Source organism: Heteronotia binoei, chromosome 11 (assembly GCF_032191835.1).
Source record: "Heteronotia binoei isolate CCM8104 ecotype False Entrance Well chromosome 11, APGP_CSIRO_Hbin_v1, whole genome shotgun sequence".
NCBI lineage: Eukaryota > Metazoa > Chordata > Lepidosauria > Squamata > Gekkonidae > Heteronotia > Heteronotia binoei.
This window is the reverse complement of record NC_083233.1, coordinates 39618165-39690253: the sequence shown is the minus strand read 5'-3', so window position 1 is coordinate 39690253 and position 72089 is coordinate 39618165.

The window sequence follows — 72089 nt, the reverse complement described above, 5'->3', positions numbered from 1 at the left end:
GGGTGGGGAGTAAAGCTCAAGCAGTGGGCCATGGGGTGGGAATGCAAAGGATTCCTCTTTTCATCATGAAAAGCTGAAAGACTCCTGTTTCAGCTAGGAATGAGAAATGTACCCCCATTTGATTCCTTTTTACTATCTATATAACATTTTGGTGGAGGTGTATTGTGTGACTGCTTTTTGTTTATAATTTTGTGGATTTGCTTATATTGTATACATATGTTATATGGTCCTTCTGCACAATTTATACCATATTTTTATGCCTAGTGCTGATTTATTAATGTACAAATAACACCAGAAAATGTGCACACTTCATGGCAAAAATTAAGCACAAGGATACAAAAATTAGTGAGAAAAACTAAGAATCAAGACTAGGACTGGGGAAGCACAGGTTCAGATTTCCACTCAGCTATGGAACTCAGTGATCATGGGCCACTCACGCTTTCTGGCTACAACGTTGTAGGATTGTAGCGATGATAAACTGTAGGAAGGGAGAACCATGTTTATCATCCTGAGCTTCCATTACGATCCTCACTGAGCTGTCTCTGAAAATTGACTTGGAAACCTCAGAAAAGGAGACCAGGAAGTCAAAAAACATGGCCTGGTAAAGAACAGGGAGCTTGGAGAGATCCTAGCTAGTAGAAGACTTTGAAACATCTGTTCCAGCTTCCCCCAAGGAGCCTGCAGTTGAGGCTGCATCACTAGAATTCTCATCTCTCCCCCTAGACCCTGGGCCTGCCAAGCACCAATCCAGAGCTCAGTATGGCTGAGACTACTTTTTGTCAATCTATTTAAGCAGACAGCAAGGAAGGGCACTTTGCTGAGTCAGCTGGTTCAGAAGGTTACAACCCTTGTGTGCCAGATCTAGATCCATACTTTTCCAAGTGGTAATCTTCAGGGGGATCCTGACCAGTGGGCAAGGAAACCTGAGGGGCCATGGCTCAGTAACAGAGCACTGGCATATAATGCAGAAGATCCCAGGTTCAGTTTCTGTTATCTCCAGTTAAGAGCCTCTGCCAGTCTGAGTAGACATTACTGAACCTGATAGACCAATGGTCTGATTCAATATAAGGCAGCCTCATGTGTGAGGTTGCCTATCTCCAGGTGGGGCATGGAGATCTAATATTCCAGCTAATCTCCAGACAACAAAGATTAGTTCCCCTGGAGGAAACTTCTGTTTTGGAGTTGCCAGTGACATTATACCCAATTGTGAGGTCCCTCCTCTCCTAAAACCTGGCCCTTTCAAGGCTCCACTCCCTAAATCTCCAGGAATTTCCCAACCGTGAATTGGCAACCCTACTCATATGTTCAACTTCTTGGAGGAAGGGTGAGGTAAAAATGCAATAGATTCACTCAAGGAAGAATTGAAATGAAAACAGCCATTTTTTTGAAAGAAACTTGGAACTACCTCTAGTTTTAGCTCCCTTTCTTATTGCCTCTATGAACAAGCTTCACTCTGCAGACCCATTCATGATTTTATGGGGAAGTTTCCTGGGCTGGAATGCTGGCAATTGAAATCTGTTTCTTTCATTCTCCATCCTTTCAAAAGATGGAATGCAGCAGGGGGAGAAAATGTCCTTTTCCCCCCTTCATTCTGGAATTATGCAAGTGCAAGTCAGGAGTAATTGCAAATAGTTTTGATCATCCTTTGATATCCTAGATTGAGCAGTTTTGCCACAGTCAAAGGCTTCGTTTGGAACCTTTTGATTTAATTTGGCATTTGCTTAGAAAGCTTCTTTTCTTCTTTGCCTTATAGGCTTTTTAACTGTGCCAGTGGATGTTTGTTCTCTGAGATGCATTTCTATGAATGAAAGACTGAAGCCTTCCACATCTCTCTTCCCGTGACCAACATTTACTTAGTAAACACAGCGGATGGGCTGTGACTAGGGGCTGTGATCATTGCAATGAATATATTAATTTAGCATTTGTACAGGATCTCTTCATGCTGTGAAAACTGTTTTTTTTTTTAAGTGTGAAACTTTAAACATTGGGTTGGATCCACAAAGTAGTCTTTCCACTCATAGAAATTATGTTCCCCCAAACAGAAGGGCTACCTTTGAATTCCGTGCCACAGTTTGGACTCAACCTATTGTAAATCAGGTACACAAGATCACTGATAGGGTATGAATATATTTATTATTTGTGGTGAAAAATAATTCAAGTCCTGTGCCAAGGCAATCCAAAATGTGTCTGAATTTGGCAGTGTAATTAAATTAGGAATAAACAGACACATCCCGCCCTTTTAAATATTGAATAATATTGAAGGCAAGAAGATGTGGCAGTGGTGTTACCTGAATTTCAGGATAAAGGCAGTGCCCCACTTGCAAAACAGGGAGTATTTGAATTCTGAGTTACAGATTCAATCAAAAATCAATCAATCAATCAATAAAATTAATTATGATAGTTAAAATCGAATACCAATTCTCATTTAATTGTTTATTGAAATTTTGTGAAAGTAGACATGAAAAAACAGAAATCAACCTACAAGATGCGACAATCAAGGAGATACAAGAAACATAAAGGGTAGAAGTAGTTTATTGTATATCCGTGATTGCTGCATGTTGTAGGTTGATTTCTGTTTTTCATAAACAATTAAATGAGAAAATCCAATACCAATTTACAGCCAATGACTCTACCAGGAGGCAATTATGCTGGGTAACATTTTTTTTCTGGATGTTATTTGCTGAGTCATGAGCTTATGAAGATGGACATAGAACCCACATGCTGTTCTACCATTACAGTCCTTCATGAGAGATTACTACATTGTTCAGTACTTCCTGGCTTTAACCAAATATAATTCAGATGCAATGGTTCAATATATGTTTGGAATGTTATAGTGGGGGTAGTTTGGAGTGAGTTCTTTCTTGTTCATGTATCAACCTCAAGCACATCCCTTGTAAAAAAACAGGCAGGAATTATCTTTCAGTCTTTCAGATTCTAGAACTGGTCACCCTCTTACGGCAGTGGTTTGGTTGGCACATCACTAGTCCAGTTTACAGTGAGTTTGGCTAACAACAGCTATTAAACTGAGATTCCTAAGAAGTATTTCCCCTTTGATAGAAAACCAATGCAAACTATTGCTAGTATTGATTGCTTGGTCCTTCTGTTGGGTTCCACAATGGGAGTTCCACAGTGGGCATTCTTTCTGACCTGGCAGAAGGGCTTTTGGATCTAGTGCTGAAGACACCTAGATTCTGCTCTGGGGGCTTCATTTCCTTGCCAAGGATTTGTTGCTGGACCCAGTCTGGGATTTTGTAGCCTCTTTGTCTTTCATTAATGATCTGAAGTTGGGAGTAAGCAGTGAAGTGGTCAAGTTTGCAGATGACACTAAATTGTTCAGGATGGTGAGAACCAGAGAGGATTATGAGGCACTCCAAAGGGATCTGTTGAGGCTAGATGAGTGGGCATCAATGTGGCAGACGAGGTTCAGTGTGGCCATATGCAAAGTAATGCACATTGGGGCCAAGAATCCCAGCTACAAATACAAGTTAATGGGTTATGAACTGGCAGAGACTGACGAAGAGAGAGATCTTGGGGTCGTGGTAGATAACTCACTGAAAATGTCAAGACAGTGTGCGATTGCAATAAAAAAGGCCAACACCATGCTGGGAATTATTAGGAAGGGGATTGAAAACAAATCAGCCAGTATCATAATAATAATAATAAGTTTTTATTTATATCCCACCCTCCTTGCCGAGGCAGGCTCAGGACGGCTAATGCCCCTGTATAAATCAATGGTGCGGTCTCACTTGGAATATTGGTCACCACACCTCAAAAAGGATATTATAGCATTGGAAAAAGTGCAGAAAAGGGCAACTAGAATGATTAAAGGTTTGGAACACTTTCCCTATGAAAAAAGGTTAAAACGCTTGAGGTTCTTTAGCTTGGAGAAACATCGACTGCGGGGTGACATGATAGAGGTTTATAAGATTATGCATGGGATGGAGAAAATAGAAAAAGAAGTACTCTTCTCCCTTTCTCACAATACAAGAACTCGTGGGCAGTCAACGAAATTGCTGAGCAGTCAGGTTAAAATGGATAAAAGGAAGTACTTCTTCACCCAAAGGGTGATTAATATGTGGAATTCATTGCCACAGAAGGTGGTGGCGGCTACAAGCACAGCCAGATTTAAGAGGGGTTTGGATAAAAATATGGAGCAGAGTTCCATCAGTGGCTATTAGCCACAATATATATATATATATATATATATATGTGTGTGTGTGTGTGTGTGTATATATGTGTGTGTGTGTGAGTGTATGTATATATATACACACACACACACACACACACATATATTGGCCACTGTGTGATACAGAGTGTTGGACTGGATGGGCCGTTGGCCTGATCCAAGATGGCTTCTCTTATGTTCTTATGTTCTCAAGTCATGATGGGCCCAACACATGAAAAAAGTCATATCTCTGACTTTTTCACTGAGTTTTTGAGAGAGGCCTGGTTTCAGAGAACTTTGGGATGTCAACCTCCAGGTGATAACCTGGGGAGCCCCTAGAATTACAGCTTATCTCCAGACTACAGAGATTAGTTTCCCTGGAGCAAATGGATGCTCTGGAAAGTGGACTCTAGGGCATTGTACCCCACTCCCTGTCCTCCCCAGGCTATATCCCCATATCTCCAAAATTTCCCAACCAGGGTTTGGCAAATTTACCCCTCCCCCTCATCCCCCACCAGTGGCCAGGGAGGACCTGGCAACCCGGGAGTCCACCTATTCTCCACCACAACAGCTTTGCTTATCTGAGCAGGCCTTCTGCAGGTACCAATGAGCAAGACTGACAGCTGTTATTAGTACATTTGCACGCTGTTGTAGCCCCTGACTTCCGGAATAGCCTGTCTGAAGTGGTCAAGAAGTCTCCCACCTGTCATTCCATAAACTATGTGAATCAGAATAGTTCATGAGGGCAGTTTTTATTTGATTATTTATTTATTTATTTATTTATTTATTTATTTATTTATTTATTTATTTATTTATTACGTTCGACTTATATCCGGCCTCTCCGCAAGCGGACTCAGGGCGGCTCACAACATCATATCCACACGATTGAACCAATAAAACATATAAAACCATAATTTACATTTTTCAGTTTTTAAAAACATATTACAATTTTTAAAACCATTATATAGTGCTGAATCCATACATTATAGGCGGCATTAAATTTCCAAACAGTGATCACCGGCATTCTGTGTGATGTCCAGTGGCAGCCGTCTTTTCGTCAAGTATCGTGGCCTGCTTGAACAACTTTTAGTCAGCTGTATCTTTTTTGTGTGTGTGGCTTGTTTTACCACTGTATAGGAATACATATGTGCAGGGCTTTTTTTTGTAGAAAAAGCCCAGCAGGAACTCATTTCCATATTAGGCCACACCCCCTGGCACCAAACCAGCTGGAACTGCATACCCCCCCACAAAAAAAGTTCTGCATATGTGTATCAGTAAAGCATCACACAAAATGTTCTTGATCAGGAGCCCTCAATTATGCCACTGGGTCAGCTCACACCTGGCTTGCTGGTGTTGTTCATGAGATCAGAATGTCTGACAGATTGTTTGACTGAATCAAAAGTGTGTCCACCAGGAGGGAAAAGACATCTGTGCATGTTATTGCATGCTCCTTTCTCATGGCTACCATTCCTCCCTCCCCATTTTGTTTGGGGAGCATCACTGCCAGCTCCAGCTTAAATGGCACATGGTTAAAAAAAAGGGGGGAGGGAACATCCTCCTTTGACGACATGGTGTGCCTCATTATAACAGAGTAACTTGCATGTTAATGCCTGCTGATGGACCTCCTTATGGCACTTGTGGGGTTTTTGGCCATTGTGTGACACAGGGTGTTGGACTGGATGGGCCACTGGCCTGATTCAACATGGCTTCTCTTATGTTCTTATCCCAATCAATTTGTAATGTGTATATTCCATCTACACCCTTATGAGAGTTATAATTTATTCCCTCCAAATATCTTTAAAACTACCAAAAGCAATGCATCTTGGAATTTATTGCAATGTAGTGCACCTGGTACCTGGTGTTCACATTGACAACAAAACAAGTGCAAGCTGTGAAACAGACGTAAATGAAACCAGACTAATCTAACAAGGCATGACCAAGCCACAAACCTGTCACAAAAACGCCAACTGTGCTCAGTGTAAAGCTGTTTGGTACAGTGTTTAGATCAGACATCAAATAGAAATATTGAGGTGACCCAGTGAGGGAATTCAGCTCCTATGTAAGTAAGTAATTCACAGTAAGTCTGACTGGTGATCATATTTGCATTAAAGCTCAGAATCCCTGATCTCAATGCAAACATCTATATGACCCCAGGTTGCTTTTTCCCCCATCAGATTCACAGGGTTTATAGACATTATGATGCGTGGGAGAGGATGCTAATGAATGGGAAAGGAAATACTTCAACATGCTCCATATTTGGAATTTCCCTTAGTTGAAATGGATTTCAGGAGGAGTGAGATGTAGAAAGAGATTCTGAAAACAAACCCCCCAAAAAGCAACAGATCTTTTAAAAAGATCTTTTTAAAAACAGGGAAAGCATTTAAATAAATACACAAATACTCATAACTGGACAGGTTTTCAACTTGGTTCCAGCTCTTAGGCTGAATGCCTAAGGTTGTTGGATGAATGGATTGCATTGCCTATGACAATAGTTTAAAAAATCTGCTATTATTTTTTCACTCAATTATTAGCTTTTAGTGTGAATATTTTGCATTTTGGGGGGAAGATCCATTAGCAGTAAGCACAGAAAAGCTTTATTGATACAATAAAGCTGAGTTTCTTTTGAAATAAATGATAAAGAAATTAGCACCAGTATTAGCATACATCTCAATATATGAGATCAGGGATGTTCTATCAAAGAAGGGAGCAATTGGAGAAGGGGAAACTCAGAAAAATTGTTGTGCTAACTTAGAACCCTTCTGGGAAAAGAAGAGAAAACTATATAGCAATCCAAGGTCAGTATTGTCTACTCAGATTGGCAGCACCTCTCCAGGGTCTTTCACATCACATCACATTACCTGGTCTTTTTAACTGGAGATGCTTGGGATTGAACCTGGGATGGAGGATCTTATGAACATATGAAGCTGCCTTATATTGAATTAGACCCTCGGTCCATCAGAGTCAGTATTGTCTACTCAGACTGGCAGCGGCTCTCCAGAGTCTCAAGCTGAGGTTTTTCACGCCTACTTACCTAGATCCTTTTAGTTGGAGATGCCGGGGATTGAACCTGGGACCTTCTGCTTACCAAGCAGATGCTCTACCACTGAGCCACTGTCCCTCCCCCATTCCATTTATGCTCTGGTCACCAGGTACAAGACATGAACCAAAATTTTCACTGGACAGTTCAGTTGCTTGTGACCTGCTCATGCCTGTGCTGTGAGCTACTTTCTGTGTATTCAGACAGTACAATATAAGAAAACTGGCAGCATTTCACAAATACATGTTTTCATACAGTCCAATGGGAGACCCAGTTCCCTCTCTCACAGATCAATTAGTGTCATTTAGCAGCCAACTATTAGAATAAAGCAAGAACAATCAGTCCATCAGCTAGTGATTATAAATAAACACTGTTTTTAAAGTTATCATTTCCTATTTAACTAAAACCATGTAATAGATGTTTTTTCATGCATGTGTGTTTTGAACAGCCTTATGAGAGTCATAGTTCCCTGAATATATTCTGATTCTGTCCAACGTCCATTGTTTGCAAGTGTGGAGCTCCATTTAAAGTTATTCCTGCACATTTTAAAAAAAAAATCCAGCTACAGAATAAATTCCAAGAAAGCACTTTTTTGCTCAAAAAGACTGCAAATATAGCAAGGGGAGAAGTATTTCCTTTTAATCCTGAGTATCCCACTGGTTATGTGTTTAATTTTAAGAGTCTTTCTTTTGCCAGCCAGTCCTCCACCCCACTACACTCCTACAAGGTCAACACATCCTACTTTGTGATGAATAATAGTAGCACCAGGGAGGAATGTTGATTTGCATCCCTTTTGTTTTATCAACCAGCGAATTGTGTTTATGTTGCTTATCTATGGTAAATTATACCAAATCATTGCAAGGGATGGTAGTAATGGAAGCGAGAGATTTGATAGCAAATAAGCCAAAGAAACAAAGGAGTCCATTATGATTCAGTTCTTGCTAATGTTAAAAGAATGAATAGAGATGCCACAAACATCACAGCGAGTATGTTCAATAGGTGAACATAAATGTTCGACAGCCTTAGTCCCTGAGCTGGACTTTCAAGCTATTCGCTTATCCACTGTCTGCCGTGAAAGGATGTCAAACTACTTTGCTACTTTCAATAGCTGTGGTGGTAGAGTTTTGGTCCCTTGTCTTTTGAGGGCTTGTGCATTAGCACAGTAGGTAAGATGATTCTACCCAGTGTCATGGGTGCTCAGATTGGGGAGATAAAGTAAGTGACGGGAAGCTATGTATCCTATAAGGTTATGAAAAAAAAAATGTGTATGCACAAAATAATGTCAACACAACACAGACTTCAACAAATGCTGAACAGTAAGACTTCAAAAACTATGTTTCTTCAGAATTGCTGGCTGATTGATTTGTTCACTGTTCATTTATATGAGTGGCTACCAAGCAGTATACAGTGAAAACAGGTCTGTGAGGGAGAGGAAAAATGGGATTTCTTATTGGGCTGCCTGAGAAGGCATATGTACAAATCACTGTTGATTACTATACTTTGAATACTTTAAAAGTAAACTAACAAAGAGGCTCAAAATGTTTCTGATCAGCTGAGCTGACTGATGAAAAACTGGCTCCCATTTCGCAACTGAAGAACAGACCGAACTGATGGGTGCCAGAGCTTCCCTAAGACCAAAAGCAATTGATGAGATCACATTCTTCTCTAATGGATTCTTTGGACAGAGCAATGAGATTGCCACTGACAAATGGTCATTGAAATCTCTACATATCAACAGTGCCTTGCTCTAAGTCAACTCTTAAAACTTTGCTTTTGGCAAACTATATAGTGAGTTTAAAAATATATATTTTGTTGAAATGTAAATACTTTTTCATCAAGATGCTCCTCTTTTCATCAGGATTTTTAAAAACATTTTTAATCCCCTCACAGCCTCCAAAGCCAGAGTTCCCTTTAAATGGCTTTTATGAAGCCACACAACGCATAAAGGCCGAGTGGTGAGTTCATCACCTGGAAAAGTGAACTGGAAGTGGGTGAAATTGCTGCTCATCCTTCACTCACGCATCATATGGCTTCATGCTCCTTTAAAATTGCTTTTGAAAACCTCACTGACCTTTCAAATCTCCAAGGGGGGGGGAGGTCACAGGAGATCCATGTTGGCAGGATAGCAAGGACCAGGCTGATGGACCACAAACTGGGACACATGGGCCAACAACAGACAGCTGGCTTGGGGCAGCATGAAGCCACCCCAAAGAAGAAGAAAAAGATATTGGATTTATATCCTGCCCTCCACTCCAAATCTCAGAGTGGCTCACAATCTCCTTTATCTTCCCCCCTTCACAACAGACACCCTGTAAGGCGGGTGGGGGTGAGAGGGCTCTTACAGCAGCTGCTCTTTCAAGGATAACTCCTAAGAAAGCTATGGCTGACCCAAAGCCATTCCAGCAGGAGCAAGTGGAGAAGTGGGGAATCAAACCTGGTTCTCCCAGATAAGAGTCTGCACACTTAACCACTACACCAAACTGGCTCAAAGAGAGCCAGACGGAAACAGAGCGGCCAGGAGCCTCCAAATGGCATGCGGCCTGCCCCTGGAAGAGGGACAGGCTGCGTGCACCCTGGGGGAGCTTCTGGAGTACCGGTGTACCTCCTGGCTGCTCCCCAGATGCTTCCTGGCCATCCAGATGGCTGGGGAGCACCTCAAAGCCACCTCAGAATTTAGGCACCACTTTAAGTGGTGCCTTTCTGAGGCAGCTTCGATCTGGCCTCAGGCAGGCTGCAGTCGGGACAGGAGGCAGATGTGCACAGGAGGCAGATGTGGATGCACTTTTTGGTCTGCCTGCCTCCCATCCCGGGGGCAGCTTAAACTATCCGTCTGTTATCACCCAATTTGTGAGACAATTAAGGTCTGTGGTCTGGTCCACACCCATCCCTAGTGAACTGGAAAGAACCACTGATGCTTTCTTTTCTGAATGCCATGGAGGAAGGAAGAGATAAAATATTAATGAAGATACTATGGTATAGGGGTGGGGCTGAGAAACACTGACCTCTGCTTGCTCATGTCAGAAGTGAGGACTAGGAAGCAATACAAATGAAAAAAATACCCATGATATGTCAAACAATGCAGAAAATGGTATTACAGAAGAAAACAATGCAGTTGGAGCACACTAGGGGCAAGGCATTGAAGCTCCATGGTTGGATCTGTAATCTCTTAAAATTTCTGTTAGCTACACAATGGGAGGGTGGCAAAATGAACCCCAACTTTAGTGCGGGGGGGCGGGATTTACTGTCTTTACCCATCCTTGATTTCTGTCATAAACCTTCCCCTCTAAGCTTTTATTTGCTATGGCAGAGGAATAACAGAGGGGGCAATACTCCAAGACAGATGTAGTGAACATGTGCAAGAGAGACTCAGTGCATGCTTTTAATTATAAGAAATAATCCATTCAGGCCTCTCCTGAAGGGTATTAGGAAGAAAGTCATTCCAGAGTGCTGTTAGTTACACTGAAGCTCCCATAAAGTGTTGCTGATTACATCTCTTGTCCAATTTATTGTTTTATGCTAGGCGGATAGTCCCTGTAGTTAGCCATGTGTAAATATATTGCTCCAGGATTGGTATGATGCTGCTTTTAAATGAGTGTTTCTGTTCTTGGAAGAGTCCTTTAAATTGTTTTATCAACTGCAAATTGACCCTATCTAGGACTCAGTCAAAGCCCAGCATCAAAATGCCGCCTTAGGGTTGCCAATATCCAGGGGGAACCTAGAGATCTCCTGTTTTTATAGCTGATCTCCAGACTACAAAGATCAGTTCTGGAGAAAATGACTGCTTTGGAGGGTGGACTCTATGGCATTGTACCCTGTTGAAGTCCTTCCCCTCCCCAAATCCTGCCTTCTCCACGCTCTACCCCACCAAATCTCCAGGTGTTTCCTGACCCAGAGCTGGGAACCCTAATGCTCCTCTTTTAATGGGTGGGGGGGGGCTTGGGGGGAGGAGGTAACTACTTCAAAATGCTTCACCTTCTATACCAATTTTGACTTTAATGAAAGAAGTAGATTGCCAAATCTGATTGGCCACATAGTGTATTAAAAACAAAATATTCACTGTGATCCCTGACTGACTAGGTTCACTCTCAGACTAATTCAGAACTTTGCACAGACATTCTTGTGGTGATGCCAGCACTTGCCTCTCTGATTGGCTATATAACATTATGACATCATTAGATTCACTGGCATCGGTTAAATGTGATTTAGAAAAAAGAACTAAGCCCTAATCTGTGGGGAAGTTATGCTAAAATGCCAGATATAGGAAATAATAATGCTCAGTTCCACAACTGGAATGTCTTTTCCAAACAATTTCTTCTCCTTTCCAATAGTTAATTTCAGGCCAAAAACAAAATAGAAGAATGTTCAGAATGAATTCAGCCACATCCTTGACTAAAGGTACAATTCTGTAAATTACCATGAGCAATTTTTGAATGGAAAGGAGGTATTGAATTGTTTTTAAATATAAAATAAAATATCTTTAACACTCATTGGCTTTATGAATACTGAAGACTTGGCTTCAAAGTAAATAGTGCACTCAAACAAATTGATACGGTTATCTTTTCCAAAAAAAAAATAATTGGGTGAATACAAGCAAAATTTATTTATTAAGTAGTAATTTATCATAGCACACGTAATCCATGAAAGTTGGCCTTTGACCTTATTCTGATGAATGAACAAAAAATTGGCACTTATCTACACCAAGTGAGAAATCCCAGGGTGCATAGGAATACTGACATTTCCCTTAGCACTAAAGCTGTTATATACAATGACTGCAGGCCACCATTTTCAACTTGTAAACAACTTCTTATGGAATGCAAGTGAGGCTTGTTTTGTAGCAGGAACTCCTTTGCAGAGGTGCGGGCCCTGCGGGACCTCAACCAGTTCCGCAGGGCCTGCAAAACTGCCCTCTTCCAAGAAGCCAAGACGTGATCAGACTGAATATTACGCTGCCTGGATAAATAGAGACTGTAGCACCACCGTATTGTTTTAGCTTTTTAACACTAATTTATATTTATATGTGTATTTATACTGTGAATTGATTTTACCTGTATTGTTATATCATGATACCACATCATGTTTCTGTAAGCCACCCTGAGCCTGCCCCGGCGGGGAGAGCGGGATATAAATAAAAACATTATTATTATTATTATTATTATTATTATTATTATTATTATTATTATTATTATTATTATTATTATTATTATTATTATTATGCCACACACTCCTGATGCAGCCAATCCTCCAAGTGCTTACAGTAGACCCTGTAATAAGAGTCATGAAAGCTCTTGGAAGACTGGTTACATCAGGGGTGTGTGGCCTAATATGCAAAGGAGTTCCTGCTACAAAAAAAGCCCTGGATGCATGCAACCACTTCATAAATCTAAAATGGCAGGCCATCCATTCCTGAAATTGAACAGTTATTAAACATCTTAAATATCCTTATCCTAGGAACAACAACCCCCCCTCCCATCCTTGAGAAGAGCTAAACCATCTGCAGCATTTAGGGTTTGCCTGAGATCAGAGAGAGGTAAATTGACTTATGTGGAGAAGGAGATTATTTGAGTTGGCACAGAGGCCAGGATGCAGTCATGTTGTTGGCAGGTAAGAAGCCAGACAGATGGCATGTGCTTCAAAAGACATAACACAAAGATGGGAAAAGAACATTTCTCGGAATGTACAGGGACAACTACAAGGAAATATAAATATAAACTAACCTGTATCCTCTCCTGTGACTTAATAAACCTGTACTGAGTTGGTGATATGAAGTCCTTCATTTTTGTTTGGAAGGCTAGGAAGGCAATCTGGCATCAAGAAAGTTTTACAAGCAAGATTTGTGGCCTCTTTACTAATGGGAGAAAGTACAGAGTAGTCTTGCTAAGTACAGGCTATTTTGGCAATAAGACTTTAGACATTTTCTGATCAGCATTCATGGCATTAACAGGACTTCTCTGAGAGGATGCATGGTACAGAGGAAGTGTTTTTTTAAAAAAGGGAGAGGAAATGAGACTTATTCTCCAGACTGAAAATTGCCCAAAACATTTGCAAAGTGATCCACTTCAAAGGTAAGTTGGAACTAATCAGAAGTAGAACCAACCAGAATTAGAGTGCATACCCATATAACTGTTTTATTCAGTCTGTTGAATCACAGTCCTCATGAATGCCCATGACCTTTTTTTAACCATGGCAAATTGATATCTCTCCAAAAATAATCTCAAATTAAAGCAACCTAAACCTAAAGGAGATTTCAGGAATTGCAGTTTTTCTTTCCCCTGCACAAGAAGCTTTACCTAGAGAAATGTTCTCCTCTTAATCTCTATCCAAATTAAAGGAACTCAGCTTTTCCTGTGCTGCACTGTATTCTCCAGCCAGCATGGTATGGTGGTTATGAGTGGCAGACTCTAATCTGGAAAACCATGTTAGATTCTCCACTCCTCCACATGAAGTCTGCCAGGTGACCTCAGGCCAGTCACACTTCTCTCAGAACTCTCCCAGCTCCACCTACCTCACAAGGTGCCTGATATGGGGAGAAGAAAGAAAGGTGACTGTGAACTGCCCTAAGACTTTAGGGTAGAGAAAAATGGGTTATAAAAACCATCTCTTCTTCCTCCAAATTAGTGCCAATATATGTAGTGTGACATATCTACACTTTACCTATCCCAAGAGATAAGATGGTCTATGTATACAGACAGGACTGGCCCTAGACTATGTGACACCCTAGGCAAGGCTAACTTCTGGCATCCCCCTCTCTGCACTGATAACCAATTTTCAAAGACAGATGAATTGTGGGAAACATGAAAAGCACAAAACTTGAAATTGCTCCCTGTCCTGGGTAGCCCAGGTCACTGAATCACATGGGGGGACACCCACTTTGGTGGCCCCAGAAGGCTGTTACCTAGCCAATTGCCTAGTTTGCCTAGTGGCAGACAGATGCACACATACATCTTGTGAACCTTAATAACTGGGAGAACTGTCAACACATTGTTCACTAGATATGATGTGCACTTCTGAATGTGTTATCTTGTGAATACTGAAGAACAATGAACAAAAATTTAAGCAAATGTCAAAAGAGATGAAATGTTAGCCAAATACTGAAATAAATATCTGAACAGATAAATTCTGACCAAGAAATGCATGAATTGTTATATAGTTTTTATGTTTTTTTGACACAAAAAATAAGTAAATACTTCCAGTAATTAAAGTGCATTGCTTTGAAAGGAAAGAAAGCTATGTTTTCCACATGAGAAGTGTGACTTCTCCATAGGGTGGCAGCCTGAATCAGTCAGTGAGATACCCCCTTTGTTGGCTGGCTAAAGATCCTCAGTTGATGTCCTGACAAAGTGCCAGTTTTGTCACTTTCACTTTACAAAGAAGTTGAAAATATAGTGGGAGGGGAAAATGTTGCTGTAAACATTTCAGATCAAGATTGACTTGCAAGGATATCTTGATGAGTTTTTTTAGTTAGTACCATGCACAGATTGCCTCTGGGTAGAAAGAGACAACAGTGAGGATATGAAAATGTAAAAAAAAATACTGTATGAAAAATATATTCTGGAGAAAGTCAATATTATTATTTGCATTTTATCCCATATTATCTATGGAAAGATGTTTTCAGCTGTCCCTACTTACTAGGAACTGGCCCTTTTTTTTGTTCTTATCACTGTATCTATTTTGTCTCTATTTTTTATTTAAGGGATGTCCTGTTAAAATTATAATAGTGTTGGTTGCTAAAGTCATTCTTCAGGGTTCAGTCCCTTCTTTAGAGTTCTTTGTAACTGAATCTCAAGAGTTGGGAATAGATGCAGATCACCTCTAGTGCACATGTGTGACTATGCCAACACATGAACAGTGAGGTCCAATGCAATGCACCACCTGCCATTTCATAGCAGTTTTTTTAAAAAAAAATAACTGTATAGTGCACAAAAATATTTTAGTGTCTTAAAAATTACAACAATAAATATTTTATGCAAAATTATTTGCAGTTATTTGTAATGTAAATAATCAAATCTGCATCAAAACAACACTTTGAATATAGATAGATAGATAGATAGATAGATAGATAGATAGATAGATAGATAGATAGATAGATAGATAGATAGATAGATAGATAGATAGATAGATAGATAGATAGATAAAGAAGAATAAGTATCAATTTAATCCAATGCCAATTTGTCAATGTCAATTTCATCCAAAAATTATCATCTCAAAAAGACCATTCTAGGAAAAAAATCCAGATATTATTTCCATGGGAGAAGAATCACATTCTGAAAAAGGATTCTCACAAGATTACTGGGTACATACCCTCATTTCTAAAATCTTCCTCAGTGAAATACATACTATGATTAAAACAATGTACATAACTATTATAAATTGCCATATTACATAATGGAGTGTAAATCATACAAAATTTGCTACAATATCTCTTACCATTATTCAGCTGGTGGGGTATGCTAAGATGAGACAACATAACTAGCCCAACCAAATTAGGAATTTGAACTCAGTTCTCTTCATCCAGTATTTTACCTATTATGCCATCCTAGGACCAGGGCTTTTTTTGTAGCAGGAACTCCTTTGCATATTAGGCCACACTCCCCTGATGTAGCCAAGCCTCTAAGAGTTTACAGTGCTCTTAGTACAGGGTCTACTGTAAGCTCTTGGAGGATTGGCTACACCAAGGGGGTGTGGCCTAATATGCAAAGGAGTTCCTGCTACAAAAAAGCCCTGCAGGCTAGGACCCACATATAAATAAGCTGTTTTAGCTGGGAGGTGGCCAGGAAAATAGCCAGGCCTGGACTAGTTCCAGGTTTGGGAAGTGGGCATGGCAAGAAGCTGACCTTCCTGAGTATGGTCATGAGACAGATAAAGAGGGCAGGCAAGCAAGCACAGCTGCTGCTCCTAGTCACCATTTGTTCTTGGTCCTCTTCCTGGTGAAGAAGCAGCAGCCCCCACTACCAGTAGTAACTGCTGCCTACCCTCTGATTATCTGTCAAAGGGGAAGAGGGGAAAGAAGCACTCATTCTGCCTGTGGCGACAGCATGCGTATCAAGGGAGAGAGAAAGAGTGAGAGGGCTTAGTCATTTGTGGTGGGGACAATGACAGCACTACCACTCCTCAGAAACAAAATATATTAGGCTGTGATCACTGCTGCAGAATAATTGTGAGACATCCCATGATACTGTGGCAACTCACCAGAGATGTGTCTTATAAGAAGATGATGATGATATTGGATTTATATCCTGCCCTCCACTCTGAATCTCAGAGCAGCTCACAATTTCCTTTATCTTTCTCCCCCACAACAGACACCCTGTGAGGTGGGTTGGGCTGAGTGGGCTCTCATAGCAGCTGCCCTTTCAAGGACAACCTCTGCCAGAACTATGGCTGACCCAAGGCCATTCTAGCAGGTGCAAGAGGAGGAGTGGGGAATCGAACCCAGTTCTCCCAGATAAAAGTTTGTACACTTGACCACTACACCAAACAGAGATGTCTGAGAAAAAGCAAAGCACCCCAGGTTGAACATGTGGACCCAAACACAGATATCCAATCAGGTATAAAATAATTTAGAGCAGCACCCACAGACTCAAAAGGAGGACAAAATGAAAAGGCTGGTAAATCCATATATAAAAAACAGGCAAGTGGCTAGAAGCATGAGCCAAAGTAGGGATCCTATTTATCTGGGGATGGTGGGCAATCTCCTACCTCTTGGCTCCAAGCCCTGCTGGGGCTCTTCACTCTAGGAAGAGCAAATCTGGAGTGGGTGCGGGTATGTGAGAAGCAACATCACGATGCTTTAAAGATTGGGGAAAGTTTCAGTGGGGAAAGGAGGTTAACTGTTTATCTATGAAATATCACCAACCTTTACCAATTGTTGAATTTCCAGAGAGGATATTTTAGTAGAGAGAAGCAGGGTATGAATTAAAGGAAATAAATACAATTGACAAACAAGAATAGCTGCTACATTGGTCTGATGCATTATATTTAAGAGCCTAGCTATTTGAGACATGTAATGTGACTCACGTAGGGATGGTGGCCTAGGGATCCCCTGGAATTACAGCTCATTTCCAAACTATAGAAATCAGTTCCTCTAGAGAAAATGACTGCTTTTGGAGGATAGACTCTGTGGCATTGTACCCCACCAAAGCTCCTGTCTTCCCCAGACTCTATCTCCAAATCTCCAGGAGTTTTCCAACCTGGCTCTGTCAACCCTACTCCCCATCTCCCACCAGTGGCTGGGGAGGCCCTGACAACCCTAGACCTGCAGGCACCTTAGAAAACACTCCACCACTCAATGTGGCCTGGGAGCACTGGGGGGTGGGTCTCCTTCCTTGCCATTTTCCCTAATGGAAATTGACATTTGCACCTCTCTTGGGCTCCATGTGTCTTGTGCTCATGTGACTAGGACATATGGAACCCAACAGCAGGGCAAATAATGTCCCCTGCAGCCATTTCCACTAGGGAGAATGCCATAAGAGGGAAGCAAAAAGGATAAGACCGCAGATTTATACCCCGTCCTTCTCTCTGAACCAGAGTCTCAGAGTGGCTTACAATCTCCTTTATCTCCTTCCCCCACAACAGACACCCTGTGAGATGGGTGGCGCTGAGAGAGCTCTCACAGCAGCTTCCCTTTCAAGGACAACTCCTACCAGAGCTATGGCTAACCCAAGGCCATTCCAGCAGCTGCAAGTGGAGGAGTGGGGAATCAAACCCGGTTCTCCCAGATAAGAGTCCACACATTTAACCACTACACCAAACTGGCTCTCTTTTGGTGAACACTTCCTCCCCACTTGCAGGACTCCCAAGCAATGTTCCCTCTAACTGCATAGTCTTGTGAGCAAAAATTCTACTTTGTGAACTACTGGCATTACAGTTGTGAGCTACTGCATAAATTAATTCGCTCTGGAGCCATTTTTCCTGAGCTAAGACAAAAATGTGTGAGCTGGAAGCTAAAAATCTGTGAGCTAGCTCACACTAATTCAGCTTAGAGGAGCTACCCCCTCTTCTGGAAGCCAGCTGCTGAGCCTCAGAGGAGGAAGGTACAAGCAGCAGGAGCCTGTTTTTCTTTCTTTCTCCCTTCCAGGGGGTGGGTGGGTGGTACATGGACAAAGGACTCTGGGCATCTGTTTCTCTTACCTTTTGGTTAAGACCACCCCTGGTCTCATGTAGCTTGGTCCTTACACAGTGGTCAACCAGCTGCCCTGGAGGGCCAGCAAACAGGGCACAGAAGCCAAATACTTGCCATGATGTTATCACCTAGCTTTGGGATTCAAAAGTTAACTGCCTCAGATTGTGAGGGATGAGTCCCTTTAATCATCTAGGCTTATCCACTGATCTGTCTAATACATTAAAAAGAACCCTCTGTGCTAGTGGGTTGACCCTCTCCATGTCCACTGGCAGGGAAAACCACAATTTAATCAGCTTCATTAAATGCCATGATTTCTAGTAATGAGAGGGAGAAAAAGTTCTCTCTATGTGCAGTTTCCACCTCATCCATAAGTCTTTAAGCCTGTATTCTGCCCCTTGTTATACAAGTATCAAAAGAATATATCAATTCGAAAGATTATGCAAACCTGGAAAAATTATGTATGTACAGCAAGTTGCATTTTTATCTATATTCAGAATGATAAGAAAACACATATGTATACCAAGAATACCATGCACAAATATGTGGATCCATGTCCACCCCCTTGATCATCAAATGGTACAATGATTTCTTTTAAAGTAAATGTGGATGTTCAGTGCTAGAAGCATCTAGCAACTCTTCCTCTGATACCAGTTTTTTTTAAAAAAGATTTTGCATTGGTTATTTGGAGGCAGAGGAAAAGTACTTTGCACACACTCAGAGCCACTTCTAGTATTCATTCCTGGTTGCTACTGGGAGTATCTCTTCCTCCAATCTGAGGAGTGGTAAGATGAATAAAAGGAGGTCACACTGCCAGAGTTACTTTCCTGACCTTCTTTTCCAATTTCAGTCTGCTTTAAGGGAATGAACAGGCAATTCTGGCTTATATAATAATAATAATAATAATAATAATAATAATAATAATAATAATAATAATAATAATAATAATAATAATAATAACAACAATAACAATAATAACAACAACTTTTTATTTGTATCCCGCCCTCCCCGCAAGCAGGCTCAGGGCGGCTCACAACATGTGAATACAGTATACAATAAAACCATGTGCAATCAATTATAAATTCATATACAATTTCAATATACAATTTCAATATTTTATTGAAATTTTATTGAAATATAAAATTTCAATAAAAAATTTGTGCTGGAGTTGTGGATGAAGTTTTGAAGTATGGTCCATGTCATGGATCTGGAGGCAGAGGATTTGACCAAAATCCTATTTTTCTTATCATCTTGCAACCAGTGTTTCTTCTAAGCTGCAGAGTCTTGTGAGCACAAATTCTACTTTGTGAGTTACTGGTATTAAAGTTGTGATCTTCTGGCATTATAGTTGTGAGCTACTGCATAAATTATTGTGCTCTGGGGTCATCTTTCCTGAGTTAAGACAAAAATGTGTGAGATGGAGACTAAAAATCTGTGAGCTAGCTTGCACAAACTCAGTTTAGAGGGAACACAGCTTGCAAATGAAATATGTCACAGCAAATGTGCACCAAAATAACCTTCTGTGATTGAAGAAATTTATTATCAATTTTGCTATCCTTGACTTGTAATCAGAGTGCATTGGGCCACCCATGCAGAACACTTTAGCTTTTTATGTGTTGTTGAATTATTTATAAAGGGGAAAGGGTCCATTGTATTTTTTTTTTTAAATCAGCAGGTCAGCTTGGGTCATGTTAGCCCAGGTGAGACTAAATGGAAAAAAAGTTCATGGCAAAAGGGAAAGAAAGGAAAGAGGCTGTAATGTCAGCCTTCTACCTGATCCTCTTGAAGAGACAAGTGTTATAAACTGTCAGTGAATGTCCCTGTAGATTGTCACTTATTCTTGGAAACCTTGTAATGAGACTATTCTCCTTTCTGCTGATTCAATTAGATGGAAACAGCAAGAAAGGCAAAGAGAATGGCCCCCTCCCTCCCATGTGTGAGGCTCACGCACTTGAGCCCCCAGACCCCACAAAGCCTGAAGACAGAAATGTGGGTGGATCACGCATTTGGCATATCAGCCTGAGCCACCCACATTGTGTCTGAAAGACTAAAAGGGCGCAGACATTTTACACTCATATTCTTGCTTCCTTTTGCTGACACATGTATTCTTGATAAATTGCTGGCTGTATCGAATCTTGGAGGCTATGAAGACATAACCTCATGCTATTGAACAAAGGCTTCCTGTTTCATTAGAGATGTATAAATAAAATGAGGACTTGCAGAGAGCAAGCAAGCTTTCCTCACTTCCTCAATACACGTGTCGAAAGTCTTCATTCCTACACCCATGCAACTGGCTGTTTCTCCATGGCAAAATATAAAACCTCTTGTAACAGGAGATGAGATCAAAAAGTTGTTTTCAGAGGTCAAGCAAAATTTCTTGGTATTTTAAATATTTTCAAAGTTTGATTTTCACCTTCCCCCATTTCTTGAAATTTTGTTGGTTCAAAAGTTTAAGAATAAATAGGGTTACACATACAGAGGGAAATTGGCCATAAAATGCATAACCCTCAATGGCCTCCATGATAGCTCTATCAAAAGCCAATTAGCAGCTAAGGGGAGCCTGCATATGGCACCCTTAAGAGTAACTTTGAGTTTCTCATAGCTGCTCTTTAGACTCCTAAATCCCTCTTTCAAGTTTGCTGTTTCCTTGAACAAAAAGAAAATCAGGAGTAAGTCAAGCATGTGAAAAAGCCCCTGGTCAAGGCAACTGTCAGGCAGAAATACCTAAATAAACAAGCAAAATGTGAATGTGTAAATACTTTATCAACTACATATACAAATCATATGGCATGTGTATACCACAGATCATATAACATGTGTAGACCACAGAATCTATTTTTTAAAAAAAAACTTGTGAAGAGCAGACAACTGAAATGGTGTCCACTGTAGTCAATCTGCAGTATTCCAGTCAAGAGCTGTAACAAAGAACTTTTAATCAATTGGTTCTCCACAAAAGTCATCTCATCCTTTTTTTTAAAGCCAGCCATCAAAGCAAGTAGCTGCCTTGTGGCAGTAAGTTCCATGAATTAGATGTCGAAGTCCATGCTTGCTGTCTGCCCTGAAATGAATAATGCAGGACTGGTTTATTATCTCAGCCTGAGAACAAGAAACTGTAAACATTTGGAAAAGCTTAGGGTTCAGAACTCAATAGGAATGTTTTCTACTTGGCACTGAGGACAGAAACCCAGAGTGTTGTTTTTTCTTTCCTAAAATGTGAAAGAAGTTTCTCAGTAGTAGGATAAAGTCAATGTCAGGACAAGGATTTGGCTTCAGGTGTTTATTTGCAAACAGACAATCCATCATAGGAGCCAGGAGGGGAATCACTGCTGGTTTGTGTGTCATGTTGCTGAGATGTGAACTGCCACTCTGTAACATGACTTTCCTGTAGATCAGCAAAGCCAAAGGAAGGAAACAGCACAAGCAGGAGATTTGTTTCCAAGTTTTCTTCTGGTGCTTGAGGGGAAAAGAGATTCAAATATTCAAACGGCTGGTGTTTGTTAGAAGAGATCAGAGGCACAGTGTTGCCAGCCAAAGAGAATGAAAAGTTCTTTGCAGTAATTCAAGGAGATTGTTATTTACACTAGAAGGGCTGAAAGGGATGAGAATGGTGGATGATTAGCATGCAATGGAAAACAGAAATGGCTGTTCTGAAAACTGTATAAGAAAATCTTCCATAACGTGAAGCCACAAGTCCCCAAAGCTGTCCATCATGTTTGCAATCAGCAAAAATCTCCAATTCATAATGAAAATATTTATTTGGTTGCATAATTAATGAGTCCTTTACACTTGTTTTTTTCCCCACTACAAGACAGTAAATATAGAGTTTCCAGGGAAGAAGATACTTGTGGGCAAACAAGCTTGGAATGGGGACCGACTATTATGATAGATCTGTTGTCCAGTACAACCCATTCTGTTTACTGTGCCTTACCATTGGTGCTGCCTTCTTTTTTTCAACAGGATGAATAAGAAGAAAATAAGGTTTATTGTTTTACAGCTTTAAAAATATCTCAAGGCTCTTCTGTCCCTAATATCCAACTACCATGAAGCTCTTTGAATGACACAGGGTCAGTTATAGGGTAGTTTTGAAGCTAGAATAGAGGAAGGGAGAACTATGTCCTGAGTGCCTTGGAGGAATGGTTGGACAAAAGTACTCAAGAACACACAAAGCTTTTTTTCAGGGACAAGGAGTTCGTGCTGTCTAACGATCCAGTTAATTTACTGATTCCTAAACATAGGAAAACTTTAGCCTTGGCCTGATTTATGTTCTACCCTCTGCTCCCATTTGGAAAGGGCATATCATTGTGTACTGTACTACGAACACATATACCCTCGTGCAAGTGGGGAAGTCCTTATAACTGTTGGGCATGTTTTACTCCATGTACTTTTTGTGGCACAAGAAATAAGAAAACAACAATAACTGTAGAGCAGAGGAATCATATATTTCCCTTCTTCTCTTGGACTATGAGCCTCAGATTACAGATAGTTCAGGCTAGCCAGGTCTCAGAAGCTCAGTAGGATCTGCCTAGTAAGCATCATTTTGTAGAAAAATAGGTGGTGGAGCTCATCCAGGGATTGTTATGTAGCTGCACCTCCTATTCAATGGACAAGGAGGTGGAACTCTCAGAAGGAGGAGGTGGAACTCTCAGAAAGGTTCAGGAGCTGCGCTGCTGTGAGCTCCCACTGAATCTGAGGCCTGCTGGTAAGTATTTTTATGAAAGACCACTAAGAAAGTCTAGGATCACAATGCAAAGGCAGACAATGGCAAACCACCTCTGAACGTCTCTTGCCATGAAAACTCAAGGAGTTGCCATAAATCAGCTGTGACTGATTTCCACTATCACTAAAAATGTCTTCTCTTTTTGCCTTTGCATTCCAGGGTATCAATGTCATAATTTGAAAGGACTTTCTTGGTCACTCTTAAAGGTCATGATAGATCAAGGGTGGCTTGAGTCTCTTAGAAATGCTGGCTGCAGAACTCCTACACAGATGTTGGATGTGTATCTGGTGCAGGGGATTAAAATTGTGTAAATGTAGTAAAGAAGAACATGCGATTTTACTTTATCCTCTATTAAAACTTTGGTTCACCTAGCTGCCTGCTACTTCTTTAAAAAAGCATATGAAACTTTATTTTAAAAATTCCAAGTTATACAGAACTTTGTTGGGTGAAGTAGAATCAAAGCAAAATTCTACTATGCATAAAATACTATGGTATATACTATATAACATTGTAGAACATCTTATGTAGCATTTAAGATAACATCCAGTTCACCAATCAATCAATCGGTCAATAAATAAATATCTTATTAAGGATAAATTAACTGGTAATTGGGCTAGAATTTTTTACTCTTAAGCTAAGAATAATGCCTTGCTCCATCCCAAGCCAAACAAAAGGGAATATTTAAATAAAAAGAGAAAGTGGGGATTTCATAGGTTAGAAAGAATTACAGTATATTGAGAGACTGAAGGTAAGTTGTGTTAATGGGTAAGATGTTTTTAGATTCAGTATATTCCAGAAACAGAAGCCATTTTTCTTCAAAAGATGTGACCTTGGGGTAAATGTCAGACAAGGAAAGTTGTGCCGTGATTTTCTCCATTATTAAAATGTCCCAAATTTTTGTAAACCAGAGTTCAGATGATGGTAAGGCGTTGGATTTCCATAGAGATGTTATAGCCGTTTTAGCAGCTGGAAGAAGACTTTCAATCAATTCATGAGAAAGCTTTGGAATCTTCAGAGTTTGCCAGTATTGCAAAAAAAAAAAAAAAAAGACTTCAGGAGAGTGTGGGATGTTGTAACTAGTAATGTGCTTAATGTGTTCAGAAATCTGTCTCCAGAAAGCTTCTGTTAGTGGGCATTACCACCAGCAATATGCAAATGTACCGACATTCCCACAGCCTTTCCAACATAAGTTGGAATACAATGAGGAAATTGAAGCAAGTATTTTGGGGCTTAGGTACCCATCGGGTTAACATCTTGAAGTTCTATAGCTTCATACGATGAGATGATGAATTGGCCAAAGCAGATTTCCAAATTTCTGACCAGTGCTCTTCTGTAGGTTCTGTAACACAATCTCTGTTCCAAGAATGCTGATATTGGAGTATCTTTGGTTTGGTATTAGTAAGCAATATTTTGTAGATTTGTGAAGTCAGACCCCAAAAGTCACAATCAGTCACATATAGTAGTTTTTCAAAGGCTGTCTGGGGAGTCTACAATATCGAAGAAAGCTTTATCTGTGAAGCTACATGTCGTAATTGAAAATAAAAAAAACCATGGGATTTTTACCTTTAACTGAAGTTCAAGCATCTGTTTTGGAAGGAGTTCCTGCTTCGATGCCAAGTCTTTTAATCTTGTGATTCTGGCTTTTCTCCACTTTGAGATGAGTATAGGATTTGAAGTTGAAAGAAACCAATTTTGTTGCAGAAATGTAGTATGCCTAGAGATTTTTGGTAAGAGTTTGTGCTTCAATGTGTCCCATGTTTTAAGTAAAATGGAAAACAGTGGATTCTGATGTACTTTTCTAGGTCTCAATGAGGGAGATGACCAAAAGATTTCTGGGACAGACATGGGATAGATCAATGGAAGTAAAGTTAGAGTCCAGTCTGCGTAATCAGCATTTCTAGTAATCTTTACTGCAACTGAAAGTATAGCAGTTCTGTGGTAAAGTATCCCATCTGGAAAATTCAAGCCTCCTTGAGTATAGTGTAATCTTAAGGCTTTAAAGTCAGACTTTGGTTTTTTGTGATGCCATAGAAAGCTACCTGCTACTTGAGGGTCCTTTTAGCTGGAAATGCTGGTGACTAAACAAGCCTGCTGAAAGTCATCTTTTGATTTCCTTTTTTAAAAGTAAATATTAGTCAGTGGATCACATTAATAGTATATGATTAATCAATTGGCTCATAGAGTTGGCATATACAACAACAAAAAAATTCTGAAACAAGTTTTTAGATGATGCACAAATGTTCACTGCAAACAATATTTTAGAAGAACATTGCTGCTTCCCTGAAACACAGGAAGGAATGCTTCCTGATTAATCAGAGGCAATTTAGTCATTCAAAAGATTTTTGCATAATCAAATTGATTAATCAGCTACATAATGTACCTGTTTAAAACCAAAAGAAATGGCTGATTGCTTATTTCTGCTAGCAACAATACAATCTTATGCAAAACTGCACTCTTCCAAATCCACTGAATTCAATGGGCTTAGAAGGGTGTAATTCTGTTTAACGTTGTACTGCAAAAATTTCAGGATCACCTAATAAACGGTATTTATGTAGCTGAACCCAATAGTTTAACTCTGCCAAATTTAACCAAATGGGAAAATCTCGCCTCTGAAATCCTCAGAGGAGAGAGGTATAGACAAAGTCATGTCAAAGGGTCTCAGGTTGCTGTGGAGTAAATGCAGTGACAGAGGCCTGGTGTCGCTAATTTCCCTTTTGGGTCCGATGATGAGTTGTTCATTTGCAGAAAAAGCCCTTGATCCAAAACACCAGCCCTGAGTTTGCTGCAACTTATTGTTTGGAAGAGTAACTGTAAGGGCAACCTCGATGAATGTGGCACGAGAACCTGATGTGATTTGTCATTAAATAATTTAATTTGGGAGTGCTTAATATTCACAGACTAGAGCCCAGCAAATTAAATCACATTTCAAGATGTTCCAATTCTATTAGCCTTTCTCTTTATTAATGGAGGCTGTTATCCAGAATGCCAAGCCGTGTGACATGGCCGTAGAGTCTTCATACCTGATGTGAGATACGGCTGCCCAGATATTAAAGCCATCCTTCTATCTAATAACAAGTCTTCTAATACAAAGATATTTGTTTGAAATATTACATGTGAAAGAGACAGTTTTTATTATATATTTTAAATGCATCATTCTTTCTCAGCTAGCCATTTTCTAAAATACTGAGAAGCCCTATCTCTGATTGTCAGACTTAGTTGTATGCACTTCATGATCTTTAGATGGAGATGTGTCAACTTGCATCAGTGTGAACTCTGTCTTTCTCCTTCTCTCAATCTTTCGTTTGCTCCATATCCCATTTTTTTCCTCTTCCCCCTTCCTTTCTTTTTTCTTCCTGCTTTCTCTCTCACTGAGAAAAATGCAAGACTAGTAATGCCCAGCAATGAGAGGTCCCACATCTGGACATGAGAAGAGGTATGGCCTTGAAAGCTTTTTTTCAGGGAACTGAACCACAAGGAAATAATAGCGGTGCCATTTGTGCTTCCCTATTTTATTGGACTGTGATCCACACCAACTGATATGCAATCCACACTAGAAGAACTACACAGATATCCACGCAGGATTTTAGATTCAGATGGGTTGTCATGTTGGATAAAACTATGCTGGTCTTAAAGGTGCCACTGGACTCAAATTTTGTTCTGCACATGATTTTGCTGCATTTTGTCTCATGTATGTTCAGTGACTTGGTTGTAAATTGCTAGTGCATTATCATTGCACAAATTGGACCTTCCTTAACAAGTATCATAGTATACTATAGGTGGATGTGGATTAAACCACCACCCTCCATAAGTGCTCTCCCAGTCAGTTGTCTCTTTCTCAATAAGGAGCCAGGGTTGGGATCTGCATAGCTAGGTAGGAGGCTGTGATAGCACAGTGGTCAAAGAAACAGTTGGCCAGAATGTATTTTGATTCTTCTGTGCTGCCAGCAAGTGCTATTGGACCAAAAGTGCTGTTTCAACTTATGCTGCCTTATTAATAGGAAGAGGATGCTGGAGTGAGGAAACAGAAGCAAAGTGGAGTGAAGCAACATGGCTATCAGGGCTCACTCAGCTGTGTAAGTGCAAGAAAGGTTGCAAGGAAAGACCTGAAGCTGTAAAGGGGGTATGAGGGATGCTTTCTTGCTCTAGCCAAGAAGGTTTATTCCCCTTATGGCCATACAGCTGGATTGTACTTGCCTTGCAGGGTCATTGTTTGGTTACTAATGTATGTGGGCAGGGCTTTTATGTAGAAAAAGCCCAGCAGGAACTCATTTGCATATTAGGCCACACACCCCTGACACCAAGCCAGCTGGAACTGCGTTCCTGTGCGTTCCTGCTCAGGAAAAGCCCTGTATGTGGGCCTATGGCCCACCATATTGTTACATAAGGGTGTTTTGTTTTTTTGTTTAAGTACTCAGACTTCCTTTGGCAAGGGAGTCTGGCTATATGGCTTACATTTAGTTAATCACACCACTATAATTCTAGCTAGTGAGCAGTGACTCATAAGAGCTGCTTGCCCTTCCACAAATTTTGGTAGTGTTTAAGGTTTCACTTTTCCACTGCTACAGACAAACTAACTTGGATTTCAGTAAAGTTTTTGACAGCATTCCTCATGATGGTAAACTAGAGGACTGTGGACTGGACCCTAGGATAGTTAGGTGGATAGGGAACTGGTTGGAGAACCGCACTCAAAGAGTAGTTATCAATGGCAATTCATCTGAATGGAGGGAGGTGTCCAGTGGGGTGCCACAGGACTTGGTTCTAGCTTTTCAATATTTGTATAAATGATCTGGAGGAGGTGTGGAGGGGCTACTCATTAAATTTGCAGATAGCACCAAATTGGGAGGAGCAGCAAACACCCCAGAAGATATAGAATCTAATGAGATCTGAACATGCTAGAATAGTGGGTGGATGTGAACAAGACACAATTTAACAAGAAAAAAATGCTGAGTTCTACATGTGGGTAATAAAAATGAGCAACACACATACTGAATGGGGTAGCAGTGTATGTAAACAAGATCTTTGGGTATGGGTGGACTGTAAGTTAAATATGAACACCCAGTGTGATGCAGTGATAAAAAAAGGCTAATGTGATCTTGGGGTGGTGTTTCAATAGAGACATAACATTGAAATCACAAGATGTCATAGTCCTGCTGTACACTGCATTGCTCAGGCTGCACCTGGAGTATTGTGTGCAGTTCTGGAGGCCTCACTTCAAAAAAGATGTGGACGGAATGGAGTGGGTACAGAGGAGAGCAATGAAGATGATCAGGGGCATGGAGATCAAACCCTGTGAGGAAAGTCTGAGGCACTTGGCTGCAGAGGAGAGGACTGACAATAATGGGTTTAAATTAAGGATGGGAAAGTACCAGTTGGATATTAGGAAAAACATTTTTACGATAACAGTTGTTCAACAGTGGAATCAGCTACCTAGGAAGGTGGCAAGCTCCCCTCACTGGGAGTCTTTAAGTGGCAGCTGGACAAATACTTGTCAGGGATGCTTAGTCATTGGGTTGGACTAGATAGCCTGTAAGGCCCCTTCCAGCTATATGATTCTATGGCTTCCATCTAGATCTCTCATACCAGTATTTGTCTGAGCTTGGCTATGGTAGTGATATGTATGACCTCCAGGTGGGACTAGTAGCTTCCATAACCTGCATTTGGTACATTAATAGAATGTACATTGGATTGTCGATCTAGCAACAGAGAGGAACAGGAATTGATCATTGGTCTTGGCCAAGGTGTGGCATTGTAGGATGACTGCCAGATAATGAGACCTTTGCCAAACAGCTGCCAGATAGCCTACCATCTCCCCATATGCCCCTTCAAGAGCCTTGTGTTTGGCTGACCAGCATTTCCTGGCTTTCCCCAGCCCAAAGGACATCCACTTAGCCTCAACCAGGGCCAGGGTTTTTTCTGCCCTTGCCCCTGCCTGGTGGAACATGCTCCCATTTGAAATTAGGGCCCTGTGAGACTTATTACCATTTTGTAGGGCCTATGGAATGAAATTGTTCCACCAGGCCTTTGGTTGAGGCAGTAGATGCCCAACCATCTGGCCTCCCTTACTAAAATCTGCCTTACTATTACTTACTTATTTATTTTATTCGATTTTTAACCCACCCTTCCCGTAGGACAGGCTCAGGGTGGGTTACATCATAAAAACAATCAACAGTAAAAACAATAAAAGACCAGTTTAAACTATATAAGATCTAAAACTACAAAGTAACAGTAGAGACTAAAATGGCAGGTTCTGCCTCACAGACATGGCCTGTTGTCCAGGTCCAGCAGATCTTATAGCACTGGGATGGAATGAAGGGGGGAGGCCAGTAACAAGTGATGTCCACTGCCTCAGCTGAAAGCCCATTCCATTTTTGTTCGGTCAACCAGTTAGTATCACTGGAACTGTATGAACAAACATACTGGTCTTGCGCATTTTAATCTTTTAATAATTTATTGTACTGCTAAAATTGTTTTTAATGATTTGTAACTTCTTTGCTATTAGCCACCCTGGTCCTGCTTGCAGAAAGGGTGGGATATAAATTAAATAAATAAATAGTAGCAGTGGCTTTTTTAGGCATTGTATTTGGATTTGGTGCCAGCTATAAGTTTTGCTTGCAGAGGCACTGATTGGCCTTGCCTAGCAGCTACCTTTTAGCTTTTGTTCTCATGAGAGCTATGTATATAGGCCTGACTTCAGATCTCTAAGACGCAAATTGACCATTGATGTCTGCTGTTTAGCCAATAGCAGATGAATTAAGCCTTACTTTAGGCCAGGTTAAACTGGGTTAAATCCTTTTTGTAAAATGAATAGTGCAGGTTACTAGCATATAGGTAGGAATAATTTGAGAGAATCCTTGAGGTGGTAGCCCCCAACCCACATCACCACCCAGTAGTGTGATGGTAAGAAAAATGCAGGTTCCACAAAACTCTATGGTAAAACCAGTGCAACAACATCACTTCTGGAATAGTACCAGAATGGACAACATGCTGTTGGACTATGATGATTTGCAGTTCTCTGCCCACCTGAGCTTCTCTCTAGTTGTCAGTGTTCAGCTGGTCATCCCAGATAACTCTGAGTCAACACATGATGAAGGATGGTTATCCCAGGCCAGACTTTCATGGGTTATACAGTCTGGCTGTAGTTGAGGAGTAGACTTTCTTGGTGCTGAACAGCATCAGCTAATTTGTTAGCTGCTTAAACATCAGGCTGGGAAGAGATGTGGCTTAACACCTATTCACTTAGTTTTATGTGAAGACCAAAATAAGGAAATCTTATAGCAGTGCTGATGAAGTTTGAAGACAGGACAGGAGACAAAGTCATGGTCTGTCATTGAGCAACATAATTTATTATGTTCCTTATTATAGATCTTGGCCTCTATGCCCTGTTGATTAGCCTTCTGAGGCAACTAGTCAGCCACTGTATGAAGCAGAATGCTGGACTAGATGGACCTTTGGTCTGATCCACAAGACCAGTAGCTGGGGTGGAGGGCACTTATTGACTTTATGTTTTAGTGGTAAGTTCCTTTGAAGTATTTAGCTGGTTGCTGTGGGAAACTCAGTGCTAAACTAGATGGCTGATTCAGCAATGCTCAAATTCTTACATTTCTTTCTTGGTATTTTAAAAATATTATATATAATATTTCTTCGATGAAATGACTGTGATTATGAGAGTAGGTTCCCAAAAGCCTTGGAAGATAAAGCAAAAATATTCCAATTAAAGCACTTGTTTATTTTTGGACAGCATAATTCATATTTGCTTCTTTCCCTGTATGGTGCTTATTAGCAGATCACTCTGGCTTGTTCTATTATATGCTACCGAGCTGGCACACAGTTTCCCTTGATTAAAATATATTAAGATCAATTGAAGCACACAGAAGCCAGAAGGAAGACTGAAAAAGTCTCTCTTCTCTTTTCTAATAACCTAATCTACCTTGCAAAGCTTTTAAGGACCAAGAGCACCGTGAAATGTTTTAGTAAATCACCTTTTTGTTCCATTTATTCAAGTCTTTCATGTGTCATTTATTGCCGAGTGTTGAAAGATCATATATGTTTCATTGTCCTTTTGCTTTAATATTTTTCCCCTTTAAATCCATAATGCACTCTTGGGAAATTATTAATGATATACTATATTTTCTTTGCACCAGAAATGCAGGCAGGTTTCTCTTCTCATCCAAGGATAAAAGAAGCTGGCATAAGGCAGATTTTTGCATCCTGATCATGTGAGAAAAATGCGTTGTGAGGCTGTGATCTTGGCAGAAAACTGAAAGTCGCATTTGACATGTTTGCAATGCCATTTCTTTTGATTTGAGAAAGAGATATGCTTACATTGATGATGTTTGCAATTTAAAAGAAGCAGTATTTTAAATGATTTTGCATGTCTGCAACTGGTAGCATTCAGCATGGTGGCTGGCTGGAGAGTTGTTGTTGGCATAAGTGAAAAGGTTTTTGTTTTTTTAAGATACTTTTAAGATTTTTAAGATTCAAAATACTTGATGTTTTGGGAGCAGGGTTGCCAGGCCTTACCTGACAGCCAGCAGAGGACTCTGGTCCTCTTATCTGAAGTCTTCAGTGCATGTGCCTGACATGCCCGTTACAATGATGTCATCCAGAAGTTATGTTATCGGACAAGACATGTCACACAGGGGAACACTCTATCACAGGGGTGTCAAATGACTGACCTGTGGGCCAGAATTGGCCTGCCCAGGGCTTTAATCAGGCTCAAGGGGCTCTTTTCTCCCAACTATTCCCCCTCCTGTTCTCGCTGTTTGAAGCTCTGAAGCTGCTTAAGTTCCCTGCTCTTTCTGCCTTGTCTTTGCTGGCTGCAACAGGAAGCAAAGCTGCAAGGAAAACATGGAATGGATTTTCCTTTAAGTTCTCTGTGCCCAGATAGTTAGGGCCCAGAGTCCTTAATGGAAAATCTACTCCATGTTTTCCTTGCAGCTTTGTCTGTGGACAATGTGTTTCAATAGAGTGGCAATCAGTTTCACTTTCAGCGTTCCTATAGCCAGCTGAAGCTTATGCTCCTTGGAACTGTGTCCTTGTAAATAAAGGGTTGATGCTTTGAGCCAGCTTATGTCTGCTCAATTGACCTGACCTAGTAAATACTCTAACCTGGAAACCCACAGCCAAAGGAGGATATTACACTAGCCATTGTCAATCTGAGTACACCCTGGGGCGGTGGTTTGGGAGAAGCTTGCAGTGACAATTCATTGTTTTCCTAGGCTGAGAGGATTTTATATTTTTAGTTTCTGCTGTGATCCTTGTGCTTTTTTTGATGTTTTATTTAAAAATGTGAATTACCAAATCCCACTATTTCCCCACCTTTCCATTTTAAACAAAATTATTGTAAGAGTTTTAAGCATGTTTGTATTTTAAGTTTAAAAAATAATATCTTTAGTTTTGTTTGCCTGTGTTCTTTATAAAGTTTATATCTCTGCTAATTTTATGACACACATGGCCTAGCCCAACAAAGTTCCATTTGTGTCAGATCTGGCCCTCCTAACAAATGAGTTCAACACCCCTGCTCTATCAAGGGTGGGGAATTCTATGGTCATCAAAAAATATTTTCCCAAATGGTAGAGTGTCCCCCACATGAAATGCCTGGTGCAATGATGTCATCTCCTGGTGATGTCATTGTACCAGGCACTTTGGGCATGCCAGCGCTCTTCAGAGGTGGGGCTCCTCCTACTGGCCAATTCTGTGATGGCACGTTGCTAGCCCCAAAAGCAGGGGAACCCCTGTCCCCAGCTGGAGAATGAGAACCCTGTTTGGGAGTCAGGCATTCATGAGAAAGACATTCATGAGAAAGACATTCATGAGAAAGCACAACAAAGAATCTACATATACAAAACATTTGCAGTACAATTTAGAACAATTCCCAGTATTCAGGAAAAGGCATTTTTAATTGCTCAGCAGTGCAGTCCATAATTAAAATCATGATTCAAGCTGTGCAATCATCAGATATTAGTAGAAATATTCAAGTAGCAACATGCTTCTCCAGAGCAATCTCCTTGCTGACTTGGACTTAATATGTCCAAAAGCAGTAGATTTCAGACCTGCATCCAGCAACTGGGATTGTTCACATGTTCCTAATACTGGATCAGGAACTGGGCTCATGACCTAACAGATTCATTGCAGATCTTAATTCAGCAATGATTAGGGAAGAATGCCCCTCTCAAGATTCGCCTGGTGCCTGCCTTAATGTCTTTTAGGCATAAAGTCAAAGCGTTTATTTTTACCAAGCCTTTTAACAAAGGAGCTTTATCTCTTTTAAGCTATTTTATGGTCTGTTTGTAGCCTGAGGGCTATTTTATAGATAGTTTTTGGCTGCTCAAGATTTGTTTTATGTAGGGTTTTTTGCCCCTGGCTTGGTTTTAATGGTTTGTTTTTAATATTGATAATTTATGTTGTTTTTACGATTTTATGGTATTGATTTTATACATTAGCTGCCTAAAGCATATCTCTGGAAAGGTGGCATATGCATTTCCTAAATAATAAATATGAAAAGCCAGATTTTATAATCCACACATAATCACAGCTACAGACAATTTCAGGTCTCTCTCTTTTATATAAGCTTATTTATCATAATGCTGTTTTGTTTTACTCTCTGGAAAGGAGTACGACAGAGCCTAGTGATTCATCATGTGATTCAGGTGATCAGCTGAGCTACAAGAATGTCACATAAATCAGGCCTATACAGGATTAAGGGGGGAGGTGCTGAGAAAATTTGTATTATAGTTTCAGATCAGGGATTTGGGTGAAACCTTTATCATGATTTGCTGGCTTTTGAGTAGGACATTGCTATCAGGTTGAGCCAGCCATGCTTTATTTCTTCTGAACTATGTTAAGTTTCATTTCTCTAGTACTTGCATGTAACTATACCTTGTCAAGTGGGTGAAGAAGGGGGATGGAGGACAGAGACCTTATTATACGTATATCATTGTTGTAATGAGTTTGCTTATCTAGTTGTTACAGCCACAGGATCGTTCAGCCTGGGAATGCAACTATGACCCTGGAGGTGGAAAACCTCGGAAGATGCCTCGTGCCTTGAAGTACCAACCTCTGTGGGAACCAATGGACCCAGGGGGTGGGGATAATGTTAGTCTGTTCTTTTTGCTATGTATAATTGTAACCCATTTGCCTATCAGGTCATTCCTGGCCATGGCTTTCTTGCAGAAGGTTGACTTTTGTACCTGACTTTAATAAATCCTAACCATATTTACATGAACATGAATTTGTGGAGTTGATAGCTGGCAGAACCTTACAACTACCAATTCAAGTTTTAAATCTGTGTTTAAATCCACGTTTAAATCCAGGTTCTGGATTTTGGGGGACCATTATATTCCATGTTGAACCAATTTGTGAGTCGGGTGGCTGTTTTTAAAGGCAGTGGCACCCAATTTGCACAGGACATAGCCCCCCTTCTTTTTTAAAAAATACTATCAATTCCTCACTAGCCTTTGTCCCAGCCCTGTGCTCCTTTTTCCTGCATCTCTTCCACCCAATTTTGCACATGTTGCCGTGAGGCACAACTTGCCCCACCTCTTTCCCAAGTTCTCTCAGCAGCTTCAGGATTCTCTGAAAACCAGGATCCTGAAGCAGCGGAGAGAACTTGGGAAAGAGGTGGGGCAAGTCACAGCTCTGTGGCAGCATGTGCAAAATCAGGCAAAATCTATATGGCTCTTACATTAAGTATGTTTGGCCACCCCTGGTATATGTGGAGCCCAACATGGCTTATTCCCAGGTTTTACTCTTTCTTCAGAAGAGTTGGCTATCAGAAAAAAAAACCCTCTGATGAGCTCTGAGAAATCTTAAGTATTTTGCTTTCATTAGTCCTTTGCCTCCAAATCTGTTTAGTTTTTAGGAATTTGCTTATTATAGAAGTCTATCAATAAATTTGGTCTTTAAATATTCTTTTACATTGCAAAGCAAATACTACTGAATAAATCATTTTGCTCTCTTGCTCTCTCCTCTAAGCAACCATCTTCAGAAAGGCAACAGAGTTCTCCCTTAAAGTTTAAGAATTATCTGATGTTTTGTGTATTGTGCAGGTCCATGTGGACTGCCTGGTTTTGAAGTTCCTTCACAGTTTCTAAGCCAAGATTGTGTATACTTTAATTGCTCAAAGCTGCTGATATAGTTGTTAATTAGTTTTTTTCCCCCTTCAGGTTATCTTTAGATGATTTTTGTTGCACATTAAGCCTAGAAAAGTGTGTTCAGACTAAAATTAGAGATATTAATTGAAAGTTACTATCTCATTCTAACAGACAACCACAAACTGCCCTAGCATTCAATGCAAAAAAAAAGAAAAGAAAAGATTTCTCCTGGTAATTATTAGTGACATAGTTGGAAGAAGAATTTACTAACTTAAGTTCTATTGTTTGGAGAAAATAATGGGAACTGTAAAACTGATTTTGCTTATGGTATTGTTTGTATTCATAGAATTTTCAAAATGATTATGATGTGGGAAACCAGTTTTTCAGATGACAGACACCTAGCACAAGGCATGTTTCCCAAAGAGATCCAGTATTGGAGAAACATAATTTGCATGCCATTTGCATTAATCATTGACAGGATTGACCCCATGATACAATATTCCAATAGTACATTTTCTATTAAGGAACACTAGAATGGCACAAAATAGATAAGTCAAGGTGGAAGAAAAATATTGAATTATCGGTTCTTAGGTTTCTGCTGTACTAACACACATTCAATCAAAATTAGTTTTCAGTATCCCTGAGGTGTCCCACAACTACTATATATAAAGAATTGTGGGTGCAGAGGATCACACCTAGTTATGTTTCTGAAATTTTCCTCATTCATTTTTTTTTTGAATTCTGGAATTCTGAATGCTCAGTTATTTAGGCTTGGATCCTAAGGCAACTTCTACTACCACAAGGAGTAATTCTTCAATTAAACATCCCTTCCATTTTTAAGATGTTAGCAAGACAGTTCTCAGAGTCCATCACTGAAAGATATAAGACTGGCCTTTTCAGCTTTCTCTCATAATCTTTTCAAGAGCCAGCCTGTCTTGATTCATCCCTGAGTCTGTTCTGTTCCTACCTCCAATACGGTTTCTTGAGAATTATCCACCTCAGTTGCCACTACTTGTTTAAAAGGTACTTTGTCTATTTTACCTCACTTAGAAGGCAATCCTAGTCAGGTCTACTTAGAATCCTACTCAAGTTCATGGAAAAATGTTCTTAGAGTGGCACTCCCCTCATTTTATTTTCTTATAAAAAGCAAAACTTGGCCACAGCAATGCATCTTGCAACTTCACTCTATCAATGAAGCAAAGTTTATCTCAGAAATCCATCAAAAATATTTTCAGAATTCCATCCTATCCATACTGCCACCAGATTGTAACATTTTCTTGTGGCAAGCCTCTTTTAAAAATTTCAACTTACTGGACCCCATTCCAGCTTTTGTCCCTTCTTCTGGTAAGGATCGTTATGGTATGATCCAGGTCCTTCTTTAGTTAGCAAAACAGGGGGCTTTAACACAGAGGTGCCTGTATTGAACAGACCATTTGGTGGCATGTGGTCTCACAGTTACCAAGTTACACAGAGCCACCCTTTCTAGTTGAAACTAAACACTATCTACTATATTGCAGAAATTAGGAGTAAGGCCCATTGTGAAGAAAAATACAATGGGCTCTAGAAGGAGGCTCTGGGCAAGTACCCACCACCCTTGATGTCTTCCCACCCAGCCAGGTGAAGGCATTGACTCCCCCCTATACCTCAAGGGAAGCTGACCTCTGCCATCAAGAGAGTAGTTGTAAATCTGAGTGGTCTCCAGTGATTCCCTAGGAGGAAATGACATTGTACCTGTCTGAGGTCCTATCCCTCCTCAAACCCCACCCTCTCCAGACCCCATCCCTTAAATATCCAGGAATTTCTTAACCTGGAGTAGGCAACCCTATCTTCTTCCCTTTATTTGCCCATCTGACTTCAGGTTTCCATTGCCTTCCCCCTCCCTGCAGCCTCTACAAAGGAAAATGGCAGTCTTTCTTCATGGGGTGGGGGGAAACAAAGCAGTTAACATCATTCTCCTCTCCCCCTGTATGATCTGAAAAACAACCCAGTGAGGCAGGTTAGGCTGGAAGTCTGTGACTGATCCAAAATCACCCATTCAGCTTCCACAGCAAGAACCTGTGTCTGGCACATTCTGCTCTGAAGCCCTAACTCGCATGCCCTCCTCAAACTCCACCACAGAATTTCCAAGAATTTCCCACCAACCTGGAAAGGTGTCACTAAAAGCCTCTGAGTGAGTGCCCCCCAACCTTGCTATCTTCCCACCCACATAAGTGAAGGCATTCATTCCCCCCCCCACCTCAAGGAGAGCTAATCCTGCCATCTGGAGAGCAGTTGTAAATCTGAGTGATCTCCAGGCCCCATCCCTTAAATCTCCAGGAATTTCCTAACCTGGAGTTGGCAACCCTGCAGCTTCTACCTAGGAAAAGGACAGTATTTCTTCACAGTGCAGGGACCAAAGCAGCTTACATCATTCTCCTCATTCCTCTCCCCCCCTTTGATATGAACAACAGCCCTGTGAGGCTTCCCTATGTCCTTCTCAGGCAACCATTCTCGGGCAAGCCTGAGGGGAGGAGGGAGATAGGAAGTGATAGGAAAAAGGCAGGAAAGACAGTAAAGGTTGGACAGCCATGCCCCCTAAGGTGACGCCAGGCTCCCTGGCTATTGCAGTGGCCTTTGGAGACTCCATGTGCTGGGAGGCTGTCTGTGTGGGCCATTGATAGGGCCTTTTGTGAGGCTGCAGTAGCTCTGCAGTCCTTTCTGAGGCTGGTTGACAGAGAAGAGTTGGAGATGTGGCTGTTTCTGAGGTAAGACTGCTTTTGTCAGTTTGTTCAACATTCCTGGGCTAGCTGTAGGCAGGGACAGGGGAGTCAGCCAATGGGAGGCCAGAGATAGTGACCAACATGTGATGGGCCAATAGTGTGTTCCCTCAGTAACTGCCATACCTAAGGTTGGCTGCATTTTACTGACAAAATCAGCTTTGCTGGCTAGCAACAGCCACTCAGGTGGAAGACAGGAGTGGACTCAACCAATGGCATGCAAGTACTCTTGACTGATAGTTTAATAGGCCAAAGACTTGTACCACACAGTCCCACCATGGCCCAATGAATCAAGATGATGATGATGGTGATGGTGATGGTGATGATGATGATGATGATGACGACGACGGCGGCGGCGGCGGTGATGATAATGACGATGTGGTGGTGGTGGTGGTATGATGATAGTATGATATTTGTCTATGATGGTATGATACTGCAGATAACTCTGATAGTGCAGGTTAAAAAATAGGCAGAGATCCTATCTGGCAGATAGGGAAAGAGGCAGAGAGGAACATCCTGCGGCTCCATCATGTGTGCATGGAAGAAGAAAGAGAGAGCAGGAAGAAAGTTGCTTTTCCCTAGGAGCGCTCATCTGCATCTCAATGAAGATTGTGACAATAGAGAGTAAACAGGAAGGAGCTTAGTGTGTGCCTGACTGCCCTGCCTACTCTGTGGCCACTTGCTTCTGGAGGTCTGAGGCACAGGTGCATTGCACCAGGTACTTCCAACATATTCTATGCCTTAACAATGACACCAAGGATTCCAGTGGGAATAAAGTTCTTGAATTGATTTCTGCAGAGAGGATACTAAGCTCACCAGCTTGTGATAACTAAGGGTGAGATAAACTGGCACAGATACCATGTTTTGTTTTGTTTTCTGAAAGAGAGAACAAGAACAAAGTTTATGTAGCACAGCACAAAATGAAGCAAATGTTAACTGTTAACATGGAAGTGGAATGGTATAGCTCAGTCTCATCAGATCTCAGAAGCGGAGCAGGATCAGTATTGGATTGGAGAACACCAAGAAGTTGTAATTTTATCACTGTTGTATGCTGTCCTGGGCCCTGTTTTTTTCAGGGAAGGATGGCCTAAAAGTAAGTAAGTAAGTAAACAAATAAAAATTTTACAGAGGAAGGCAGTGGTAAACTACCACTGCTTCTCACTTACTTTGAAAGACCCTTGCTGGGGTTGCTGTAAATCACATGTGATTTGATGGCACATACTTAAATAATATGGAGATGTGGGATTATAGTTTTTAAACAGTACATGAATGTGTGGAAGAAGGGACCTTTTCCAGGCTGGCTTTCACATTCTGGTGTTGGGAAGTGTCATCAAATAGAATTGACATGCAGCAATCCCTAAGGGTTTTCAAGGCAAAAGAGGTGGTTTGCCGTTGCCTGCTTCTGTGTAACAACCCTGGAGTTCCCTGGTGGTCTCCCATCCAAGTACTAACCAGGACTGACCCTGTTTAGCAGCCAAAATCTGGTTTTGTGCTAGCAAGGGCTATCCAGGTCAGGGTTACACTCCAAATCAAACAATTATGAATGTGCACAGCATCTACTGTAACCCTTTCAGTTCCACCAGGACAGTATAACTAAATGAATGAATAATCCCCACACTGTCCTTAACTGACTCTCCTGCTTTTATGCCAATAAAGGCTGACTTGACTTGACTCTCCTGTTAAGCTGCTAACCCATTCTCCTCTCTACAGCCCAACCTTCAACTTCCAAACCTTCAGCCTAACAGTCAAATCCTAATTGACTCTACTTACTTATCAGACCACAATTGGTTGCTGAAGCTCTACTTTCATTGGCTCCTATGTTGCCGGGCTTCTCCCTCCCCTCTCTGTGACAGGTCTGAATTCTATGGAATTGAAGACGTTGTTATGTTTCAATTATATTCCCTCATATTGGTTTACAAGAGAGGTGCAAAATGGGAATGTTTGCATGTGTGTGTTTTTTTCATTTGAGCTCTTAAAATGAATGCCAGAATTTGTAGGGCCAGCAAAAGACTGTCTGGTTTATAGCACACATACACACATGCTTTTGCCTTGAGAGGAACTGTGGCAAAAGGGCAGTAGATCTGTCAGGAGAGTTTTAAGTGAACAGAGATCTGCAAACATATGCTTCAGCTGAGGAATAGAAGGCAGTTTCCCCAGGAGCCCATGATCTAAAAATGATACAATGCCATTACATTACACTATCACTTTTATACCACTTTTTCTTCAGAAGTCTACATAATAACAAAAACAGTTCTATCACAGTCATATGGGCTAAAGATGTATAAAGATCCCTGAACAGATAAATTAAAATATTGAACCACACTTCCTGGCACATGCCCATATGCCAGCTGTGCTCTTCAGCCAGCCTTTTCCTTCTGCTGCCCTCTCTCAGAGCTTCCCATTTGCCAAGAGCCAGGCGAAGGGCTTTTTATGTGGCAGGACTGGTTTATGAGGATGGATATGGAGCGCACCTTCACTTTCTGCATTCAGCAAGGCTTATTGAACAGCCTTATTTCAAAGAGTTTTGGGTACTGAATAAGATGCTTTATGTTTTCAAGTGATCTGGTTGTGCTGTTTTTATCTGCTTGCTAAGATGTGTGGATTGATGGTTATACTGGATTTTATTTGTTTGTAATGTTCTGCAGCTTTGCTTGTTACCTCAAGGCTAAGGAGAGAAGGTGGGATTTTAAATAATGTACAACACCTAAAAAATATTTTACCATGCTGACAACCCTCACTCTATTAGCCAAAATTTAAAAGGAGGGAGTCTGCCAGATATGAGATCTGTAAGACACAGGCTCACAGTCTTCCTCCTCTTCTTCTCCTTTGTCACTGATGTTCTGAGTTATCTCCATTAGCTTTCCAAATAATAGCTTTTGGTAACTTCAGAGCTGGGAGCAAGATGTCACTCACATGTCAGCATGCAAACAATAGACTGGTTTATTTACCTATGTATATTGGTCTGAATCCAACTGTCTGTGCATTCTGTACAAAGCTTTGTTGTTGTTGTTGTTCCTTTCTGTACCTGCAGTCCCTTCCTTCTGACCCTAGAAAGTACATTTTCCAGGATCATGGGAACCATACAGAAGAATAGCTGTGTGGGTTTCAGTGAGGAACAATGGGGGTGAAATTGCTTCTCCTTCCACTTCTGCAAGCAAAGCAAGTTCATCCCATTTCAGCCTGCATGGCTGTTCTTGCACTCAAGTTCTCTGATTTCTGGACCAATCTTTGAGAAGTGGTCAAAAAGGGTTGGAAGGTTGCTAGCATGGCTCCAAGAAGGGCACAGGCAATGATCCAGAGACCAGGAGTCCTAGCAATTTAAGAATATCTGGAAGGAGAACCATGCTTATTCTTTACTATTGCAGTTCTATGAGGACAAATTCTTGAAGGGTGAAGAAGCGCTTTAGGGCACAGCACATTAAATCACAGTGGCATAAAGAGGAGAGAACAATTATTCGGTTCTGGAAACAATGTTACTGTGAGATATGCAAAGCAGGAAGAAGAGGCAGGTAAACCAAAAGTATTCAAGGTCTTTAAGTTAACCTTCTAATACCAAATGGTAGATCCAGAAAAGTTTTATAGAAACACTTCTATAAAGGTAGAGTTAGGAAGGAATTGGAGAAATCTGCTTTTCAGATTCCATTTCTAAACAGCAAAAAGTAGGGTTGCCACATTTGATACTGTAACTTCTTTGCTTTGAGTAAGACCTCGGCATGTTTCCTTGCATGCTTGGCATGCTTGCAGTCACACCACATTAAAGTGGCTGAAGTTGCAGCATGAGAAGAAAAATGCTTCAGTGCAGAAATAATCAGTATCAAGCTTTCACAAAGATGAAGGAGCAGAGCACTAATCCACTCAGGGGAACTATGCACATGCAACCTGGCTTCTAGATCTCTATTAACACAGTTAAGAGGAATTATTTAATTCCTTTTAACCCAATTTCTCCCTGAAATCCAGCAATCCATTTCCTTTTCTCTTTTGTAGGAATCTGGAGTCACTTTCTCCCTATTGATCAGAGATAAAGTCAAAGATAGAAGGAATAGGAAGGCAGGTTCGGCAGAGTTTCAGACTTCACTCTGTAGATGCTCAGAGACAGGCAGTGTTATCCCAGACCTCCTTTATCTTCCTGCTAGAGTGCCACCCAGTGGTGTGTAACATGAAGCAACTGTAGAGGCTGAAGTTACAAAAGGGTGCACTGATTTCTCTTCAAAGAGAAATCAAAGAAGAAAAAAATATAACTCTTTCTTTTAAAGGAGAAAATGGAGAATACAATGAATCAATGGATCTATCTAAAAAAGGGTATTAGAGCAATATAAATTCCCTTCCCCATAACAATACTACCTGAATGATGAGCCACATGTACAAATGTATTTCCACAAAAACATCCTTTTTTGCACATGGAGCAGCTGTGGCTGTGTGCATGCAGAACTGATTAAGAATCCAAAAAGTGTGCCTATTAATTGTTTAGATGGGGGAGCAGAGGTTGGATTCAATCCCGGCACTTTCCCAGCCCAGCCAAGTAGCTGATAGGTAGGATTTATTTTTGTTTGCCTGCTTATTTCTGGCATTTATAAGCTACCTTTCTTCAAAAATATCCCTCAAGGCAGCTTAAGATCTAAACATTATCACATGTAGTCTCCACACTGTCTCATGGATGTTCTTGCAGATAAGGGCACCTGTTTATGTAAGAGTGTCACATAAGCAACTTTTTTGAAATGGGGCAAGCTTCAGAACAACTGCCAGACTTTTTGGATCAGGGTTCAGGAGTGAATGAAACCCAACAGTCAGTCTCCCGAGGGATGGTTCTGTTAGTCCACTTCAGTAAAAATAACAAAGAATCTGTTGTTACCTTAAAAACCAACACTTTTATTATGGCATAACATTTCAAGAGCAAAAACCCACTTTATCAGATGCATGAATTGTTACATTCAGTTGCAAGACATATGCACAAATGGAAGGTGGGGTTATATCATGACAAATCATAACATTATACTGTTTGGCATAGATGAAAATGAAATCTAGCTAAAAGAGTAAATAGTCTGCTCAGAATGAGTGCAGTATGCTTCTAATTAGGCATGCAGCACACTTCAGTGGGATCACAATTGCCTGTCAAACTTATCTTGCTCAAAATTCCTCAGTTACATGTAAGGTGAGCTCCAGAACAGATCTGCTTATGGTTATTGTCAAAGTACATATCAAGTGTCATGCCTGTGCAGTGGCCTCTTGATCTACAGGACCAGATAATTGCAGCTTGCAGCTACTTTTGCCTAGACTATTACACTAATTTGCCGTTGGATCTTAATTGTGTATCACTTTACGTTCTTATCCACTACCCACCAGCTGTATGTAGTTCTGCTCACTGTACCCCATCCCCTCATCTGAAAAAGTATGCATGATGCATATGAAAGCTTACATTCTGAATAAAACTTTGTCATTCTTAAAGGTGCCACTTGACTCCTACTTTGTTCTACTGCTTCAGACCAACACAGCTGCTCACCTGGATCTATCTACTTTTGCCTAGTTCATGATATTTTTTGATTAATGGAGAAGAGCAGCATATCCCCAGATGGTAGGGTTGCCAACTCCAGGTTGGAAAATACCTGGAGATTTAGGGATGGAGCGTGGGATGGACCTCAGCAGCATAAAAGGCATAGACTCTTTCCTCCAAAGCAGCCATTTTCTTCTGCAGAACGGATCTATGTTGTCTAGTGATCAACTGTAATCCAGGGAGATCACCAGCTGCCACTTGGAGGTGGGCAACTCTAGCTCATGCTATGTCATTAAGAGGTCCAACTTGTGTAAAGAATGGAATTGCTTGTAGTCCATTCCCTTTTAAAATTTTTGTTGGTGCATGCAAAGTCAGTGGCATCTGTTCAAGAACCAATCACAAGAACTAATTCCAAAGCACACAGACACCAAAATAGTTGCAAATCTCAACTAAAAAATCTCAAAGAGATTTTTTCTTTCCTTTTTAAAATGTGCCTTTCAAAATTGGAAGCTGGGGCAGATGGGATTGGCAGATGGTGCTTGTGAGAAAGGAGTGTAATCACATAAAAGAAATGCATCTATATGTATTTGGACACATCCAGACAGCACACCAAACTGATGACTGCTTACAACTAGCATGTAGAACAGGAGTTGAACTGGTGGGTGTTTTAACATTTCTGTTCCCAATTGTTAATGAACTGGTAAAGTGGCATGAAACTAAATAGCACTCCCAAAAAGGAGGACAATTATTTTGGTAGTGACTTAATCAGTGTTCCCTCTAAGCTGAGTTTGTGTGAGCTAGCTCACAGTTTTTTAGCCCCCAGCTCATACATTTTTGTCTTGGCTCAGGAAAAATGGTCCAAGAGCAAACTGATTTATGCAGTAGCTCATAACTTTAATGCCAGTAGCTCACAAAGCAGAATTTTTGCTCACAAGACTCCACAGTTTAGAGACAGTTGGATTCAGCTTGTTCTCTCTGGAAAAGGCTGCACTGGGGAAAGACCACAGCTAGGAGGGTTCCCTCATCCAAAGAATGGTGAGTCAGTTGGAATTAGATGAAGGGAACATATAGCTAGCTGCATCAGGGCTTTTATTTCTTTGTAACACTTTTACTGTTTTTCCATGTTCACTATTGCACTAAAAGTTACAACCCACTTGTTTGTTCTTGAGCACATACAATAAACTTATTGTTGTTATACTGCCTGTGTCCATATGCCTCTTCAGTCACAGATAAAATGTGCTTGCTGAGAAGGAAGACACAGGGGTCAGGTGGGTGATCTGGGCCCTCCCAGATAGACCCTTACCAGAGTAATGGCAGCCAGTAGTCCCCTGCTTCTGACAGTCTCATATCTGCTTATCCATTTCAACTTTGCAGAAATGATGAAGATTCATCTAACATGGATACTAAGCAGATTTATTTTGCATTAGTAATACTGAAAGTGTTGCAGGAAGAATTGGAACTGCTGCTCTTTAAAACATTCTCATTCAACACCTCCTGATTTGTTTTGATTCCCTGTTGTGATTGGGGTTGGTCTCTGGAGGGATCATATCACAATAAACAAATCTGTACACAATGACTTTCAGGTGTGTGGGAATGAGATTTATTCCCTTTAATAACAAAAAAGACAGTGGTCCCAAGAGAAGGACAAGACTGGAACTTTTGCAACCTCAAGACAATAGAAGAAAATATGTATATTTTGTTGATAAATAAGACAGGACAGATGCTATGTAGAAGGTAAAGTATCAAATTCTTCATTTTTTTCCTGACAGGTGCTAGTGAAAAGTCTGACAAGATGTTCATCTGACATGGAGAGAGAGAAGGAGAGATGCTTCTGGATACTGGAATTCTGAACGACACGCTGTGCAGCCCCAAACAGAGTTGCAACCTTCTAAAATCACTGACTAATTTAGAAGATAATAACTCTGTTCAGGATTAACAGAGTTTGAAGAAACCAACAGCGCTACATCTATATATCCGTTTCCCAACTTTGGGTAAATCTCCAAACTTTCAAGTACTGCAGAAAAAATTGAAATCAGTAAAAAAAAAAAAAAAATTACATGGGGGAGTAAATCTCCCACTAAAAATAAAGCATTGTCTGTGCGTGTGCAGACAACACATCTTATATCTGTCAGAGTCTCAGCAGCTAGCAGATGAAGCCTGGAGCCCCTCTGGGATTGCCAGCACTGATGGCAGTCGGGAGGGGGGGGGAGGGGTTGTGGGGAGGAGCATGGCTTCCCAGCAGCAGAAGCTTTAATGCTGAAGGTCTTTGGGAGCTGCAGCAAGCCCAGCAACGGAAGCCTGGAACTGTGCTGGGCTCCCCAGCACTGATGTTGGTGGTGGAAGATGGGGAGGGGGAAGTGCAGCTGCCCAGAAGCAGTGGCTGCAACAGTGAGAGAGCAGGAGCCACTAGACTCATGGTGGGGGTATCCCTTCCCTCTCTTATCTGGCACTGATGGGGGATTAAAGTTAAGAGGGGATGAATCCCTCTACAAGTACTGAGAATCCCCACTTGTTTGTTTTTAATTTCCAAATTTTTGAGAACACAATGCATACACCATTTGGCACAGCATATCATATGTTTATTTAGTAAGGTATTTATATTCCACTTGCTCCCCCCACCCCATGAATCCAAAGTGGCTTACAAGGTTGTGATCCCTTTCTCCATTTTATTCTCACAATAGCTTGCTGAGATATGTTAGACTAAGAGAGACTGACTGACCCAAGTTCACCCAGCAAACTTCCCTGGAGAGAGGAGATTTGAACCTGGATCTCCCAAATCCTTATCCAACACTGTAAACACCACACCACACCAGCAATCTTTCTGGCTTTTTTGTTACATTAGTTTGCTCAATGTACATTTAGCAGACACTGCAGAAACATAAAATCTCGTATGTGAATTTTTACATCCAGATTCTTTTCTTAATGTAATGTTTTACTAATATATGCTGCAGTAAACCCATTCACAAAATGTATCTTGATGCAACCCATTTGTCAGTGATGCTGTTGGGATGGTGGAGAGCATAGTGAAATGAAAGACATGATTTTACTGTTGGTTGGCTGTATTTATGGTAGTGTTGGATGGCTTCTTTGACAGTTCTCTTGTATGTTTCTGCCATAGTGGCACTTGCCTTGAACCTCGGGAGAAAGGTGAGGTTCAAATATCTAATTAATAAGTCAGATTGCTTTAAAACAAAAACCTTTCCCCAGGGTGTATTATGGCACCACATCTCAGCCACATCAGAAGGACTGTACGAGAGGTACTATGGTGCAAGAAGTGGAGAAGAGAGCTACAATAATAGCCACTTCTGCCAGACTTGAATCCACTTGCAGCATATATAGGCCTCTTGATTCCAGCATCGGCAGCATGGTAAAGAGGGTGACAGAAAAATTCTCAGGCTGCCAACCTGTGCTATTCTCCTGCCCAGCTGAAACAGAAAAGGCAGAGGGAGACAGGAAAAGGAGGAACACTCTTTTTTTCCAGTTCCTAGAACATCCTCATTTTAGTATGCCCAGGGCTTTTTCTCTGGAAAAAGAGGTGACAGAACTTTCAAGGGGGAAATGAAAGAGAAATGCACAGGTGCTCCTCATGAATTTGTAGACAATTTTTGATAATTTTGTTTCCGCAAAGTGGTTCCAGAACTTTGTTACACTGTGTTCCCCCAGGGAAAAAAGCCCTGAGTATGCCCATTTAAATGAGAATACAAGCAAATATTCTTCTTTGAACTCTGTTTACCATTAGCTGTTGCTTCTGGAATCAAAGTGACTCTACAAGAATGATGGCTTTAGGAATACTAGCAGACCTGCATCTAATGGGCAAAGCTTCAGAGTAAATAGAGACTCTAATTCTAAAAATGTTAATTTTTTCTCCTTTACATCTTTAGAAAGCTGGAGGTTCATTAATCAGAAACCATTTATTTCCCCATTATTTGCTATTTGAGCTAAATCTCATTTATATAGCATTAAGTCAGAGCTTTTGGCTTTCCTGGTTAGCAATAACCATTACGGGAGATGATGAGATAGTATGCTGGGGTAAATTTGGTTTTCATCAGTAGCCATTAGGAACAGTTAGGGAAGAATTATGAAGCATTCCCTTTCTGTAGCAACCAGGGAACATGTGATTTTATCAAATTTAAACATTCTAACTTTTTAATGAGTAGAAAACAGTCTCTTGTTCTTTATGGAAACATTGCTGGCCTGTTCAAAGCACAAATACTCTCAACCTGCTTTCTAAGCAAAGATATCTTTTCAAGGATGTTTTTTAAAATATTCATGACATGCACTATGAATATGTATGAGATGTTTGGTCAGAACTCCCATGGTGTGGGTCTCAAATGAGGTGGTTAAAAGACAAAAAGGCTAGATGTGTGGTTTAATTTCATTGCAACAAGGTGTCAAAATGACTGCCAGAGCGAAACACTGAAATGGAGCCGGCAGCAGGGAGAATGTGAACAAAATGTGAATCCACCACATTGTGCTCTTGGCAATGTCAATTCCAATTGTATGCTAAAAAAACAATATTGTTCAAAGTGTCAGTCATTTTCAGGTCAAACTAGGTCAAAATGGACAGAGATTATGGATCTCAGTGTCTTAAAGAGAGAAGTTCCAGTTCCAGAAGGATGGGGCGATATCTTTAATATCTCCACTTCGGAATGGTTTTTCTTTCAAAGTGGACCTCTCTGCACTCTATTTTTGATGGAGGGAAGAATGAGCTCCAATCTTTGCCCGACTTTCTTTTTTCCTTCCAAGGATAATAACAACACAGGGAGGGCAGTTTGAGAAGCAAAATGGAGCATGGGTGGCATGATTAAATCCTCTTTCATTGCTCTGCAGAGCTCCTTGCTTGGGAACCAAAAATAAATACAGAGAACTCAAGATTCTTTTTTTCAGCAGTGATCATGCCTAGGATCACATCAAGATTACTTTTTACAGTGTTTAGCAATGAGTGTTGCTGCAGAAGTAAAATAATGAAGTTGAACCAAATTAATTAAAAATTGAAGCTTGTACCAATTCTGGAATTAATTTTACATAATCTACTAGATTGTACCATTCAGACCAAAGGCATGGGATGAATTTTTGAACTCCCCCCCCCCCAAAAAAAAATAGTAAATTACTTCATTAGGAAAAATCTTGGCCTAGGACTTTTTTCCTGGCATGTTAATTTTGTACATGTATGGAGTATTTTGCTTGGGAAAATGTTCCAACATTAAATCCCACCTCCAACTCGCTATTTTGAACAGGTATATCCCAAGAATAGATAGCCCAGTTTAGAACTGATCTGGGGAAAACTGCTAAATTATCAGGTCAGTACTAAATCAGATGTGGTGGGAAGTTCATCTGTTGACATTACAGCTTTTGACAATCTGTTGATTAGGCAGTTTTGAAAGACACATAAAAATTGTTGTAAAAACTGGATGCCAGTTCAAGTCAATAAGGCTGTCAATTTCTTATTAGCTCTGCTTCTGTACCTTTAAGAGCAGTAGACAAGTCAAGCCATTATTTAAGATTGGGAAAGCAGGAAGCAGCAGACATTCCTCCTTCCTGTCTGGGTCAAGGTCCAGATAAGAGCTTATATGTCCATCTGTCTTAGCTAAGACCATCACAGGGTGGTTTGGGAAGTAGCCAATTAGGAATCCTGCTCCCAGGGAACATTTCTAATGAATTTTCAGTAAAATGTTTCTGATTACTTCCTTCTTCCTTCCTTTCTCCCCATCTTTCCTCTATAAAATGAAGCTGTTTACCCAGAAGACTGATATACTATAGTTTCTGTAATGTTCCCATCTGGAAACCACAACTGGGATGGGAAGGAACTTACAAGGAACAATGCCCTGGAGTTCTTCAAGCTGTGACCCTTTTTTCTTAGCATTGCTCACCATCCAAGTAGCCACACATAGGGGGATATGCTCTATCATAGCTTCCTCTAGGATAAGTCTGGTCCCTATTGATCACCACCAGACAAGAAGTGATAGTCAGAATTCACTGTTACTTGGACCATTTGCTGTCCACAAGTAGAGAATATATTCAGAGCACCATGAGGATGAACAGATGGTGTGCATGCAATTGTCTCCCTATGTTGACTTCCCCTAACTGCATTGCAAACACAGAGCCAACAAGCATCAGTTTGATTATCAATGCATGATTTCTTTATTGTTGTTGTAATCAAACACTTAAAAGATGACTTAAACATAAGTTATGGGGCCAGCATTGCCTCTCACACCTACAAATATCTGAAGGATAAAACACAATTACTTGATTCTTGAAGACAGCTGATGCATTTCGGATGGCATTGAATTTTTACTCTATTTTCAACCAGAGGCTGTTTGGCAAGCTTCTGGCAGCCTTCCTCTGCAAGCATACAAACAAACGCCTGTTTCAAATGCCCACTGCAGAATGTGGCATTTTTGTTTGTGCTATAAATTTCTTTACAAATGCCTGACTCAGAAACGGAAGGAAAATGAGGACAGAATGGAGAGAGAGAAATGAAACCTAGCTAGTATTGCAGGTGACCCTGTTTCTCACTGATTAAATCTTTTTTCCCTCTCTAGAAAGCAGGTAATGATATCAGTTGATTAACTTTAGGAATCTGTGATTCTGCCACAGTTGTCAGGATTTCTTTTTAAAATTTCTCATGTTTCAGCCTGAAATTCCATTTTACCTCTCCCTATTTGAATGAAACCTGTGATTCTTTACTTTTGCACTGTTTTATGATTCCCTGCACTAATTTATCCTGTGAAATGTATACATAGTTCATTGTTGTTTGTGCATCAATAAATCAGCACAAGCATCATACATAGATGTATAAATAATCTACAGGACAAGATTAAATATTATATTTTGTGTAGCATATATATGCATACATATATGCATCTAACATACATGCAACTAAAATACCACTAGTGAAAAGTGATGGTCATTTCTGAGTTGTCCTGTTTATTCAAAGTATTTATGATTTTAAAACAGCTAACAGTTCAAAAAAAGGAGCACCAAGAAGGTCTCTTGTCCATGTTGTATAAAGATACAAAACATCACTTATATATATATATATACACACACACAAACAATCTGAATAAACAGGATAATGCAGAAATAGTCTGACAAAATAGTCTGCAGAAATAGTCTGATAAAGATTTACTTAATACAGAATTTGACTGACAATTCACTTGTTTGTCATGTGTTTTGATGTTTTGTCCCTGACCTGCGTGGCCCAGGCAGGCTAGCCCAAACTCATTACATCTTGACTGCTAAGCAGGGTTAGTTCTGGTCAGTATTTAGAAGAGAGACCACCAAGAAATACCAGGATTGTGAGGTGGAGGCAGGCAATGGGAAACCACCTCTGAATGTCTTTTGCCTTGAAAACCTCATGGGGAAATCACCAGACCTCATTTTGGGCAGGAGCTCACAGGAGCAAAGCTCCAGAACCTCTAAATTTTATTGTGCTCTTTCTTTTTTAACCCCCCCTTCAAAAAAAATGCTTCTGGACTCCATTGTTCTAATCCCTGAGAAAATTTTTGCTGAACTCTAAGATCTGACAAACTTTCTAATATTTCTCCCCACTAAAAAATGGGGAAATAACCAAAACATATAAAGCAGACAGGTGGAAATCTTCATCATGCCACTGTGGCCACATAGGAGAAAGTAATTTAAAAAGTACAATGGGAACAAGGTTTTATTATGACAATTATATTTCAAGAAGCATTTTAAAGTAAATGCTGAGCTGATATAATTTAGTATACCTTCCATTTATGTCAGGGGTGAGACATATGCAAATGAGTTGTGAAAATGAGTTGTGCTAATGAGCTCTGGCACATTTTTTTCTACAAAATGACCCCTAGAAATCACCATAAGTAAGTTGTGACTCGATGGTAGGGTTGCCAGGTCCAATCAAGAAATATCTGGGGGTTTGGGGGTTGAGGCAGGAGACTTTGGGGTGGAGCCAGGAGACACGAGGGGTGGAGCCAGAAGCAAGGTTGTGACAAGCATAATTGAACTTCAAAGGCCATCAAATATAAAGGGACCGCACACCTTTTAAATGCCTTCCCTCCACTGGAAATAATGAATGATAAGGGCACCCTCTTTTGGGGCTCATGGAATTGGACCCCCTGGTCCAATCCTTTTGAAACTTGGACAGACGTTTGGGAGAGGAATCAGATGCTATGCTGAAAAGTTGATGCTTCTACCTAACCCCGCCCCCCCAGAGCCCCAGATACCCAGGGATCAATTCTCCATTATACCCTATGGGGATCAGTCTCCATAGGGAATAATGTCCAGCAGACATTTCCCTCTTTCCCCCCACTGCTTTCTGATGACCCTGAAGCAGGAGCAGGGCCTCCAAATCGGGGGATCCCCTGCCCCCACCTGGAGATTCGCAACCCTTCTTGATGGCAATATACAGGGCTTTTTTTCTGGGGGACATGGTGGAATGGAATTCTAGAACCTCTTCATGGAAAAAAAATTCTCAAAAATGTTTAAAAGTTCATGAGGGGGACCCATGTATTTCTCTCATTTCCCTCTGGAGAGTTCCAGCACCATTTTTTCCAGAAAAAAGCCCTGGCAATATATATCCTTTTTGATTAAACATTTATACTGTTCATTTTTCTGTGTATTTATGTAGTTGTTGGTACACTGGATATTGTTTTAAACTGTACACTTGTCACTTTTTTAATTATTGTGGTTTCATTATATTTTCAAACTGTAGCTTACAATGCACCTGTATTTTAATATACCTTCTTTACTTCTGTGCTTTGGTTTTGCATTCCTTGAGGGTGTTCCTTCTTTAGTATAAATCAATACAGATTTTAATTGCACGTTACTTTTGCAACTAAACCACCTTTTCCTTCTGTTTCAGATCTGACAATAATATTTGCACACATCTTTGAAAGATGTCAGTCATTGGCAACAATAAACACACTTGTTTGGCTCTGAGAGCACAAAAGCACAGATATTCTTACCATCCTTGTTTTGTTCTGGAATAGCAGGCATATTGTTCTATTAACTATCAGTGACCCTTTCCCAGGACTTTTTTTGAGCAGGAACACACAGAAATGCAGTTCCGGCTGGCTTGGTGTCAGAGGGTGTGGCCTAATATGCAATGAGTTCCTGCTGGGCTTTTTCTACAAAAAAAGCCCTGCCCTTTCCACAAAGGAACCTTGATATTTGTGAGCCTGAAGGGTGTCTGAGTTGGGCCTTCACTTCTCCATCCCAGTTTTAATTACATATTATGGGTTGGATCCAGACTAGTTTTTTCCTCTGATCCCCCTGTCCATTTCAGACTCCCCTGTGGGATCGCTGATCCCCAGGAATATTGTGAACATCATATTGTGAACATCAGAGAACTACAGTGGGAGTCGAGAGGCAGGAAAGTTCCAGTCTGCCACAGGAAAACAAAGTCTGGATGCAATCCACCCACCCATATGAATCAGTAGCTGACGATAGCTGAAATTGGAAAACCTCCTTTAACTAAAAAAATGACTTCAAAAACAGAAAGAAGAATGCAACAATACAGAAACATTTCTTTTTTGTGAGTTGGATGGTAAATCTTTTTCAGTTGGCAAGACCATAGCTCAGTTTATATTCTTCTAGAGGGTCTTAAAAATGTTTCTTGGATAGAAGACTTGAGTTCTCCTATGGAGGGGAGGGGAACAAGTTATTCCACAATTGATTTTTATTTATGGAACAATACTGTGCCAAGCTGGCATTCTAAGTTATGCAATGTGAGCCTGCACACACATAAAATCACAACCTTCTTAGGAGATTTACTTGATTCTAATCACCACTGCTGGCTACGACAAAGATGCCGTCTCTTCTATTAATTTTGACGAGTTAAGCTTTAATTGTTTTCAGTATTCTGTCACTGGAATTGTTCCTTTGAAATAAGCCCTTGAATTGAAAGTGGCATCTGCACATTAGCTAAAGGTTAGTTGTTGTAATGACTGCCTGTTCAGAACCACATCACATGCAGGAGTTCCTTCCTGTCTCATTAGCACAGGATGCTAAGACACTGCTCCAAAAAGAAAGTATGAGTTGACTCAAACAAGCTCAAACAAATCTTTTGACTGATGGGAGAGGTTTCAATAGTGGGGAAGGGACTGATTGCTAGTGGGGTACTGTTTTCCCTCTCTTTCCCATTTGAATCATCTAGTGGCATTTATCACACTGCATATGACAACTTTTTTTCTCTCTAGAGGAAGTGAACAAAAATTCTGGAATCAATTGAGGGAGACAAATGGGATGTGTCCGGTGAAGTCTAAGCAAGTTTACTCAGAAAAAGTCCCTCAGTGTTCAATAAGCTCTCAGCTAAGTCCAGGCTTCCTAAGTATTGCAGTTACATTGCTGAAAGCCACTTTAAGTAGAGACTTTCCTACCAATCTTAAGATAAAAAATGGAATATAAAAAGAAAAAATAAGTTGAGTAGTTGATCTCTATTCTGTTTTTCACTGTGCAGAGAGGAATGCGTAGGCCGTAGGGCACAGAACATAGTTTATAGTGCTTTTCAAATGATGGGAGTCAGAGGATGTTTTGCAGAAAAATAGGTGGTGGACCTCATCCAGGGGTTATTATGCAGCTGCACCTACTATTCAATAGACAAGGAGGTGGAACTCTCAGGAGGTGAAACTCTTGGAAAGGTTCAGGAGCTCTGCTCCTGTGAGCTCCCACTGAATCCAAGGCCTGATGGGAGTCCAGATGAATAATCAAGAGTGACGGGTTTCTCATTTGGTTAAATTCCATGCTCATCTTTTTTGTACCAGTGAGTGTTTTGGAGAGGCATATCTTCGAAAGGTCTGGTATCAAGAGTACGCCTTCTCATGGTATAACAATACTCACAATCTGAGCAGCACAGTGAAGGAATCGAAAGGCTGGCAGAGATGACCCAGGCACCATGTGCAAATGAGTTCTTACTAAGCTGTTTTCTGAATATTTCAGCAATTATAAGCTCTGGTTTCACACCCATTTCTAGCTGGAGTTATGTAAATAGATTGGCATTGTTCTTGTGTATCGCCCTTCAAAAGCCAAAATACAAGTTTGATTTGTTCTAAAAACATGCTGAATTTAAATTGCAAATGCAAAACTGTTTCTTTCCCAAAGGTTTACAGTTTGTTTTCACTTGGCTATGGCTTTGTCATCCTTTGCACCAGCAACTTAGATTATAACAGAGAGACCCTACTTTAATGCAGAGAGCCAGATTTTCTAAGGTTGAAGTTTGAAACTTTTTATAATTAACATAGACCTTATGAGGTAAAATATTTTGAATTTGTTTGATCGAAGCGGTAAGGCTTTCCTCCATTTCTAGAAATCTATCATATGGAATATGATAGATTCCTCCTGAGACTTATGACTAAAAATCACATTGGGTTAACAGTATATGAAAAAGTTGCTTTACAAGCTGAGTTTCACTTATGGGAAAAGAAGCTATCGAACAGGAGCTGAGGCTGAAATGAAATTTCATCAGAATTAGACATCTAATAACCAAGTATATATTTAAGCTATTGGATTTTATTGCAAAATGTGGTGGAATTTTTTTTAAAAAAGAAAGAAAACATATAACCTCTAAAATGGGAGAGACTCTTTGTACAGTGATTGATTATTCCCTCTTTTTGGGAATGAAAAACTGCACATGTTGGAGTGAAATAGCAGGAATGTATAAAGAGATGTAGTCAAAGATTGTGTTGTGTTTCCAGAGCTTGCAGGCTGTGACATTGTGCTTTCAGGCTCACCAAACCCTGTGCATTGTCCCTGCATACCCAAATGAAAGCAAATCTATTTATGTAATTCATATACCACCTTTCTCTCCAGTGGAAGGTCAAAATGGCTTTTAGCATTCTCCTCCCCTCCATTTTATCCCCGCAACCACCCTGTGAGGTAGATTAGGCTGAGAGTGTGTAACTGGTCCAAGGTCACCCAGCAAGCTTTCATGGCAGAGTGAAGGTTTGAACCTGGGTCTTCCAGATCCTAGTTAAACTATATTTAGATGGATCTAGCATATTAAAGCATTCACTCTTTTAGTGTGGGCTACTCTAGACATCCTATTGCCAGGATTTGGGGCAAGCCCACCCTGGCTTCCAACTCAGCAGATGTTACTTCCTGCCTTCTTTATCTTAGCTTGTTCAGAAAACTGTTTTGAAAGGGGCTGAGCCATTTTCTTCTGCCACCATGCCGTAGGGTTTGACTGATGCTGTTTAGCACCCAGGGAGTCCTGATTCCATCTTTCTCATTGCATAGCCAGTAGCTGGGCTTGGGGAAACCTCCTTTTTCAGATGCCTCAGAGTATTTCTGGTCATCCCTGCTTATATTCCTATAACCTGCACCATTTGCACCAACTCAAATAAAAGCCACAAGGGTCAGGGACTATAGTAAGGAAGTAAATTAGGTATGATTGAGCAAAAAAGCCAGCATACACAGGACAATCAGATCTACAATACCAATACTGAAATGTACAGAACTGAATCTATTGACACAAAAAGAAACAAAATGCAGAATATTTGCCCACCCTACTTGATCAGTGAGGGTTTCACACATACAATTTGTCCCCAACCCGGCCAGGCCACGAAGATGTCCTTTGCCTCACCGGAAGGATGTGAGGCTGACGAGAGCTTCCCAGGCATACGGGTGCTGCCAGTGGGTGGGGGGGTTGAGGCTATATATAGCCTCGCCCCTGCCCAAACTGCGCAGTTGCTTTTGGCTCTTGGCCGGGTCAGAAGCACATCAGGCTTCCGAGGCCGAGAGCAGGGAGCATTGACGGGTTGCGGCGGGCCTGTGGTCCGGGTGGGCAAGCGTGCAGAGGCAGCAGTGGGCCGCGGAGAGTCGTCGGGGAGCGTCAACAATTGATGGTGGGTCTGTTGCCCTAGCAGGCAAGCGTGCAGCAGCAGCAGCCCATGGTGTGGCAACGGGGAGTGTCTTCGGCAGTGCAAGGCTGCGAGTGTTGGCAACAAGCCCCTGGAGGGGCAGTAGTAAAGAGGGGGAGGGAGGGCTGTTGGGAGCAGCAGCCCTTCGTGGTGCTATTGGAGGGTGAAGCGGGGGTGATTTACCTGGTGTGGGGCGGAGCAAGAACAGCGGGAGGTGCGTGTGGGGGCTAGTGGCCTTTGTGCAGGTTTGCACACACGGCCCTCTCTCCCCCCCCTCATATATAAGAAATTTTTTATAGAACCGCCAGTGGTGTTGTGGGTTCACTGGGGTGGGTGAGTGAGTTAGCTGCTACCGCCCCCCCCCCCACATTTTCTTCTGGCTGGGAGTACGGCAGCAATGGGCCCAAAGAAGGGGCAAGGCCCTTCTAAGGGCAAACAGCCCGCAAAGGGTCCCAGAAAACGGGTTCACCTGGGTACTCCGGGGGAGGACCAGTTGGATGGTAGCAAGATGCACCAGGCAATAATGGATCGTTTGGGCACCTTAGGGAGAGAGCGGGGCATGGCTAGGGCATCCACAGTTTGCCCAGGGCATCGCAGTGCCACGGGGAGGTCGGGCACCTTTACTTTTGAAAGGGAGGTGTTGGCAAGACTCTCTGCATTACAAGAAGGTATGAGTTCGAGGACGGCGCCCGATCGAAGCCAGGTGGCAGGGACGAGCAAGGATGCAGTGACGGGCGACGAAATCGAGGAACAGGAGGTTGTGGAGGAAAGACAGCAACCAGCTCAACCAGTGGCAGGTGTCAAAGGTAAGATGACATTGACACAGCATGCGCCCACATGGCCATGGGGAACATGGGGACACAGCGTTTTTCCTGGGCCCAGCAGGGCAGGGCATGTTACTACACCGAAAGAGCAAGGCGGGCATTGGATTTTCCCAGCTCAGCCCAGGCCGTCATGGGCCTCAGGGAGTTCCGTTGTGGGGCGGGTACAGGGCCCCACGGTGGGTTGGTGCCAGCCACCCCCTGCTTCGTCGGGGGCGGAGCCTGTTCAGGGGTCCTCGACATCGTCACCATTGGCGGGGGTGCTCCCATGGGGGGGGCACATGTCAATGGCCCAGCCCATGGGGTGGCCCAGTGCGACTTGGAATGCTTAGAGTTATCCCCCAAATCCTTATGGGTCTGTACCTTTCCTGGCCCTCCCCTTTGGCGATACTGCAATGCCATTAGGGGATCATTTGACCCCTGCGACGTGGAAAAAAATTCTGAGGGGAGAATACGTCGATGTATTCAGTCTCCTTTATAGGGAGTTAGAGAAGAAGCGTAAGGAGGAAATGGATGAGAAGGAGAAAGAGAAGCTTCGACGTAGGAAGGTGGACAGGACCTGGGCCAACTGGCTGCCAGGTTTTCTTATATACACAAAAGTGATTGCCAGGGCGCAGCCATGTAGGGCTGTGCCTTTGTTTCAGTATTGTGACATTATATACAGGGCTTACAGTGATTTTGCGGGAGCTGCCTGGTTACAATACAACGAGACTTTTCGGATGAGGGCAACAATTAATCCAATGTTGCCATAGGACCAAATTAATCAGCAATTATGGCTACAGTTGATGGCCCCGGCAAAACCCAATGCGGGTGACAGGGCAGCAGTAGTCATTTGGTGCATAGGCAGCCAAGCGCCTCAGTAGCCCATTCTACGGTGGGCCAGTCGGTTCAACCCCAGCTGCTATGTTGGGAGTTCACGTCTCAAGGAGTGTGTTCACGAAAAGTGTGTAAGTTCAGGCATGAGTGCCCGTTATGCAGCGGGTCCCAAGCATTTTCGGCTTGCAGTAAAGTCAAGCAAAAAGGGGGGACGAAACGCCGCGGAGGTGGGGGCAATTCTCAGATGCCTGGAAAAGGGGCCCAGCCCCAATCGACTGAGAGTACTTAGGCATTTCTTGGAAGACTATCCCAGGGTTGCTGACAGAGTATATTTTGTGGGAAGGGTTCACCATGGGGTTTCGGATCCCATTCCAGTGGCCTAGGGCACCCTGTAGGGCATCCAACTTGTGTTCCGTTGTTGGGCTGGAGCACGTGGTTAGAGCTAAGATAGCAAAGGACTGTGCGGAGAGGTGGGTCATTGGTCCGTTTGAGGGCCCCCCCCCCAGTTCCATGTTTATGGGTTTCCCATTAGGAGTGGTGCCCAAGAAGGCAGAGGGTGAATATAGCTTGATTCATCACCTTTCATACCCCAGTGGTGGGTCAGTGAATGATGGAATTCCCGACCACCTTTGTTCCATTAGGTACACTTCCTTTGACTAAGCGATCAATGTTGTGAGGGAGTGCGGGCCGGGTGCAGAAATGGCCAAATGCGACATCAAGTAGGTATTTTGCCTGTTACCGGTGCACCCTGAGGATTTTGAGTTATTGGGATTTAAATTTGAGGGAAAGTTCTATATGGATAGAGCCCTGCCTATGGGGTGTTTGGTATCCTGCGTGGCCTTTGAGAGGTTCAGTTCTTTTTTGGAATGGCTACTGAAGGATAGATCGTGGCGTACGGAGACGGTTCATTACCTGGATGATTTTTTGTTTGTGGGCGCTGCAGGGAGTGTACCAAGCTTTTAGAGCTTTTTATGGAGCTGGCAGCAGAGCTTGGGGTGCCGCTGGCACATGAAAAGACAGAGGGGCCGGATACATGGCTTACATTTTTGGGGATCGAGTTGGATACCTTTAGGCAGGCTTCTCGGCTGCCAGAGGAAAAGGTTAGTCAGCTGAGAGAACAGCTGGCAGCTCTAAAGCAAAAACGCAAGGTGTTGCTTTTGGAGCTGCAGCAGCTTGTGGGGCATCTCAATTTTGCCTGTAGAGTGGTAGCACCAGGTAGGGCATTCCTTCGGTGCCTTTGTGATGCTATGGGGTCCCTGCACTTACCTCATCACAGGGCGCGCATAACGGTTAGTATGCGCAGTGATTTGGAGGTTTGGGAGAACTTTCTGGAATCATTTAACAGAGTCTCCTTTTGGTGGGAGGATATGAAGGTTGAAGCCGACCTACAGATATCCTCGGACACAGCGGGTTCTACTGGCTTTGGAGTTTTCTTTCGGGGGCATTGGTGTGCGGATCAGTGGCCTCCGGATTGGCAAGTGCGTGGCCTTTGTAGGAACTTAATATTTTTGGAGTTTTTCCCAATTGTCGTGGCAGTCTGGATTTGGGGGGAGCAGTTGGCCAACCAAGTTGTACACTTTTGGTGCGACAACTTGTCAGCGGTGCACATTATCAACTCCTTGTCCTCTAGGTCTATACCAGTTATGAACCTGGTAAGGGCTTTCACGCTACGTTGCTTGTGATTAAACATGTTTTTAGCAAAGCACGTGCCTGGAGTTTATAACAAGGTGGTGGACGCTCTGTCTCACCGACAGATGGAGCGCTTTCGCCAGTTGGCCCCAGAGGTCGATCCTCAGCCGGCTCGGATGCCTCTGGACCTGTGGCAGCTTGGCAGGCAGAAGCTGGTAGGGCAATTCTTTTAGCATTGGCCCCAAGTACCCGGAAAGCGTATGAGCATGCCGCCTTACAGTTTAGTGTATTTAGGAGTTCTGCTGATTTGGGGGATAGCTGGCCCATCCTGGTCTCCCACCTTATGCAGTTTTGCGTGCATCAGAAGGGGAGGGGCCTAGTGATTAAATCCATTCGGGGCCAGTTGTCCGCATTAGCTTTTATAAGTAAGGCACAGGGGTTCCCGGCAGCCGTGGAGGATTTTAGAGTGAAAAAGATGCTTGAAGGCTGGTCTAGGGAATAGGGGGTGAGGGAAGATGCCCGAAAGCCCATATCCCCTTCTTCGGGGGTTGGGCCGGGTTTGGCCCAAGGTGTGCAATTCAGATTACGAAATTGCTCTGTTTCATGCAGCAGCACTGACAGCATTTTTCGGGGTCTGTGAGTTGGTGCAGCTGTCTCAGAATGACCAATTGGATTGGGCATTGCAGAGCAGGGATGTGAAATTTGAGGGCAAACATGTTGTGCTGCAAGTTAGGCGGTCCAAAACGGATGAAGGGCATAAGGGCACCAAGGTTACTCTTGGTCCCTGTGAGTAGACTGGTTTATGTCCAGTGCAAGCGCTGCAGCAGTATGTGGTGGCAAGGGGGGATGCCCGGGGGCCGTTCTTTTGCCATAAGGGGGGGGGCTCTCACTAAGTATCAGTTTTGGATGGTTATGACTCGGGCATTGGTTAGGTTAGGATTGGGAAAGTTTAAGTTTGGGACACATTCCTTTCAAATTGGTGCTGCATCGACTGCTGCTGCAATGGGCTATTCAGGACCAGCCATACAACGGGTGGGCCGTTGGCGTTCGACTGCTTTTCAAGCCTATGCTTGACCATTGGTGTTCCCCTAAGGGTTTAGGGATGGACTGTGTGTCTTGTTGTTTGAATTTCAGTTGTGTTTGACTGTTTTCTCATTCCAGCTGAGGTGTCTGGGCAGGCGAGGCTGCAGATCCTCATCTGCAGGCACAGCATGATATTCTGGGCTGCCCATTATGCAAGGAGATTGCCATTCAGTTCCCAGTCGGGGCTGAGCGAGTGGGCTGTTGTCAAATGGCAGGGGCAACGGGGGCTTAGGTGGCCAGGGCTCCTGCCATTGTTGTTTTCAGGAAGGGCTGGTCCTCCACTTCACATACTCGTCAATCACCTTGATGGGAATGACTTGGGGCTGATGAAGGGGAAGGCCCTTTCCTTGCAGGCGGTGGCGGATCTTCAGGCCATCATGAGGTGGTGGCCAGGGGTCCACCTGATTTGGTCTGCAAACTTACCTCGTAGAGTCTGGCAGGCCACCTGGGACCCTGCGGGTATTGAGTGGGCCAGACAGAAGGCAAATCGGGCCCTGCAGAAAGCCTTAGAAAGGGGTTTGGGTACCTTCCTTTCTCACCCAGGAATTAGGGTGGATATGGGTGAGTTGTACTGGCCAGATGGAGTCCATCTGTCGGATGTAGGTAATCGTGCCTTTTTAAGTGAACTGCGGAAAGGGCTTCGGGTGTCTCTAGGCCACCTGGGGGGGTGCTAATGCCTAAGCAAAGGCTTGGCATTGGTGGTGGCGGTGGCGGTGGCAGAAGGTGCAAGGGGTTTATACCTTGCAGGTGAGCACCCAGGCCTCTGCACCTGTTTAGTGCAGTCAATCCGCAGGAACAGCAGATGAGCTTTACGGCTCAATGCTGTATAATGCGGATCATGTTTATGCCTCCCCCAAATTCGCCTCCTTCTGGTGATCGGGGCTGAAGTTGAAGGGGAGAGCTGTTTGGCCTGGCCGGCCCGGCATAGACCACATTCATGTGGATCATGCTGGGGGCAGGGTGGCTCGCCCATTTTGGACTAGGCGGGGTCAGAAGAAGACCCCAAGGCTGGTCCAGATGTAGATTTCCCTTGCCGCATTAGTTTGTTAATTTAATAAAGTGGCCCGTTTCCTAACATTTTGTGTCAGCCTCTTTATTCCAACTGGGGGGGGGGGGGGCAATTAATCTTTTCTTGCTGGAATCCTTAAATGATAAACATGCCTATGGGAACTCTCTGTTGTCCTACCATTTCATCCCTTGTTTTCTTGATTTGAACTACCATTAAACCCTCTGATTGCTTGAGCTTTCAAACTCAGCATCCTGCCATTCGCACCAGCCAGCACTTCTCTAAGGAATAAATAGATTCCTGTTATAGTTTGCAGCTGACAGATATTCTTTAGCCTTCTCTGGGGTATGGCAGATGGTATAAATAAGAGGCAACACAATGTTTGCTTGGCTAATGTAAAAATAATGTTGTAGAATTGCTGACTTCAAAGGAAACGTTAATAGCAGGCCACTAATTGCAGCAGAGGCAAAGTGGAGATGATCAGGCTTTCCTTTTTCTGACCCACATCTCCTCTCCTACAACAGTCTCTTCCCCAGATAATAAGGGAGACTAACACAAGAAAGACTTACATAAGTAAAACTGACATTTCCATCAATCACAGATGAAACTCAAGCACTCCGTAGCAAGGGCTAATCACACACTGAAAAGACCAATCCATCATTTCTTGTTATTTGTTGAATTCTGTGGCTGCTTTGGAGAAGTCTGCAGAAATACAGACTGCTCAATGGAGGAATTTAACTTGGAGTGAAATTCCTTTCCAGTTCCAATTATGGTGAACAGTCATTAGGGATGTGCACAGAAATTTGATTTCGGTTCAGAGCCAGATCATTTTGTCACTGAAAACACTGTTGAGATACTTTAATAGTGCTATGACACTTGTTTGGAGTTACTACCAAAGTTTTGACAATGTTCCCATTGGATGGGAAACATTTTTCACCTGCAGTTCTGTGCCTCCCAGCCAAGGGATCTTCCTTTCAGGGTTTAGACAGACAGGCAAAAAATCTCCCCATTTTACAAGCAATTATAACTCTTACTTTAAGACAGATACAAATGCTTCAAACAGCATGGTAAGATGAGGAAAGCTGGGTTTTCCTCTCTTTGTTTCCATATATACTTTTGTTTTTGGGGGGGAGCTCCTTTGTCAGAGGAAGAATAGCACCTGTCAAGTCTCTGGGACTCTGCACATAGTGGACACAAAAATATGTTTATATCCTTCCTCCTAGGAATGTGCATCCTGAAATTACCAAACCAAATATATACCTGGACAATGCCCTTTCAGGTTGTCCTATGTATTTACAGAATGAAAAACTGAATTATGGAATTTTCCATAATTAAGGGGAAAAACACATAAAGATTCAGGTGGAATAGGGTTTCTTTCCAGGGGTCTGGAGGGGGACTTTGCAGAGCAACATTGCAGGTAACTAAATCCCCCCTCTCTCCTAAAGAGCACTCCATGTTTTAAGGAGATTGGACAAAAGGGTCTGAGGTTGTGGACCCTGAACAAGGTGCGCCTAGCCATCATGTCCTTCATTGTTTCCTATGGGAAAAATAAGAGATCGTTCCAGGGTCCGAGACATAGAGCAAACTGGAGGCAGGTGTTCGTAGAGCAAAATTGTAGGTGTTTGTAGAGCAAACTGCACCAAACCCTCAGGATTCAAAATTCAACAAGTCAGACAGACATGGCAAGCCACATAGACTACCAGACAAACCAAGAAAGCCATGCAGAACTAAGTCAGCCAGACTCTAAACTTTCTTTTAAAGTCTTCAATCTAATATTTCAAAGCAACCTCCAGTCCTCTCCTACAAGAGCACCCCAGACTCCACCAGAAAACAACAAGCAACACAAATGACAACTACAGAGAAAAGTGCCCCCAAGAACACACGAACACAAAACAGAGCAAAACCACCACCACTCCAGCATCTTTCTCCAGAGCTCTGTGCATTGGTCAGAAAGTGCTGTCCTGATCAGGTTGATGATTTGGGGAGAGGGAGTTGCTCTGTTCTCTAAACTTGTCATATTGCATGGAATGAATGCTATTTGCCATCCCAGTGGGCAGAAGAATTCTTTACCTGCTCCTAGAGCACCTGTCATCCACTCATCTGCAGGTCACAGAGAAGGATAGACTATAATCTTTCTTCCTGATTGGCAACATTAAATATCAGGGCTTTTTTGTACCAGAAACTCCTTTACATATTAGGCCACACACCCCTGATGTAGCCAATCCTCCAAGAGCTTACAGGGCCCACTGTAATCTCTGGGAGGACTGGCTATATCAGATGTGTGTGGCCTAATATGCAAAGGAGTTCCTGCTACAAAAAAGGCCCTGAACATGTTGTCTGTGAATGAGTCTCACATGGATCTTTCCCACCCCAGGTGAATCCAAGTGAATTGACTGATGGAAGGAAACATCAATTCCCACCATAGAATGTCTGTACACTCCCCCCACAGGGCAAAGTGCAATCTTTTAGTGAGACATCTACGGCCAGAAGAGTGGCACTTGCAAAAAGGCTAACATTCCTCCCCACCATATGTCATAGTGTTAATCTTGATCCCCCTTTCCAGAACCATTATTAAGCCAGATTTTTTTTTTAAAAAAAAAAAAAACTGCAGGAAATACATTAATGGACTGCACTTCGTCATGTCTGTTTTAGCCTTCTGATATCAGTTATTTGTCAATGAATTTGTTCTCTAAAGGAATCATGTGAAGTCCAAAGTCAAATTCTCACCTTCTTAATGAGTATTATGATCTGCACTTGAGGTTTAGCCAACAAGGTCAGGGGTGGCCAAACTGGCTCTTTTACACATATTGTGTGGCTCTCAAAGACCCCACCACTCCATTGGCTGGCTTGGAAAATGCATTTCTCTCTTTAAATCAACTCCCCAAGCCAAGTCAGCCAGCAGCTTGAAGAATGCATTTAAAGTTAAAGTTGCTTTCTTTCCATGTCTCCTTCCCCATCTATTTTCCTTCCTTCCTTCCTTCCTTCCTTCCTTCCTTCCTTCCTTCCTTCCTTCCTTCCTTCCTTCCTTCCTTCCTTCCTTCCTTCCTTCCTTCCTTCCTTCCTTCCTCCCTCCCTCCCTCCCTCCCTCCCTCCCTCCCTCCCTCCTCTCAAACATCTGACGATCATGTCTTGAGGCTCTCAAATGTCTGACACTTATTCTATGTGGTTCTTAGGTTAAGCAAGTTTGGCCACCCCTGACCTAAGGCTTTAGGCCTGGTCAGAGACTGGGGGCACTAGAATGGACTGTGTCACTTCAGACAGCAGGTGCAGGGTCATAGAGGATCACATTTGGGAGTGTTTCCATGAATTAAAACCCTCCAGAAAACCAGCACAACAAGAAAAGAGAGGAGATTTGATTGTTTTTCCCTACTCTGCTATTTTGGGAATGTGGAATCATAGCCAGATATAGTCTAATCTCAGAAGCTAAGCAGGGTCACTACTTGGATGGGAGACCACCAGGGGAGACTTTGCAGAGGAAGGAAGTGACAAAGCATCTCTGCCTCTCACTTGCCTTAAATTGGCTATGACTTGACAGCACTTCACACACACATGCACTGTGCTATTTTTCTGTTTGAATAAGGCTTCCCCCCAACCAAAGGAACATTCATATCCGGCATCTGCTCCCTGTCCCTGGTGTATCCAATCTTGAAAAATCAAGTCTGTTCTTATCTGCATAGCCCCACCCCTTAATCTGCATTTTAAATTCTTTATTGTGTTCCTTGGATACTGTAAATTATAACAGAATGTTGGGAGGTCGGGAACTGAATTGTATATGGAAAAAAATATATTTTTGGCATTTCTCAAGCCAATGGACACTCTGCATGGTCAATTTCAGCTCTTTTTGCATAACAGCCTTGAGGTCCGTGTTCACACATTATATCTACACTCCTTCTCTATGTGTTTACAACAGAGTGAAGACCTGAAGACTGGATAATAACTGCAGTCAGTTGAATTATTCATTCACAAAAGCAAGAGCCTGCAGTGGTTAGGAAGCAACTCTGCAGTCAATTTCCTTAGAATATCATTTCCCCTTGAAATTTGCTCTCTCTTTTCTGAACATGAAAAAAGTTGCCTGTTGATGGTTATTTTTTTAGTCACTTCAATTCCCCCATGAAATGAGTTCAGCCCAAATAATTATATTGAACTATAACTGAACATCAGGCAGCCAACAGACTTCCTATATGGGAAATAATAGAAAGAGCACTGTGGGGGAGGGGTTGCACAGTTTTAAAGCTTGACTGAGCATCCCTAATAGAAAGCTTTTGATACCTGAGTGCAAATTGACAGCTAACATTTACTGTAGAAGGAGTATTTCTGAAAGGAAACATTTACAACCTACAGACTATAGTATATAGTCTGCTCAACATTTATGGAACATTGTCTACACTTGTATATTTTGGAGCAAAATCAGAAGGCATACAATAGCAACATCATTCAGCACGTATGCATCTGAGTACAAAACAAGGCTAGATTCTAGGAAGTCTCATAAACACTCTCATGCCTTGTGTAAATTGATCTTTATTAGAAAACTCCCTTTTTGGTCCTACATCAACTGAACATTGTTTTATTTTTGTGTCACATGCCTGTATGTACAGATATTGCTGAAGAAGGCCTATCTGGGCCGAAACATGTTAGGTCACAATAGTTCACATTTGTATATATGGTATTTTTATTTTGTAATAAGGCTACAATTGGGCCCATAAATGTTCAGAACCACACTTGGACAGAAAATATTGGAAAATGTCCTAATCTTGAAAAAATTATCTCTAATATCCATCAGCTGTCAGAAACCTGCCAACCTGGTCTAATTTGAAGGTTGTTGTGGCATCTTAATTTTCTTGGCAGCAGAAGGTAGGATTATTAATAATTGTTCCATGTTTCAGGGACCAGTTTCTTATTTTGCATTTATAATGATACTCGCGGGGGGGGGGGGGGAGAAGCACCACAGCTGTAGAAAGCCATTTCCATTTCATATGTTATAAGGATGGCATATTCTAATAAAGAACTGTTACAGTGCAATCCTATGCAGAGCTACTCCATTCTCCATACATTGGTTCCAGTGGGTTTAGGAATAGCTCTTCATAGAATGTCCCTAATAAAGTTCAAACATGATCTCACAGTCTATTCCTTATTTTGGAGCTCTTCATTGGAAACCCTAGGAAGGAAATATGGGGATGATGAAAGGCAAAAGTGACTCAGTGCTAGATGAGCGACAGGGGTATTGTTAAGCTGGAAAAGTTCCTGCCAGTCATGATCACACTGACTGACATTTTTGTCTCAGTGTTTTCACTTTCTGCCAATCATTGCATCAACCCACTGGCTTGGGGCAGTCTTTTCGATCATGAGTCTATATGACCGTGGGTCCTAAATGCCCAAAGTACATAGGCTGTGTGTATGTTGCACAGGCAAGGAAAGGTGGGAGCAGAGCCAATCAAGGACTAGGTAGGAGGGCCACTTGGCAAGGATCTCAAGCTCAAACTTCTTGAGTTTTTTGGCATTTTACATGGTTCACAATTTATGGACTCAAATGCAACATTCTCTCTCATTTTTATTTTTATTCTTAATTATGGCTAGAGGCCTCGAAAGCTTGAAGAAGTCTGAGCCACTCTAAACCTTTGGAAGGTACTGGGCAGGACCCATCTGTCCTAGAGCAGAAAGAAGAAAGTGTGTCATAATTTCTGGAAGAAAGGTAGCATTGCAGCCATGGGGAGGAATACAGGGATATAAAGGCAGATGGTTAGGATTTACTGCAGTTAAAAACAACAACATGAAGCAGAGTAGGATAAAGGTTCAGGTATTTTTCTCCCATTAGGCTTGCTGGGCCTGTATCTGGCAATAATGGGAACTTTGGGCATGGAGCATGGGGAGGGAGTTGATATGACATCACCACATCAAACACTTCTAGGAATTCCCCCAGACCTGGTAACCATAGATACTGGAGGAATTCCAAGAAAGTTGTTCAATGCAGTGATATCACTTTCAGCTCTTTATCCAGAAGTGACTGCCTCATTGTGTGCTGTTGTTCCCCCTCATTTAACCCTCCAGTGAGTGAGGGTGGGGAATGAGGAGCATAGATGGGGATTTGCCTAACATTATGGACAAATAGCGATCCTATCTCCCATAGCAAACGTGCATAAGTACTTACATCGGACTAGAAAAGACACAACATATCAGCAGTGAGAAATGATTCAGGATATCTCAAAATCTATAAAAGCGCTAAGCTGCTATGCTGTTTCTTCAGTACAAATTGCCCCCTCTCATAAACTGCTATTAACCTGCCTCATCCTGCATCTTGCTGTGGTACCTGAAGGATATTTTGCCCAGGCTCCAATACAGAGATTCAGTCAGAGGAGAAAAAAAATTCAATCGAACATAGAACAGTGAAGTAAATATTTAAGACATGGCTTAGTTTCCCTTGCTGGGGTGTCCAGTTTTGACCCTGAGGATCCCAGCTAAGGAGGGAAACACTAAGACAACTAGAGAATTCCACCTGCTTTGACCTGCTGTACAAGAGTTAATTTTAACCACATATATAACAAGAGCACCTTTTCCTATCTGTCTAAGATTAGGGAGGGGAAGATTCCTTTGGGGAGAAGTAGAATCCCTCATAATTTCATCCAAACTGAAGTGAAAGAGTTCCTTTAAGGAACATAAACCATGATCAATTGAATGAAACATCCATGCTAATTTACTGAACGATTTGGATCCCACACTTTCAACTTGCCCTCCTTACGATGATTAGATATTAACAAGGTTTTTTGTAGAAAAAGCCCAGCAGGAACTCATATGCATATTAGGTCACCCCCCCTGATGCCAAGCTAGCCAGAACTGCGTTCCTGTGTGTTCCTCCTCAAAAAAAGTCCTGGATATAAACACAATTAAAATACAAACTTCCAACAGAGGTTTAAGAACCAAATATGAATATTAAGAGCAAAATCCATGACCCACATAGAAACAACTTGATTTTTAAAAAAAACTTAAAACAGATTAGAGCATAAGTAGCAATTATTCGAGCATTACAACATGTGTTGAGAAAGGTGAGGAAAGATCAAGAGAAAGCCTGAGATTTCCCCCCCCTAAAGGTTATCTCCTGATGCATAAAACATAAGAAGGTTTTCACCAGGCACACTGCTGTGGAGATGGAGTTCTATAATTGAGAATCCATCACAGACAAGGCCTAGTCTCAAATGTTTGCTTACTTTCTTTGCTTCTGCAGGTGAGGGCATGTAGAGCAAGACTGCCAAAACAGTTCATAACTGACTGGAAATCTCCTACAGAAGTAGGTAGTGCCTACAACACTTGGGTCACAGTTCACTTAGGGGTTCATATGTTATCCGCAAAAATGGGTTTAGAAATAAATCATTAGACAATGTAGATCTTTTAATGCTGGTAATGTGTTTCTGAGTGCCAGATTGCAGAGGGTAATCAATTAGTCATCATGCTTTTCCTTGGGGTTTGATACAGCATCTGTGATGGACTGCAGCAAGTTCAGGATCTTTGGTCTGTTTTTTAGGCAAGAGGCTCTTTGGTTCCAAGAAGTCATCTGCATTTCTAGTTGCTAAAGGAACAAAAGTCTAGCTCAGTTCAGTTCCCACAGCTTGGGTTTACCCCTTGGCTCACAATATCACTACTGATCCCGCCAATGATCAATAATGCTAATGAGTTCTGGCTTCCTTCAGTGTAGCATCCACACTTCATTTTTTCCCCATGCTTGTTAATATATTCATAGCCCTAAAGTGGTTATCCCAAGTGTGGAGTTTACACTTTTGTTGAACAGTGGGTCAAGATTTCTCCCCCAGTTTAACTGGGGCTTCTTGAACATTTTGTTTTTGCTTTTGTACCACAGTACTGTACATGCCACTTTCTGTATGTTAACTCAAGCCAATTGGGAACGTCAGGGGCTAGAGCAATCAGTTGCTGCCTTCCCTACAGAAATCAAATGTGTCATCTCGGCGGCACATTCTGTTTCCAAGAGCCCGAAGAGAAATTGTCTTGATTTCACTTTCCTACTGCAGTCTGCACATGAACTCTGCTGCCAGGCCATTAGTGGTTTATAGAGATTGTCTTCACTTCAAAACTGCTGAAGAATCAGACAAAATTGGTGGAAAAGAAGGCAACACGCTTCAATATGGAAAATATACATAATGAGCAAACTACTGGACATTATGAAAGAGGTGGGGCACAGAAGAGTTCAGAGATATTGCAGCCGCTCTTGGGATGCTGTGAAATCCCTCTTGGCCCTCTGCATGGAGACCTATTGACAACCTCTGGTGGCATTTTCATTGGTTCCTTTTACCATTTTATGACTTACTTTTCAAGCTTCTTCCATGACTAGCTGTCACCATAGGAAAAGAATTCCAATTAAGCTTTTTAACTCAGAGACCTCTTTGAGGTTAGCTGGCTGAGCAGAGGAAGCGATGAGCTGAAACCCTGGCTTCTGCTTGGTTTCCCAGGAGACAACTTTTTGTAAGGCTGGTTTAACAAAGAAGCCAATAGTACCTGTGTGTGTGCACAAAACCCTGGTTGTGTATTGGAGGCAAGGATAAAAACTGAAACAAGAATAATTTTTGAAGGACAGAAATGGCAGTTGGCACTCAACTGCGACTGAAGTTTCATCAAGTTCCAAGAAGAATGGAGTTGTCAATTTTCATATAATCCTCCCTTGGTTTTGATCTGATATACTTCACACCTGTGTACATGGTTGGCATTAAAAGCTACTAAAGGAAAAGCACGTGGATTTGAAGTCTCTCTCACCTAGGGAAGATTCTGTTTTTGCAAACAAGGCATTAGAAAATTAGGGTTTTTTGCTCACAGTCACTACTTTCTCTCAGACTGAGCATTTCATATAATCCCAAGTAATATTTCAAATGAGTCATGTTTCCAGGGGTCTTGCATCTGTGCAGCTGGCCAGCATTCAGGATGGTGGCTGGCCAGAAGGGCTTTGTGCATAATAAAAAAGATAAAGGTAGTCCCCTGTGCAAGCACCAATCGTTTCCAACTCTGGGGTGACATTGCTTTCACAACGTTTTCACTGTAGACTTTTTATGGGGCAGTTTGCCATTGCCTTCCCCAGTCATCTACACTTTCCCCCCAGCAAGCTGGGTACTCATTTTACCGACCTCAGAAGGATGGAAGGCTGAGTCAACCTCGAGCCAGCTACCTAAACCCAGCTTCCGCCGGGATCGAACTCAGGTCGTGAGCAGAGTTTAGGACTGCAGTACTGCAGCTTTACCATTCTGCGCCATGGGGCTCTTTTTGTGCACAATAAACTTGTAACAACAGCAGGAAAAGAATAAGACCCAACATGAAATGGATTGGCTTAATAAAAGAAGCCACTGCCCTCACAGCCTGAGAGAGGCTGTTAATGACAGGATGTTTTGGAGGTCATTAATTCATAGAGCCACCGTAAGTCAGAAGCAACATGACAGCTCTTTTAACACACATAACAACAACATAAAATCAGCCCTGCTGGATCAGACCAATGACCCATCTAGATTTCTATAGAGTATTACAATATGCTTCCACAAAAGGGGCACAGAGACAAAAGTCACCTTCTTGCCACTGGCAACTGACATTCAGGGTTACATCACCTCAAAACATGACGGTCACATGCAGCAATCATGATTAATAGCTATTGACAGTCCTGTCCTCCACAAATTTATTTAATCCCCTTAGCCATCTAAACACATTTTTGTCTTAGCTCAGGAAGGATGGCCCCGGGGCAAACGAATTTATGCAGTGGCTCACAACTTTAATGCCAGTAGCTCATGAAGTAAAATTTTTGCCCATAAGATTTCACAGCTTAGAGGAAGCATTGGTTGTGGCAATGGGTCTTCAGGGAATCTTGGGATTCTCCCCACCACTGGCAACCTCAGGAGCCAATTCAGAGAGAATTCAACACCGGCCTGTACCCTAACACTGTGTTCTGCAAAGTCTGAAGGCTTCCTCCACCCTAAGGAGCCTTCCTTAAGCTTAAGAGGCTATATCACTGAGAATGTGTGATGACTAAAATTATGATCAAAGAGTATAGCTAAGACTGTGGTTAAAGATAGGACATGCACAAAAAACTGGTCCCTTGACTCGGGTTTCTAACTTTCAGGTGGACCAGGAATTCTGCCAGAATTACAAATGATCACTGCACTGCAGAGGTTAATTCCCCTGGAGGAAATGGAAGATCTGGAAGGTGGAGTCTATAGCATCACCTCCCTGCTGACCCAAACTACATCCATCCCAGATTCCACTTTCAACTCTCCAGGAGTATCCCAACCTAGAGTTGGCCATCCTTCTTGCCTGATAGATCCAGGTGGGCAGCTATGTTGGTCTGAAGCAGTAGAATAAATTTTGAGTCCAGTGTCACCTTGCACATGAAGGCTCATTCCCTGAATAAACTTTTGTTGGTCTTAAAAGTGCCATTGGACTTAAAATCTACCACTTGCCTGATTTAGGGATCTGAGTGGCAAGCACATGCCTCTGTAAGAATTCCATGCTATAGCTATCTTGTTCCAAAGGCACTTCTTATATAGACCATCA